The sequence below is a fragment of the Elephas maximus genome, chromosome 22 (assembly GCF_024166365.1).
Source record: "Elephas maximus indicus isolate mEleMax1 chromosome 22, mEleMax1 primary haplotype, whole genome shotgun sequence".
In the NCBI taxonomy this organism is placed as follows: Eukaryota; Metazoa; Chordata; class Mammalia; order Proboscidea; family Elephantidae; genus Elephas; species Elephas maximus.
In genome coordinates, this window is record NC_064840.1 from 17910004 (window position 1) to 17980908 (window position 70905).

The following is a 70905-nucleotide window of genomic DNA, read 5'->3' on the forward strand; positions in this document are numbered from 1 at the left end:
ATAGAAGAAAGGAATTCTTCGTTCATATGCTCTGAGTTCTCACATCTTTGCTAAATAAAGGTGCATCAAGGAGTCTTAGTATATCTTCCACATCTAGTCATATATAAGAATAGGCCACTTTGGGGCTGTTCCTTCTGGATAGCGCATTAAGTTTTCAAACCATCAGTCATCTAGCTATTTCTCTCATTTCAATATGACTTGTGGATAAGAAACTGTAAAAGGTGAAACAGGACAAGAGCTGATGGAGACCATTTTAAGGAAATTAAAAAATACGGAGATTAGTATCTAATTTCTTTTATCCCAGTTTAAACTGTTAATTCCAAAAATTAGATAAAAAGGAGCTAAGAAGGGACCAATTAGAGGAGTTCTTGGATTTTGTTTATTTATTCTTCAGAGGCTATCTGGTGAAATTCTACTTGTGCTTCTATCCTCAGCTCAAGTGATGCCACCTCTGGGAAGCCCTCCTTTGTCCCTCCCAACTGTTTGTACTTTCTTGTGGAACCTCTACTCTGGCCAGAATCGCACAGCATTTTGCAGTTTTGTAGTTTCCTATTTGCTTAACTGTCTAACTCTGGACACTGAGTTTATTAAAAGCTTCAGTCGTCATGTATATTGGCATTACTTGTGCCAGCACAGTGCTTGGCACATTATGCACTTCTAACTATATAAAAAATAAAAAAAAACTATATAAGGTTAGTCTAAATGAGAAGTATTATTGATTCATCCCGTCAACACTATGTGTATGTGATCTGTTGAATCTTAGACTACTATGGTTGGAGGGAATCATTTGTAATTTTCCAAAATACTTATGGATGAGCCCTTTGTCCTTGAGTCGATTCCGACTCATAGCGACTCTGTATGAAAATCGAGTCGGAATTGACGCGAGGGCAACAGGTTCATCCATAAGTACTTTGGAAAATTATAAATGATTCCTTCCAGCCATAGTAGTCTGAGATTCAATGGGATCATAGACACGTACAGTTAAAGGGATGAATTAATAATGCTTCTCAAATAGACTAGCCTTATTGTGAATTTCCAAAGTGTATATGTGATTTTCTAAGTCTCAGTGTCCATGTCTGTAAAATAGATAACTGGTATCTCACAGGTGGTTGAGAAACATCACTTATTAGCTATGAGATCTTGGGTAAATTATCTAAATCCGCGCCTGATGCTTCAAATTGAGTTATTATGAAGATTAAATGTGATGTAATCCATGTAAATAGCACAGCACAGTGGCTGCTGATAATAAGCCCTCAATGATAACTATTATTTTTGGCAATGGAATGGGATATTAGGAATAATTTATGTTAATGAAGGAATGAATATGGAAATAAGGTATTTATGAGGAAGTGTGGTAAAATAATATTTAAATGTAAGGTACTGTCATTAACGTCACTATTATTATTATTTTTAATACGAGATTGAATAAAAGCCATACATCAATTGATACCAATACTAGAATTAAAATAATAGATCAAACGAGTCCATAAAAAAATTCTGCAGACATTCCAATGTTCGGTTGTATCATTATTAGTATTATATATTGTTATATATGTTATTAGTGTACGGAGACTAAATAACTAAAACAGTTTTCAGAGGAAACGAAGAGTCCCATCATCCCCTGCGCCTCTCAATGGGGGAGTCATAGGAGCCAGACCCAGACCGAAAACTACATTTCCCAGAATCCCCCACGCCTACCCCCTTGCTATATATAGTCCATCCGGGTTCTTCGAGATGCTGTTTGGCGACTCGTCGCCATTCCCGGAGCAGCTCGGCCTCGGCCCTGAGGCGAGTGTCGGTCGCTGTGTCGGAGACACCCGTCCCCGACACGAAGACAACCAGCCTTCTCCCCCCACGCGGTGGGAGAGCGTGTCCGGCCGGCCGGCGGGGCTCGCGCACCCTCCCTCATCTCCCCTTCCCCCGCAGCCTCCGCCCCGCCAGGCCCGGCCCGGACCTCCTAGCCCCGGCCTCCTCCATCTTCTCCGTCACCGCCGCCGCTGGGCTCCACAGCCCCGCCTTTCGCTTCTCTTCACCGTTTGAGAAGCCGAGGAAGGAAACACGGAAAAATGTCGCCATGAAGGCTGATAACCGCTGCCGCCGCCGACCCCCGCCGGCCCCGAACGCCATGAGCCTGGGTCCCCGCCGCGCCCGCTCCGCTCCGACCGCTGCCGCCGCCGAGGCCCCCGTTGATGCCGCAGAGCTCCCCCAGCGCCGCCGCCACCGCCTCCGACATGGACAAGAACAGCGGCTCCAGCAGCTCCTCCGCCTCTTCGGGCAGCAGCAAAGGGCAGCAGCCGCCCCGCTCCGCCTCGGCGGGGCCGGCCGGCGAGTCTAAACCCAAGAGCGGTAAGGGCGGCCCCACGGCAGCGGGCGGGGGGTGACAGCCCTTCAGCTGAGGATGGGGCCTCACTCTCGTCTCCTGGGTCACCCAGGGACACGCTGCGCTTCCTCCTCTAGTTGCTATCTCTCATTCCCTCCGTGGCTCCCAGTATTTGCAGTTAACACTTAGGGAGCTCTGTACTGCGAGCTTTACGTGAATCCTGGTGGTAATACTCAAAACAGCTCGTTGGGGTGGGTGTCGTTCTTATCCCCATCTTGCAGATAAGCAAACCGAGGTTCAAAAAGGGTAAGGCCACCCAGTTGTATGTGCCTTTCAGCAGATCTGGTTTGGCTGACTCAGGAGTCCACGCTTGTATAACAACTCTGTGTCCTACCCTTTAATGTTGAATTAGCATTGCATTGTGTTCAGATTTAAACAGGGGAGGGTGGGGCCCGAGGGCTTTCAAACTCAAAATCAGTATTTAATGACCTGGCCCCAGATCCATGTCTCTGTTAAAGAGGTCCTATCCCTAAATGACTTTTTTCAGTCTGGCCTAGTGATTAAGAGCAAGACTGTGGATTTCTCCCTTTTAACGTCCACAGTTTGCTAGACAGTGAATGAGTTTCCTTACCTGTAGAGATGGAGATCATAGAATGAGGTGAATTAACTAGAAAAGTTAAAGAACTAAGGGCTTTGAACAGTACCTGACATCTGTTATGCACCAAATATACATTATGCCTATTTCCCTGTGTTGGGTTCTTATATTGTTCTTTAACAGAGAAGATTTTGTTTCTGTAGTTGTGCCTCTGAATGTTAAATTACTACCGTAGTGATAGCTACTGTTTATTGAGGGCTTACCATGTGCCAGGTATTTGGCTAGGCTTTTACTTTTGTTACCACTACCCTAGGCAGTAACTTGTCCAACAAGGTGAGATTATTCTTATTTAAAAATGAAGGAATAATCTGAGAGGCCATGAGGTAACCAGTTCAGAGTCTGGAGTCAAATAGTCTCTATCTTCAAAGCCCATGTACTAATCTCTGCTGTTTTTCATATTGTGATTATATGAACAGTAATAAGAAGAGGTTTTTAAGGGGCATGGGTGTGTGTACAGAGAGGGAAACAGATCCACCAAATACAGAGGCCCAGTTGTTTAAAAAAAAATTTAAGGTTAAACATTGTAGGGCTGATTTGAGTTCAGAGTTAACCTGCTGGGTATAGCAGCTTGTTTACCTAATGTACCAAGGACTTCTAGAGATTGCTGTGGAACTCAGGTGGAGACCAGTTGTCTTGATAATAAAAGAATGCTTTAAATAGCTAAGGGATTAATGTGGACCCTCAGGCCACGTCAGAAAGTAGTATGTAGGTTAATTCTGGGGTTTTGCACATGTGTAGTTTTATCACAGATCCTTCTAGAGGGTAGCCATTCCTCTTGGCCAGTGGTGGAACTGGTTTAGAGTGATATGAATATTTCCCAGTGTAGTTGATAAATAACTTTACGCTAGTCCCAGACGTAAAGTTAAGAATTTTGTTCTCCAGCTATACGAATTCTCAGCTAATTTTGGGGGGGACTCCTCCTTATGCCACTAAAGTACACTCATGAGTCAGCTGTGATAAATACCTTAAGTTTATTTTTTAGTGAGGCAGTAAGTGACAGGTGACAACCCAAACAAAATAAACACAAAAACTAAGGTACTTACGGGACTTTGTTCATATTCATATGTCCCTGACTTTAATACGTTGATTAAAGTGGAACTAATTTTTTTTTTTTTAATACTACCCAGCAGGATGATAAAGGATTCGTGTTGTAATGTGACCAAAGCATTATTTGTCGGTGGTCACATTTCGAACAGACTTGTATAGAATATTAATTTTGGGTTCATTCTGACTACTTAAAGTGGCTTTTTTTTGTTTAATTACAGTTAAATATTATAAAATGTACTTAAAACACTTGTGCTATTTCTTAATTGAAAGCTTCTGAGGAAGGAGATACAAACTCACATAAAGGGCCTAGAATTATAAATATGTATTGGGTTGCCTTATGAACAGAAACTTTGCTAGGTTTTATGAGATAAACTGGTGTACCTTCTGGGAGCAATCATTTTTGTTTAATGTGTTTATTAGAAAGCTTGACCCTATTTGCCTTGACAGGGTACTTTTCAAGGTGTTACTACCTGTATGTAGTATATGTTTGGAAACAGGAAGGGTGGGCTTGTAGCTAAATTACAGAGCTCATCACCAACCAAATCCACTGGCTTGCATTTAGGAACAAATTAACAGGCAGAGTAGGCAGGGATTATAAAACAGGAAACTCCGGGTATTGGTTAATTTTTGTGGTTGAACAGAGGGCTAGAGTATGTGTTTTAAAAACATTGCAACAAAGACCAGTGCTGCTACAACAGATATCATTCAGGACCATAATACGATGACTTCAAGATGGCTGCTCTAACAAAGGAAAAGACTAAGTTCCGCGTAATTTCATGAAAAGGTTTCTTTAGTATTTCAGAATTTGGCTCAACACTTGATGTACTTGATTCTGCTGGGAATCTTGAGTTTCTGAGTTGAACGATGAAGGAAGAACGGGAAGGGTGAAGTGAAAAAAAAAAACAACTTTTTTCTGTCTAAATAAAAAGCAAGAGTTTTTTTCAATTTTTAAATATTTGTGTGAATGATACAAACACTCCCTTTTCCTTTCTCCCTTTCCAACCTCAGGTGGTTATGTTATAAATGGTCATTTGCTTCCTAGCCACATGATTAATATACTTGAGTCTTTGTTCCTGTGGCTGGCTTAAGTTTGCCCTTCATTTGTACACAGGAAATAGGTAAACTTAGCTCTGGGATTTTCTTGATCTTTCCGGCCAGAGTGGCATACCAGTTTCTTTGCCTCAGCTAATTGCTTCAGACATTCAAGTAACATTCCGGTTCTTGGGTATACTGCTACAGCTTCATTCCAGTAGGGCTAAGATGCGGTTCTAAGAACTTTCAACAGTGAATATCCCATGAATATAGCCCAGAGGAGAGGGGTGATTTGAGGGTAGAAAAAGTTGTTTAGAAAGAGCAAAGAAAGTAAAAAGAGGCAAGAGAGAGGCTAGGCAGCTTATGGGCAAACAGTGGAACCTGGCCAGAAACCTGCTTTTGCTCCATCTCCCTGCCCGGGGGATGGTACTACCACGAAAGTCAAGGGAAAGTCAGGCGTTATGGAGCAGTTATTTTGAGGTTGGTGGTATGAAGCACTGTCCTGACACTCCTGCTGTTATTCCGGTACCAGAAGCCAGGTTACTAGTGGTAATCTGCCTTGAAGAATACCTCTGAGCTCTAAATGGACCTGGAGGCTTTGAAACCATTAGGCTTTGAAAAATTGAGGTGACTTGGAGTCTTCAATGAAAACTACTTAGAGTGCTTATAGGAATTTTAGGGCCTGTTGGCTGGAGTCCTCGATTTATGTGATTTTGTTGGAAGTCCAGTGGTACTCTTGCCAGAATGCTTTGGATTTATTAGTGATAGGCTTTCAAGTCATAGCAGCTGTGTGCCAACTACCGTGGTAGGCATTTTACAGAGGTTTTCTCTTAGTCCTCATGACCTTGTGAGGAGGGAGGGTAGAATATTATACTTATGTTAGAGACAAGAGAGCGTAGGCTTAGGGGATTAGAGTGACTTGTCCAAGTAAATTCTAAGTCCTAGGTGATATTTACAAATAGCACTTTGTAAAAACTCACTTTGAAAGCAGGTAACTTATTGGCACATGCATCACTCCTGATACCACCTCTCTCTTCCTTTCATTCAGAATTACTAATTTTAGCTGGATTCAATTTGTCAGTTAATTCTGTTGTAAGGCTTATGTTGCCCCTTCGGAGGTGCTTGTCATCCACTGTGGACGATTGGTAAGCAACTTGCTTGTGATTACAGCATGAATCAGCAGCAGAAACTTCCTGGCTGGTATTCTGACCTCTGGACCGCGCCACCTGTCAGAACTAGAGCTAGAAATGTTGATGCCAAACGATCTAGCTCTGAAAAAATTGGTGGCCCTTAGCTTGGTAATCGAGGGAAGAGACTGAGGTATATGCCTGCTGTTATTTGGTGGAGACCTTTCTGTTAGGGTAATGTAGAACAACTGAGATGCTGAATTAAGTTTTTAAGTCTTATTATTTGTTGACTCTAGGAGCCCTGGTGGCAGCAGTGGTTAAGTAGCTCAAACGCTAACCGAAAGGCTGGAAGTTCAAACTCACCAGCCACTGTGGGAGAAAGACGTGATAGTCTGCTCCTGTAAAGATTTACAGCCTTGAAAACCCTATGGGGCAGTTCTGCTGTGTCCTATAGGGTCACTATGAGTCGGAATTGACTGGATAGCAATGGGTTTGGTATTTTTTTTTGATTTATTGACTCTGGGTTCCTGAGTTCTGGATTTGAGCCATTTCACTTAACTAATGACCTTGTCCATTTTGGAATGTGTCTTGACAGTAGTTCTTGGCAGTTGTTATCAGTCCCAGCTGTGCATCAGAGTCTCTTGAGGATCTTTTTTAAAAATGGAGATGTGTGGGCCCTTTCCTAGCGATTCTTTCTGATTCTTTATGTCTGGGTTGGGCTCTTAGGCCCTGGGCACTGGTAGTTTTAAAAGTCTCTGCAAGTGTTCTAGGGTGCTGCCAGGATTGAGAACCACTACTCTTGAGATTTAAAACTTTCAGCGATGTGTTTTTTCCGGGAACTTGATGACTTTTTTGTCTGTTTTCCAAAATCTAAAGCAGATCATCTCATTGGTCGCATTGCTATCTCCTATCAAAGAAAGAAGGACACATCCTACCCCCAAGTTATTCACATGTATATCCTGGCAAGTTGTCTACAAAACATCTCAAAAATAGTATTCTGAATTTTATCTCTGAGTCCCAGGCCTGAATGGACCTTCAATCTTTAGCTGCCCTTGCCTGTGTCTAGAGATAAGAGCTAGTCTCTCTCTTGAGATGTCTGACTTCATACCCTTAGGTAAGCAGAAGACAAGGTGGAGCGTTTGATTTTTAGCAGCTAAAATCATGAATCCGTACGTGGTTACTTGTAATCTGTTTTAGAAATGAGCAGTTCACGGTTCCTCAGAGAGCAGTTCTGTAAGCGTTATGAAACGCTTCCTTGCTGGTGTGGTAATAAGTGAAGAAACGAAAACAGCCCTCTTGCCGAGTGCCAGCTTACTTTCTTAAGCCTTTGCACTGTAGAATCTGGCATTACCTAAATCTGTGCAGACCATGAGAGGTGCCCTTCTTGTTTAGTCATATTTGTGTTCTCTGTATGAAGGCAACAGTCAGGATCCACTATAGAATTATCTCAGACAGGCATGCGAAGTGGATTTTGTGAGTATGCATTCTCTGTATATGTCCATCCTTTTCCCGAGACCTCATTTGTGCTCACCAGGTGATGTGAATGGGGTTAAGAAAAGCAAGGTAGGAAAATGTGGCTGAGGTTTTTTCAGTGGCAAGAGCTAACTGGGTTCTGTATCCCCTTGAATTTTCCATTTATTTGAAATCTTTAATTTTATTATTGTGAAATATACATAACAAAACATGCCATCCGTAAACAGTATACAAAACATTATAAAGAATGTAGAAGAAAAACTGGATAACTGGAAGCTCCTAAAAATCAAACACTTATGCTCATCCAAAGACCTCACCAAAAGAGTAAAAAGACTACTTACAGACTGGGAAAAAGTTTTTAGCTGTGACATTTCTGATCAGCACCTGATCTCTAAAATCTACATGATACTGCAAAAACTCAACTGCAAAAAGACAAATAATCCAATTAAAAAATGGGCAGAAGATATGAATAGACACTTCACTAAAGAGGACATTCAGGTGGCTAACAGATATATGAGGAAATGTTCACGATCATTAGCCATTAGAGAAATGCAGATCAAAACTGCAATGAGATTTCATCTCACTCCAACAAGGCTGGCATTAATCCAAAACACACAAAATAATAAATGTTGGAGAGGCTGTGGAGAGATTGGAACACTTCTGCGCTGCTGGTGGGAATGTCAAATGGTACAACCACTTTGGAAATCAATTTGGCGCTTCCTTAAAAAGCTAGAAATAGAACTACCATACGATCCAGCAATCCAAGTCCTTGGAATATATTCTAGAGAAATAAAAGCCTTTACACGAACAGATATATGCACACCCATGTTTATTGCAGCACTGTTTACAATAGCAAAAAGATGGAAGCAACCAAGGTGCCCATTAACAGATGAATGGATAAGTAAATTATGGTATATTCACACATTGGAATATTACGCATCGATAAAGAACAGTGAGGAACCTGTGAAACATTTCATAACTTGGAGGAACCTGGAAGGCATGCCGAGTGAAATCAGTCAGTTGCAAAAGGACAGATATTGTATGAGACCACTATTACAAGAACTTGAGAAATAGTTTAAACTGAGAAGAAAACATTCTTTTGTGGTTACGAGAGGGGGGAGGGAGGGTAGGAGAGGGGTATTCACTAATTAGATAGTAGATAAGAACTAGTTTAGGTGAAGGGAAAGCCAGCACACAATACAGGGGAGGTCAGCACAATTGGACTAAACCAAAAGCAAAGTTGTTTCCTGAAGGCCAGCGTGGCAGGGGCAGGGGTCTGGGGACCATGGTTTCAGGGGACATCTAAGTCAATTGGCATAATAAAATCTATTAAGGAAATATTATGCATCCCACTTTGAAGAGTGGCATCTGGGGTCTTAAACGCTAGCATGCAGCCATCTAAGATGCATCAATTGGTCTCAACCTACCTGGATCAAAGGAGAATGAAGAACACCAAGGACACAAGGTGATTACGAGCCCAAGGGACAGAGAGGGCCACATGAACCAGCGACTACATCATCCTGAGACTAGAAGAACTAGACGGTGCCCGGCTACATCCGATGGCACCCCTAACAGGGAACAACAGAGAACCTCTGAGGGAGCAGGAGAGCAGTGGGATGCACTTCTACCCCAAATTCTCCTTAGACCAGACTTAATGGTCTGACTGAGACTGGAAGGAGCCTGGTAGTCATGGCCCCCAGACCTTCTGTTGCCCCAGGACAGGAACCATTCCTGAAGCCAACTCTTCAGACATGGATTGGACTGGACAATGGGTTGGAGACGGATGCTGGTAAGGAGTGAGCTTCTTGAGACTATGTTGGCATCTCCTGCCTGGAGGGGAGATGAGAGGGTGGAGGGGGTTAGAAGCTGGCGAAAAGGACATGAAAAGAGTGGAGGGAGAGAGCAGGATTGGGAGTGTGTAGCAAGGTTTATATGGGTTTTCGTGTGAGAGACTGACTTGATTTGTAAACCTTCACTTAAAGCACAACAAAAATGATTAAAAAAAAAATATGCCATCTTACCAAATTCTGCATGTTGAAATCTTGATTATAAACTAATTCCATGGGTTGGGAACAAGGCAAAATTTGTATGAGAACTAAAACTTCACTTTCTAATTGTTACCACTGATAACGATGTTTGACGTTAACTGTTGCTGAGTAGTACGTATAAATGTAGTTCTTAACTTCTAATTTAAGATTAAACCCCGATCACTGCCCCTAACTGGGGGTTAAAGCTAATGGGTAGGAGTGAACCTAGCCTGGTTGTGTTTCTGTGAACATCTGTTTTCTGTTTATATACTACCATCTTACCTGATTATTAGTTTGACTCCCAGGTTATAATTTGATCAGGTTTGGAGAGGATGGCATACCTCTCATTCATCCTGTGAGGTTGATGTACTATGAGTGAGAGGTGGTTGCTTTCAGAATTTGATTATAAGTTCGCATTTCCTTTTCTTTGAAACTTTGCTCCACCTTGGATTTAGTTTGCTATACAATAAGCTTGTCTACAAATAGTTTCTTCTAAATACTTAGTTTTTAAAATTACCCAAAAAGTAAGTATACAGAGCAGTGATTCTATATATTTAGAACCCTAGCAGTGAGGCCTGAGCATAGGACTTGCTTAAAAGCTCTTCTGGGTGATACCAGTGAACTGGTAATAGGGCAAAAGTGAACAGCTCCATTTCTCAAAGGTAACTGTCATTCACAGCTTGTATCCTTTCCAGGCATGTTTCTATTAATACTTATATATATTTGACATAAACAGGATTAAGCTGTATTTGGGAAAAACTTTGTTTTTGAGGCTCATGCTGGAATCCCCTTGACTTTGTAAGCCAATGCTATCACTCTCTTAAAGTCTGAGGGTAAACCTAATGGATTTCTTCACTGAAAGTCCCCCAACTTACATTCTGCCCAAGTTTTTGTTTTTAAAGCTGTTAAATTAGTATGCGGACTCAATTGGTCTCAACCCACCTGGAGCAAAGGAGAATGAAGAACACCAAAGACATATGGTAAAGATGAGCCTAAGAGACAGAAAGGACCACGTAAACCAGAGACTGCATCAGCCTGAGACTGGGAGAACTAGATGGTGCCCGGCTATAACCAGTGACTGCCCTGACAGAGAGCACAACAGAGAATCCCTGATGGAGCAGAAGAGCAGTGGAATGCAGATCTCAAATTCTCGTAAAAAGACCAGGCTTAATAGTCTGAGACTAGAGGGATGCTGGAGGTCATGGTCCCTGGACCCTTTGTTAGCCCAAGACTTGAACGGTTCCCAAAGCCAACTACTCACACAGGGATTAGACTGAACTTCAGACAGCACCGGGTATAAGATAGATAATGATACTGGTGAGGAGTGAACTTCTTGGCTCACGTAGACACAAGAGACTATGTGGGCAGCTCCTCTGTGGAAGGGAGATGAGAAGGACGAGGGGGCAGAAGCTGGTTGAATACAGGGTCGCAGGGAATACAGGGATGAGAAGAGGAATGTGCTGTCTTGAGGGGAGAGCAGCTAGGAGTACATAGCAAGGTGTGTATAACTTTGTACGAGAGACTGACTTGTAAACTTTCACTTATAGCACAACGAACAAATTAATTAAAAAAATTAGTACGCAGACTTGGTCAGATTTCCATATTGAGGAAGGACAACATGGAGTGAGCAAAAGGACAAGAAGGAAAATATAGTCATTTTTGGTTAAAGACTAATTTGGGGAGCTCTTTAGTTATTTAGTTGTGTATGATTCTCAGATAGGTGTTACTTTACTATTTTGAGCTGGTATACTTTGGCAAGTGTTAAGTGTATCTGGTCTGGCTGCTTTGTTCAATTTGGGACAAAAAAATCCTTGCAGTTCATTTCCCTAGTAGGAAAAATAGGGCAAAGAGCACAAACAGGCTCTTCCCACAGAATGCAAATGGTTAAGAGATTGAAAGAGTGTTTGTTGCTATTATCAACTCAGTGTTAGCAGGAATGTAGTGAATTAGACATGCTCTCTTGCAGTGCTGTTAGAACATAACCAAATTGGTGTAACAGTTCTAGAAAGCAACTTGGCTACATGTAAGAGGCTTTAACGATCAAATTTCATCTGCTAGCTTGACTTCAAGAACTTAACATAGCAAAATAATCATATATACAGGTCCCCCCAATACTATATATTAAACTAGCAAAAAAATAAAAGCCACCTAAATGTGCAATCATAGGGGATTGGTTATATGTTATAAGCATATGGTGGAATAAAACTGCAGCTTTTATTCATTTTTGGAAGACTAGGGATGCATGAAAATGTCCCTGGAGTAATAAGTAGAAGACAGTATCTCTTGTATGCTTTTAATTATGTATAAAACCTGTGATAAGAGTATAAAGTGGAGGTTAAAAGAAAAACACTTTAACAGGTTGGTATTTTATGAGTACTGGCAACTTTAAATTTATTCTTCCAGATTTAAAAAATTGAGCCTTTATTGTAATCAGAGAAAAAAAGCAGTAAACATTTTTCAAAAGGATATAACAATACGTACTGATGTAATATGCTTGTAAAGGTCAACTTCTTTTGTTCTGTCAGTTTATAGCATTCCAGTTTTGGCCTCCAGAACATAGATAAATATTGCTTTGCTCTTGAGTTGGAATTGATTCAACAGCAACAGGTTTGGTTTTGGTTTGTTTATGCCTCTTGATTTTATCTGGTAAGGCCTAGGCTAAGCTCTTGCAGTATAGAATCTAGCTATTGTAGTGATTTAAAGGGGAATAATGTTTTCTGTCCTGCCTCCTGATAAAATACTTTTCTCTAATGTAGCGTGGCTGTCCCCTTTCTTGTCACTTTGTCTGAATGGACTCTTAATAGAGCAGTGGTTAAACTCTGTGAAAAAGAGACACCTATTGGTTGGACACTATATTTGTGCTGAATGATGCAAAACAAAACAAGAAGACCCTTGCCTATGTGATGTCTTGCTGAAAGCACTAATGTTCTGGCCCAAACCCAGGTTTCTCAGAGGATGTGGAAGGGCCCGTCCACCCCTGTTTAAACACAGTGTTGCTGGGAGATGGAAAAAAATTGGCCAAGTGTGTGGATCATTTCTTAATTTTTTTTTTTCCCTTTCAGATGGAAAGAACTCAAACGGATCCAAGCGTTTTAATCGTAAACGTGAACCTTCCTACCCCAAAAATGAAAATTTTAGCAACCAGTCCCGTCGCTCCAATTCACAGAAAAGCAAAACTTTTAATAAGATGCCTCCTGAAAGGGGCGGCGGTAGCAGCAAAGTCTTTAGCTCTTCTTTTAATGGTGGAAGACGAGATGAGGTATGGCATTTGAGAATATTCTTTCTTAGAACATAAGACGCATGAAATCTGATTCTCCCCCCGACCGCGAGCTTATCATTACTTGGGGTAGGAAGCAAGAGGTGGAAGAGTAGATAACCAAGGCATTCTCTAGTAGTTGAGGATTAACTTGTTTGGAACTTTGCCTCTTTTTCTGCTGAAGGTTGTAAAAATTTTCTTAGAGGAAGAAGACGTCATGTAATCATGGATTGTGACAGATTGTAGTTCTTTTATTGTCACTCTTGAATTACAAATACCTTTTTGAAATATTTAGGTGATAAAATTACATGAATTAATAAATGATATTTGCCCTGTAGGATCTAGCAAAATGTAAAATGTTCATACTTTTAGTCCCAGCTAGTGTACTTCTAGGAGTTTCTTAGATGTGCTTCTGTGAGTTCATAAACACCAGTGTAGGAGGATATTCCCAGCAGTGTTGTTTGTGGTTAACAGAATTTAGGAAACAAGCTAAATGCCTGTCAATAAGGGACTGATTAAATAAATCATCCTGTTGTTTGAATGTACCGTCCTAATGGGTCACTGTGAGTCAGAATCGACTTGACGGCAATGGTTTTTGTTTTTGTTTTTTTTTAAATATATATTTAATTTTACTTTTTGCAAAATAGACACCGCAAACCCCTGTTTTTATCTTACAAGTAACCATTATCTGGGTGCACTCATGGAAGAATTCATCATTCTAAAATTTACTCCTTGCCTAGCATACACCAAACACATTTAGGAATTTAGAATACAGCATTGAACAGAATATTGTCTTAGTTCCTTAAGGGGCTTATATTCTAGACAATAAACTTACGTAAGTCAGATGATAAGTGCTTATTGAATAAAGAAAAGTAGGTCGAGGAAGATAAAGGGAAGACAGTGGTAAGGAGTCTAGTTTTAGAAGGTGGCTAAGGAAAGCTGTTCTGAGGGGGTAAATTTGAATGAAGTGAGAAGCATACTGTTTGGACTTGAGAAGGAGTTTCTTAACCAGAAAGAACAGCAAGTGCAAGGGGTTGAAGGTGGTATGTTTTTGGTACATTGGTAAAGCAAGTAGGCTGTCATGGCTGGAGGGGAAGTAGGAAATCAGACCCAAAGAGTGGGGAAGAGGTGTCAGATCACATAGGGCCTTGGAAGACATTGGCTTATCAGAGAGAGTGGAAGCCATCGGGGAGGTTTAAGAAGAGAAATAGGGAATCTGATGGATTTTTAAAGCATCCCTCTTGCTACAAAGGGGAGAGTGGAGGCAGGGAGACTAGCTAGGAGACTATTAAAATATTCCTGGTGAGAACGATGGAAGCTTTGAAATAGGGTGCTAATAGTGGGAATGGTGAGAGGTGGTCAGATTTGGGATATTATTTGAAGGAAGAGCCAGCAGGATTTTTTCGTGTGTGTGTTTAGGTGAAAGTTTATTGGTCAAGTTAATTACTCATTCAAAAATTTATGCGCATATTGTTTTGTGACATTGGTTGCAATCCCCACGATGTGACAGTGTGCTCCGCCTTTCCACTTTGGGTTCCCTGTGCCCATTTGTCCAGTTCCTATCCCTTCCTGCCTTCTTGTCTTGCTTTTGGGCAGAAGTTGCCCTTTTGTTCTCATACATCTGATTGAACTAAGAAGCATGTTCCTCATGTGTGTTATTGTTTGTTTTATAGGCTTGTCTAATCATTGTCTGAAAAGTGGGCTTCAGGAGTGGTTTCTGTTCTGAGTTAGCAGAGTTTCTGAGGGCCATAGTCTCGGGGATCCCTCCAGTCTCCTTCAGACCAGTAAGTCTGGTCTTTTTTTGTGAATTTGAATCCTCTTATACATTTTTCTCCTGTCTAGAACTTTCTGTTTTGATCCCTGTCAGAGCAGTTGGTGGTGGTAGCCTGGCACCATCTAGTTTTTCTAGGCTTAGGCTGATGGAGGCTCTAGTTCATTTGGTCCTTTAGTCTTTTGGGCTGATATTTTCATTGTCTTTGGTTTTCTTCATTTTCTCCTTTGCTGTGAATGGGATGGTACCAATAGCTGTACTTTAGATGGCCACTGGCACACTTTTAAGGCCCAGATGCTACTCACCAAAGTGGGATGTAGAGCATTTTCTTTGTGAATTATGTTATGCCAGTTGACCTGGATGTCCCTTGAGACTATGGTCCCCAGCCCCGTCAGCTTGGTCCCTGAAAGTATTTCGATGTGTCTAGGAAACTTCTGTGCCTTCGCTTCGGTCAAGTTTTGGCAACTTCCCCTATATTGTGTGTTGTCTTTCCTTTCAGCAGAGTTGACACTTGTCTACTATCTAGTTAGTGATTTCTCCTGCCTCTCCTAACCATCAAATAATGTTTTTTCTGTGTGTAAACCTTTTCTTGATTTCTTATAATAGTGATCTCATACAATATTTGTCCTTTCGTGACAATTTACTCAGCATGATGTCCTCCAGATTCATCTGTGTTGTGAGATGATATGCAAATCCATCATTTTTTATTGTTGCATAGTATTCCACTGTGTGCGTGTATTATAACATGTTTATCCATTCATCTGTTGATAGGCATTTTGGTTTACAGCATTTTGCTATTGCAAGTAGTGCTGCAGTGAACGGGTGTGTGCGTATGTCTATTCATGTATTCATGTGACGGCTCTTACTACTCTAGGGTACATTCCTAGGAGCGGAATTGCGAGATTGTATGGTATTTGTTTCTAGCTTTTTAAGGAAGCACAGTATCATTTTCTGAAGTGGTTGTACCATTTTACATTCCCACCAGCGCTGCCTAAGAGTTCCAATCTCCCCACAACTTCTCCATCATTTGTTATTTAGTGTTTTCTGGATTACTGCCAGTATTGTTGCAGTGAGAGGGTATCTCTTTGTAGTTTTGATTTGCATTTCTCTAATGACTAATGATTTCAAGCATTTCCTCATATGTCTGTTAGCTGCTTGAATATCTTCTTTGGTGGAGTGTCTGTTCGTATCCTTTGCCCGTTTTTAAATTGGATTATTTGTCTTTTTGTTATTGAGGTGTTGAAGTAATTTGTAGATTTCAGAGATTGGACCCTTGTCGGATATGTTGTAGCCAAAAAAAATTTTTTCCCAGCCTGTAGGTTATCTTTTTACTCTTTTGGTGAAGTCTTGTTGATGCTCGTAAGTGTTTGTTTTGGGAGCTCCCAGTCGTCTAGGTTTCTTTTCTGGTGTTTGTGCATTGTTAGTTATGGCTTGTACACTATTTATGCTGTGTATTAGGGCCCCTAGCATTGTCCCTATTTTTTCTTCCGTGATCCTTATCACTTTAGGTTTTATGTTTAGGGATTTGATCCGTTTTGAGTAGGCTTTTGCGTATGATGTGAGGTATGGGTCTCATTTCGTTTTTACACAAACGGATCTGGTGATGGCAGCACTGTTTGTTAAAGAGACTGTCCGTCATTTAGTGAACCTTGGCCCTTTGTCAAATATCAACTGCTTATAAATGAATGGATTCATGTCAGGGTTCTCAGTTTGCCAACAGAATTTTTTGATATCTGAGCAGAGAAATGGATGAGTAATGTTTTTGGCATGAGCCCAGTTCAGGTATCATTTGCTGAAATGGGGATGATATCAGGAGAGAATCTTCTAAAAGGATTTTTGGGAGGAAGGAATGAGAGTTGAGATAAAGAACTTCATTTTGGAAATGTTATACTGGAGATGCTATTAGATACCCAAGAAAAGAGGTAGGCAGTTACCTATGAGCCTAAAGTTCAAGGAGGAGACCCAGGCTGGAGAGCTGTCAGCATATAGTTGGTGTTTAAAGCTATGGAACTAAGGAGTGAGTATAGCAAAAAATGAATAGGTTCAAGGACTGAGTTCACAGTCAGGGTGATGAGGAACCAGCAAAAGAGAACAATATAGTTGGTGTTTAAAGCTATGGAACTAAGGAGTGAGTATAGCAAAAAATGAATAGGTTCAAGGACTGAGTTCACAGTCAGGGTGATGAGGAACCAGCAAAAGAGAACAATGCAGAAATGGTCACTGAGGAAGGAAGAGAACAGAGAGTGTGTGTTGTTCTTCAAGCAAAGTATAAGAAAGAAGTGGTCAGCTTTGTCAAGTACCGCAGGTGGGCTAAAATTAGGACTGGAAGTTGACAATTTGAGTTGAAAATATGGAGGTAGGTCTTTGGCCTTGAGCTGTTTTGGTGGAGTAGTGAGGACAAAAACCTGATTGGCATAGATTCAAGAGAGAATGGGAGGGTGGGAAGAAATAACAAGCATAGACAATACTTTTTAGTGACTTCCCTCTGAAGGGAGACAGAGAAGTGAGGCAGTAGCCTGAGGGGGAATGTGAGATCAATAGGGATTTTAAGATTACAGAAATTAAAGCACATCTTTGCTAATAGGATTGACCCAGTGAGAGGGAATAATTGATGCAGGAGAAAGAGGGAGAGAACTGCTGGAACAGTGCCCTTGAGTAAGAGAGGAATTGGGATCCAGTGCAAAATGGAGGAGTTGGTGTAGATAGGGGCAGGAGCCAGGTCAACCCCAGTGAAAAAAGGGGAAGGCAGAGTGTTGCTAGGAGGGCATAGGAGTTCTTTTCTGATTGTCTTTATTTTCTCAGTGAAATGTGTACGGTGAGCTGAGAGAGGAGGCTTGGAAGCCCGAGGAATGAAAAGGAATGAAGGAATTATCTGGGAGAGGGGGAATAAATGAACTAGGGAAGTGTAATAGCATTATAGCGCTAATACCAGGCAGCAGAAGGATCTACTTCAGTGAAACCAGTCAGTGTGAGTGTGTTCTTCAGCCATGGTCACCTGCTCTGGTGCTGGTGTGGCACAGGCAGAGAGTTGACCTAATCAGGGGAGGAGTTTGTCAGGTGAGTACATGGACGAAGAGAAGAAGAGCAACGGGACATGGTTCTAAGCCAAATAAGGGAAGATGATGTGGAGGGAGATGGAAATCACTATTTTGAAGATCTGAGTGGGGGTGAAGAATTGTTGGACTCAGGAATGAAGGGAACAAACTAGAAAAAGTGAGTTGCTGGTTGCAAAGTGAGATGTTCAAAATTAATCTGGAAGGGGCACAGTCTAGACTAAAGAACAGCGCAGTCCAGTAGAAATACATGTGAGCCACGTATGTAATTTTAAATTTTTTAGTAGCCACATTAAAAAGGTAAAAAAGAAATGGGTGAAATTGTAATGTATTTAACTCAGTCTTTATCTCAAATGTTATTTCAGCGTGTGACTTTGGCCACATTTCAAGTGTTCAGTAGCTGCATCAGGCTAGTGACTGCTGTGTTGGACAGCACAACTCTACAAGGTGTGACCCTAGGAGTTGGAGACTGAGATGCGGTAGAGAGCAAGCTAATTGGTGGAGAGGAAGTCAAGAACTGAGAGGTCAGGGTATTGGATGGATAATCAGGAATTATAATGAGAGAGTGACAGTGAGCTAGCAAAGACAGCAGGGTGAAGATAGAAAGTTGAGAATGCGGGGTATTCTGCTGACTGAGCACAAACTCTTATCTAAGTTTGGGGCATTGGAGGTGAAAGATTGGTTAGGTGATGGACAGAGTCATATGGAGATGAGAGTCTAGGATTCTAGATAAGGGACTTGGACGTCTTGGGCTTCCTGTGGTGATGTACATAAAAAGAATATGGGACATGGTGGGATTATCTGCAAGATCTATTAAGATCAATAAGGAAGGTGTATAGTATGCCACCATTTATATTTTTAAAAGGCATACACTGTGATTCTGTATGCACAGGATATCTCAAAGAATATACTTATTGCCTCTAGAATAGAAAGTACTTCTCATCATATCCTTTTTGTACCATTAGATTCTTTGTCATGTATGTGCATGTGCAGCGAAAGTCTTAAATTTGCATTTCCTTTGGACCCTAATTCTCCCTGTACACTCAAAAGAAATAATTGTAGATGCCCAAATATGTGCAGAAAGAGCTATCCAGAAGGGTGCTTATCGCAGTGTTATTTTGTTACAGTGGAAAAGCTTTAATCTGTGTCCTGCGATAGTATACCCAGGTAATGTAATGGTATCTAGCCATTTCAAGTGACTGTATACTAATATTTAGTGACATGGCAAAGCGTTTATAATATCAAGTGGGAAAAGGAGGTAAGAAAATGCCCACATTATTTGTACTGCTTCACCTTGGGAATATTAAGAGGGCTGAAATGATGTGATTTTTTTTTTTTTTTTTTCCATCATCATGTGCAAGTGATATTTCTCATATGTAGTTTTTGCCACTTTCTAAACTGTTTCTGAATCTGCTGATTGGGTTTTTTTCTGAACAGCTATTTTGCCTACATGTTCTAATTCTGTCAGTTTTAATTAACAGTGAATAGCAGTATGTGTCTGAGACAGGTCTCTGGTAGTTAGCAGCTGCCTGCAAGCTGCCTCCAGAGTGTGGCTCCACAGACTGCCAGAAGCAAACCAGAGAACAGGTAGCTAACAAGAGTGAAGGTGTAGGAGTCCTATAGGACAGTTGAAAAATTAATTCAGTGAGTAAATCTTCCCATCACCTGTCTGTCAGTTGTTGTACTTCGGTGGCTTGCATGTTGCTGTGATGCTGGAAGCTCTGCCTTCAGTATTCCAAATACCAACAGGGTCACCCATAGTGGACAGGTTTCAGTGGAACTTCTAGACTAAGAGACTAGGAAGAAGGGCCTGGCGATCTACTTCTGAAGATGACCCAATGAAAACCCCATAGATCACAACAGGATATTGTCTGATAAGTGCTGGAAGATGAGCCCCCTTGGTTGGAAGGCACTTGCGTACACAGTGGATGAAAAACAGTAGACTTGAGCTTACCAAATATTGTGAAGATAGTGTAGGACTGGACAACATTTTGTTCGGTTGTACATGGGGTTGCTGTGAGTCAGAACCAACTTGATAGCAACTAACAACAAGAAGTAAATTTTGGTACTTCAAGATAGCTAGAGGAGTTCATGCTGGGGTTTGTTATTTAATGGTTAATTGCCACTTAGCAGACAGACTAAACAGTTTAATTGCATGCTAAAGGCTCTTTTTCCTTCCTCTCTACTCCCATCCAAGCCTAGGGTAGGCTTTCACCTTACCCCCTCCTAGGAAGATTGTTTAATTGAAGCCTGTGTTTTGTATGGTTTCTTTTTTAAGCCATGTACGAGGAGTTGTGTGTCTACTATAAGTCATTGTCATCCTAATCTAAAATACTGGTTCATTCTTGTCCTTTCTAGGTAGCAGAGGCTCAACGGGCAGAGTTTAGCCCTGCCCAGTTCTCTGGTCCTAAGAAGATCAATCTGAACCACTTGTTGAATTTCACTTTTGAACCCCGTGGCCAGGCGGGTCACTTCGAAGGCAGTGGACATGGCAGCTGGGGAAAAAGGAACAAGTGGGGACATAAGCCTTTTAACAAGGAACTCTTTTTACAGGCCAAGTGAGTATAGCTACTCTTATGAGAAAAGTGAAATTGAGCCTCTCTGAGTGGTTGTCAACTGTGAGGAGGTTTCCTTTAAACTGCTGTAGGAGTTGATCTGGTTTGTTTTGTTTTTGCAAGTGCTGAAATCTTGGCGGATGTTCTTCATACTTAAAAGAATATAATGCTAAGTAAATAAGTGTCTTTAGTATTATAACGAGGTAGAAAGTATTTGCTTTGGAATTGGTCCGAGATTTGGATCTTGATTTGGCCTTTGACTTTGGGCAGTTTACCTAACCATGTTGAGATTCAACTTCTCATCTATAAAGATGAGGAAATTATTTAAGGGAGAATTAAATGACAATAAATTGAAGTGGTTGGCACACATTTACCCAAATACTGGTTCCTTTTTATTTCCTTTTGTATGGAATTAATTATATAAGATTTGACCTGGTATCCAGACTGAAGTAGTAGTTTTGTACCTATGTAAACTGATACTTAAGTGATTGAATGAGCACAGTCTTTTCTACTGCCTTGAAGACTAGCCAAGTTCCTGGGGATGAGAGTGGAAATCTGGCTTCCTGCTGGTTGCTGGAGCCATAGTCTGGGTTAATATTAGTTCCAGGGCGGCCTACAGGGAACTTGGCTGGGCTTGGAAGCAAAAGAATCCAAGTTCATGGACTTAAACTCCTACCCGCGGAGCCTTTGGATTTCCTCCAGAGCCAGGGCTCGGCACTGAGGCTGAAGTCCTTGTACAGTGCTTCACTATGGCTGCTAATGGCCTACGTTTGAATTCTTAGTGACGAGATGATGAATTTCTGTTGAGGGCTGGGTGGTGGATTCTCACAGACTGCCTTTCCTTGTCTTCCTCCCTCTTTCTAGCTGCCAGTTTGTGGTGTCTGAAAACCAAGACTACACAGCTCATTTTGCTGATCCTGATACCTTAGTCAACTGGGACTTTGTGGAACAAGTGGTAAGTAGCTCAGCTAAACTTACGAGTTATTAATGGGAAAGAGAACTAAAGGAATGGGCTGGGGGACGTGGCAGCTGTTGGCTGTGCTCACTGCTGATGCCCTTTCCTACATGGCCTTATGGTAGACATTTTCCCAGAGATCAGTCCATGGTTTCTCCTAGAGTTCAGCTTGTGACTTTAATTGGCGCTGGCCTGCAGGGGTGGGGTGTTGAAAGGCTCTGATGTGAAGGTACCTGAGCAGAGCTGTGGATTGTTCATACCTGCTGGGAAGTAGTAACCAGGGGAATCTGAGGGATACTGGTTACCCTCCTGACACTCAGGATGGGCTTGCTACATGGGGCATTGCTTCATTGACAGCCATTTCAAATAATAATAAACTGGGCTAAGCCTTGTGGTAGGTGAATAAGCCATACAGCTGCACTTGCGTCAAAGCCACTGTTTCTATTGAAGTTACGGGCTCTAGGTATCCCCTAGCTAATCCTGACATAGAGTAACATTCATACTGACAGGTGCTTTGGGAGCAGGCTTTTATTTTTCTTTGGCCCCAATGCCTGGATTCCTGTTACTATGAAAATATAGAGCCTCATCTTGGAGTGACATTTAAAGACCAAAATTTCTTTCTGTGGCTGTTAAACTTCAGTTCTGCTAACACTTAAGTTTCATGTACATTGGTTAACAAAATAGAGAATCACACAAAATCAAAGTCCTCATTAACTTTCTTCATGGAAATACTGGTAAATTCTTTCCATATCTTTTTTATGCATTTATATGTATGTGTATATATTAAATTTTGTTATGTAAATGGGGTCATATAGTGATTACAGTCATGTGTTCACTTGCTGTAAAACTAAAAAACCAAACCCGTTGCCATCAAGTTAATTCCAACACATGGCAACTGTATAGGAAAGAGTAAAACTAGGTTTCCAGTTTCCAAGAAACTCAGCGTTTCCAAAGCCTGCCACATCTTACTCCTGCAGAGCAACTAGTGGGTTCGAGCCACCAACCTCTGGTTACCAGCCAAGGCTTAAGCACTGTGTCACCAGGGCTCCTTTCCCTTGGTATAGAACCCAGAAATACCTCTTATGTAGTTTTATTATACTAAACCATTGTTACAGTTTCCTTAATGATTTGCTTAAAGTGCCCTCTTCCGTATACCTGCATTGTTGAATAATGTTTGGAAGATGTGTTGTTGAGTAGAGATGTACAGGGATGGGAGAGGAGGGGCTTTAGCCAATTCTAAAAGTGAAACTGTGGTGGTGGTTTGTTTCAGCGCATTTGTAGTCATGAAGTGCCGTCTTGCCCAATATGCCTGTATCCACCTACTGCAGCCAAGATAACCCGTTGTGGACATATCTTCTGCTGGGCATGCATCCTGCACTATCTTTCACTGAGTGAGAAGACCTGGAGTAAATGTCCCATCTGTTACAGTTCTGTGCATAAGAAGGATCTCAAGAGGTGAGATTGAGGCATTGACTAGATTAGACTCCAGTCGGATAACTCCTGGCCTTGCTATGTCTAAATGTCCATGTTACAGTGTTGTTGCCACAGAGTCACGTCAGTATGTTGTCGGTGATACTATTACAATGCAGCTGATGAAGAGGGAGAAAGGTGTGTTGGTGGCCTTGCCGAAATCCAAGTGGATGAATGTAGATCACCCCATTCATCTAGGAGGTAAGTTCTATTAACTTCGGGGGCAAATAACCCCAAGCACACCCTCTAAGGCTCTTGAAGATATCTTTCTAGTGTCAGAAATACAGCCTTTGGGTAAGCCGGTTCTGGCATTTTCATATTGGCCCTGGGCTTCTGGTTTATTAGGATGGAGTTTACAGAGGTTGATTTGACTCTTGGTTTCAGGCTTGGTTTAGTTGTATATATATTTCAAATTTTCATTTTGTAAGGCTTTGTTGAAGAGTATCTGGCACTGTGCCCACCCAGTCTTGGAGATTCCCTGTTGCTAAATGCCTCCTTCTTGGAAAACCATTTTTAGTGTCTGCAAAGTTTTGTTTAATGAGCCTACTATTCACGTGATTAACTATTCCTTTATTGTTATTTTAACTGACTAGTTTCAGCTTTTCTGATATTACGGGCAGTGCGGTAATTAATGAACGCTATGTTTGGTTCCAATTTCTTACTGCATCTCTGGTCTCCTTAGGAGAGATTGCTTGTATTATAGGGTCAGAGGTATAAATTTTATTTTAAAGGTGTTCTTATGTTTCAGGAAATTATTCTGAGTTATTGTGTCTTCACCCCCAGATAAAAAGCTATATATGAAAGTTCCTGCTTAGCTCCGCCATCACGAGCTTTGAGTGTTGCAGTTGTTCAATCTTGCTGGCTTTCTTGTAGATGAACAGCACAGCCAGTACTCCAAGCTGCTGCTGGCCTCTAAGGAGCAGGTGCTGCACCGGGTGGTTCTGGAGGAGAAAGTGGCACTAGAGCAGCAACTGGCAGAGGAGCAGCACACCCCCGAGTCGTGCTTTATTGAGGCAGCTATCCAGGAGCTCAAGGTGAGATGGTGCACCAGAAATGGGAAATCAGAGCTGCTAAACCTTGCCACTCTCTGCTGGGGGGCTGAGCTCTTAAGCTGAAAGGAGCAAGTCAGAATGACTCATTTTATAACTAATTGTGACAATGGAGTTTCTAAGGATAGCTGTGTTTTTAGTTAAGCCAGGTGGGTTTTTTGTTTTCTAGGAGAACACTTGGATTTGTTTAGAGATTGACAGAGATTGTGGAGGAAGTGTTGTGGCCAGCCCAGCACATCCTAGCAGTACCTGCTAAGGATCTTGGAGTAGTAAGAATTATCAAAATACAGAATTTACTAGGTCCAGTCTACAACAGGGATTCTTGAATTTTAACAAGTATCCAAAGCATCGGCTGTTGGGCCCCACCCCGAGAGATTGATTCAGTAGGTCTGGGCTCGTCAGGCTCAGTAATTTCCCTTATAATAGGTTTCAGGGTGATTTCAATGCTACTCCTTCCCAGACCACACTTCAAGAAACACTGATCTGAATTTAAAACAATAAAAGTCCTCATTGTGTGATTAGCATATGGCAGACCCTATGCTAAGTACTATGCTTTATCTTAGTTAAACTTCGTATTCCAGTGTGGTATATACAACTGTCCCCTTTCATGGGTGAGGAAATGGAATCATAGGTTAGGTAATTTGATTAAGACACATACAGGTTGAAGCTGGTATTTGAATTCCTCTCTCTCTGATACGTAAAACCTCCTTGGGCAGGGCCCTGTGTATTTTTTATCTTCTTTCTACTCTGTAGAAGTATTTGTTCAAATGCCATTTTAGTTAGAAGAAAAGTTATACAAAAGTATGTCTGTCCATGTTGAGGTGTGATTTGGCCAAACTCCTGCCTCCTACTATCTGAGTGTAGTGTGTAAAACCTAGAAGGCTAGATATATGTTCTTAGTCCTCTATTCAGGAAGCTTTTTTTATAGAATTGTTGTCACTGTCAAAGATTCTGAGCAGGATATCATCCTTTGTGAACACCAGAAGCTTTTACCAGGAGGTTGAGGAGTGAAATGGGCATTGTGCTTCATGTTTCCCGTAAAGAGTGAGGATTTTAAGTACCTAACCCATTCCATTGTGTCTTGTTACCTTTTTTTTTTTTTGATTCCATATATATATATATATTTCTAAATAATTTTTATTGTGCTTTAAGTGAAAGTTTACAAATCAAGTCAATCTCTCACATATAAACTTATATACACCTTACTACATACTCCCATTTACTCTCCCCCTAATGAGCCAGCCCACTCCCTCCTTCCAGTCTCTCCTTTCGTGACCATTTTGCCAGTTTCTAACCCCCTCTACCCTCCCATGTACCCTCCAGACAGGAGATGACAACATAGTCTCAAGTGTCCACATGGTGCAAGTAGCTCACTCCTCATCAGCATCTCTCTCCAACCCATTGTCCAGTCCAATCCATGTCTGATGAGTTGGCTTAAGGACTGGCTCCTGTCCTGGGCCAACAGAAGGTTTGGGGACCCTAACCGCCGGGGTCCTTCTAGTCTCAGTCAGACCATTAAGCCTGGTCTTTTTATGAGAATTTGGGGTCTGCATCCCACTGTTCTCCTGCTCCCTCAGGGGTTCTCTGTTGTGTTCCCTGTCAGGGCAGTCATTGGTTGTGGCCAGTTACCATCTAGTTCTTCTGGTCTCAGGATGATGTAGTCTCTAGTTCGTGTAGCCCTTTCTGTCTCTTGGGCTCATAATTACCTTGTGAGCTTGGTGTTCTTCGTTCTTCTTTGATCCAGGTGGGTTGAGACTCATTGATGCATCTTAGATGGCCACTTGTTAGCGATGAGGGTCTTGTTACCTTTTAATATTTGTTTCTGTTGAGAGAGGCTGTTTTAAGCCCTTGGCTTTCAAACTAAAGTGTGTTTCTAGAAACCTAGCTTTCTGGTCTTCTCTTTGGTGACCTTAGACTCGGGAGGAGGCTCTGTCAGGATTGGCTGAAAACAGAGGAGAGGTCACTGGTGTCGTGGCTGCCCTGGAACAACTGGTGCTGATGGCTCCCTTGGCGAAGGAGCCCGTTTTCCAACCCAGGAAGGTTAGTGTGCCCATGTTACATACTGAATGGCTGCTGTTCCTCAAATGATGCTGTTGAGCGGTAGGCACTGTTTTGTGAGACCTGAACTTCTTTGAGAGTAGAGGGGACAACCAGTATTTCCTGTCTTAGTAGTTCTTTCTCCAGAGACATTAAATCAGTGAATGTTGAATGTGACAGCTAAGATAAAAACCCAGAGAGCTTGGTTCTTGGGCCTACCTTTCCCACGTTGCTTCCTGAAAGCAGGACATGTACTTTGTGTTGACGTAGAGTTTGTTCCAACAGGGCGTGCTAGAGTATCTGTCTGCTTTTGATGAAGAAACCGTGGAGGTTTGTTCTCTGGACTCTTCTTGTCCTCTTGCTCTCCCTCTGGTAGAGGAAGAGGAAGCAGCATCTGAACTGGAGCCTGAGGGGTTGTCAGAGGCATGTGATGACTCAGAGTTAGCAAATGACAATCCTGGGGAAGGGACCACTTGTACTGAGTCCATCCAGCAGGAACCCATCACCAAGCCCGGCATCACACACCCGAGCAGCTCTCCTTGTTACTACTTTTACCAAGGTAAGGGTTCCCGAGTAGGAGGGCTTGGTTGCCATGGAGATGCTTCAGCGAGGTGATTTGGTTCTCAAGCAGAAGGAGGTATCTCCTGTAGGTCCTGGGCATTGAATGTGTTGTGTCTCTTGGCATGGGGTGGAGAGGCAGGCCTAGCTATAAGGAGGGGCCCTGTCCTGAGTGCTGGCCAAGATGGTTGTGTGACAGAACCTCTTGTCTTCAGCGGAGGATGGGCAACACATGTTCCTGCACCCTGTGAACGTGCGCTGCCTCGTGCGGGAGTACGGCAGTCTGGAGCAGAGCCCTGAGAAGATCTCGGCAACTGTGGTGGAGATCGTTGGGTACTCCATGTCTGAGGTAAGCGCCTTGCTTTAGGAGCAGAGCGTGGGGAGTGGCGCTCACTCAGTCTTACAGACCAAGCAGACCTAAGTCCACAGACCTTCAGTTTTTGTAATTTTAAATCAATTTTATCAGTGATGCTGTCCGTGGCTTTTTTTTTTTTTTAAAGATAGATAGTGTTCCCTTATCACACCAGCAGATTTCCTTGGGCTGGTTAGGTCAGCTACCACTGCTCTCTGCTTCTCAGGTTCTTTTATTGTAGTTTGGGAATGTAGATGTCTCCTAGTTTCATTCAAGATGGATTTTTTGTTTTCTTTTTCATTGCTTGGGAGAAATGGCCAGAAAAATATGGAGTGATCTTCATTGTATCATCACTTTAAGCTAGGTTATGCAGACTTTGCAATATATCCTTAGCTTAGAAAACACCTGAGAATTATTGTCTAGTATTATGTGAATTTTAGCTTTGGGAATTGTCCCTTATATCAATCACAAGTGTGTCATAAGCCTCAAAATTAGAGATTCTTTGAGCAGTGTAAATTTTCCATCAAAACATACGCAGGAAAAAGAAAATCAAACTTAAATTGATGGCTTCGTTTTTACTATTTTGGGTCAGTCTTCATTCACCAGGGAAATTGACTTGCTCTTCCTTCCCAGTTATCATTAGTACTGTCCATGGTTCACAGATCCTTTGCCAACAAATACTCTTATATTTCCTGTTCTCCCTCAACTGTGGAGCCCAGAAAACCAGAAACAACTAATGAGTTTTAGATCATTTGTTAGGAGGCTCAGACCACTTATTTGCAGCACAAACCAAAAATCTGGTTTTGTTTGCTTATTCTTTCTCCTTGTAGGGTATGTAACAATTTCTGTTTGTCTCTTCAAAATGGTGGTAACTTGAGTACTACTGTTTTGAGCCCCAATGCTGACTGTGAGTGTATACTGTTGGATGTCTGGGTTGGAAACCTCTGCTCTCAGTTAGGCCAGATCTCATTTGCATGTTGGTCCCTTTTCTAACTAGGATGTTCGGCAGCGTCATAGATACCTCTCTCACTTGCCACTCACCTGTGAGTTCAGCATCTGTGAACTGGCTCTGCAGCCTCCTGTAGTCTCTAAGGAAACTCTAGAGATGTTCTCAGGTGAGAATGCCTTTGCTTTACTTCTCTTTATAGTGGGGTTCAGGGATTCTTGTGGCTAGAAACCCAGTGTGGGAGGAATCTTAAGGCACTATGTCATTAGACTCAACTTCCTGACACACTCCATCCATTCAGCCCCTCCAGCTGGGCCCACTGGGTCCAGTTGACTGTGAGTTAACTGGGAGAAGTTAGTGCCTAGGTTGTCCTGGGTCCATCTCCTTACAACCTGACCAACCCACAGATGACATTGAGAAGAGGAAGCGTCAGCGTCAGAAGAAGGCTCGAGAGGAACGCCGCCGAGAGCGCAGGATTGAGATGGAGGAGAACAAGAAACAGGGCAAGTGTAAGTTCAGGAGCCCTCACCTTCGACTAGTACTGCTATGCATCGTTGTGTAGAGGCTCATTGCCTGGGCCTCAAGAGCCAGATGGCTTGGGTTCATAGTTCTGGCCCTTGCTTTCTTCAGCTCCCATATGCGAATCATCAGAGTACTGCCTCCACAGGCTTGCTGTTAGAATTAAGTAAGTTAGTACAGGTCAAATGCATAGCACATAGTAAGAGCTAAGATGAAATTCAGCCTTGGTGTGGTGGGTGAAAAACCTGTTCTGAGGAAGGGAATTGGAAATCTGAGAATTCGGGGGGATAGTTAGTCCATGTGCTCTGCCAAGAGTGTCTGATTTAATAGCAAGCTTAACAAACTAGGAGGTATATGCAGGGAGTTAGATTCAAGAGCTCTGTCTACCAGTAAGCACAGAATCTTGACATCTGGTGCTCTCACAAAAGCTTCAGTGAACCCAGGGAATAAGTGAGACATGAGGGCCTAGTTAGCCACCAGAAAACAAGGATGTTCCTTGCCTAGAATCAGTCCTCGGCTAGGGAAAGGAGTTCCCTATTTTGACTCCACATGGAAAGCATTAATGCTCTCTTCTAAACGTAATAAAACTGTACCTCAAAGACTGGAGTAGGTACATCTCTGGGACCTAACACTGTGAAGCTGTTTGGTACATGTCCTAAACTTTGAGAAAACTGATGTTTGAGGAACTAGATTTTTTTTGTTTTAACTTTTCATTATGGAAATATTCAAACAAAAGTAGAGGGAACAGTATAATTAATCCTCATGTTTATTACACACCTTCAATTATGAATATGCAGAACAAGGTTTTTATATTAAAGACATATTGTAAAATGATAGTTATTACAAATTTGAGTTTTCAGATGTCCTTCTGCATTTTCCAAGACCCTGGGGGTAGGCATGTGGACTTTCCTCAGTAGTCAGAAAAGAACTGAGAAGTTCTGTAAATGAACCTGCCTGTCTTGTGTTCCCTTTGCAGACCCAGAAGTCCACATTCCTCTAGAGAATCTCCAGCAGTTTCCTGCCTTCAATTCCTATACTGGCTCTTCTGATTCTGCTTTGGGTCCCACCAGCACCGAGGGCCATGGGTCCTTCTCTCTTTCTCCTCTTAGCAGAAGTCCCGGGTCTCATGCAGGTAGGTAAATAGAGTTGGAATTTGAAGAATGAAGTCAAGCCACTAGCCATAGACCTTAAGCAAAGCACTAGTGTCTGAATTTACAACCCTGTGGCATGGTGTGGTCTCCAGGCGAATAACCTTACCTTTGGGTAGTTGATATATTCCTGAGGTACCTCAGATTCTTGCCATTTGATTCACCTCTCCATCAGCTACTTTATGCTCTGCCAGCTTCCAGAAATCTCAAGGATGGTTAAACCTAGCTCTAACCTAAGTCTTCCCTGTGACCCAGCTGTTTTATTTCTAGTTTTTACCTTTGAGATAATCCCCTGTATGCCTGAGCATCTTTGTACATGGTTCCTATTATACATTGTTTATAATAACAAAAAAAGAAACAGCTTACAAAGCCTACCAGTAGATAAATGGCTAGATTATAGTATTTATACTATGAAATACATCATATGTCAGGATATAGAGGTAGTTCAAAGGGGCCTTTAGCCTTCTGTCTACTGAATTTTATAGAGAAAGAATGTATTAATGTGTTATGAAATTAAACACTTTTAAAGTGTTATTGACTATAATTTCAGAGGTATCTTTTCTGATTGTCATTGGTCTGGGAGATACTTCATGATACTTAAGATTTCTCTGTCTGGCATCTTTGGCAAAATGTCCAAGACCAGAATATTTAAAACTCTTGGTAACTATGCCTATCACTGTGGAGACTGAGCTGAGGCGAAGGCAGGGTCTTAGTGGCAGGGACTAGAACCTGGCGCTCTGGAGATTGCATGACCGTGATGCGTTATGTGTCTTAGATTCTAATTGAATACTCCCAGGCCATAGAAATCTGCTGGCTGGACCTGACCGAATTTTATATCCTTTTCCTAGAGCTTTTCCAGCCATATAAAACTAGTCTATGACAGAATACCTCAGTCTTGAGAGCCAGCCTACGTGGAAACGGTTTTTCTTATTGTGCAGATAGATTACACCGTGACCCCTAGCGCTGTTATAACCATGAAACTTTTTCTCCCTACATCGTAGGGAGATCAGGATTCAGAGGCTCAAAGGGGTCTTGACCTTTATATGATCACTTAATAGGCCACGTTCTTGGCTTTATAAGAAGATGGCAGAGTTGAAGATTGGATCAGGGTTGCTTTTTTGGGGAGTTGGTAGTTAATCTAGACCCGATTCAGAGTTCATCTCCTTTGTATAGAGGACACTAGCTCTTTGGAACTTGACTCATGTAATCAGGTCTCTGGTTTCCTTTCAGACTTTCTGCTGACCCCTCTGTCACCGACTGCCCGTCAGAGCAGTCCTTCATTCTGCGTTGGGAGTCTGGAAGAAGACTCTCCCTTCCCTTCCTTTGCTCAGGTAAATCTTTTGCTTCTGAAGCATGAACTGTAGTGCTTATTTTTTCCAGAACCTCATCCAGAGGTTCTTGCCTCTCATTGTAATACAGCCGGATGAACTGAATCATCTGATGGGTGTGAGGGAACATTCACTGCCATTCAGAGTTGAACGCAGTAGAGAGTTGGCTGAGAGCAGATGATGTTTGTGGACATCCCCTCTGAGACTTGAAGGCTAATGTTGCACTGACCCTAAGGATCGTGGGAGGCTTTCTTAAGAGGGTGGCTCGTGGTGTTAGATACGACCCTAGACTTACCCAGGAAAGAGGCCAAGAGTAACTGAGAGTGAATTAGAATTTTACTTATTTAACCAATTATTGGATATGTCTGTGCCAGGCACTGTCCTAGGGGCTGGGGATACATCAATTTGAACTCGTCTGGGACCTCGGGTTCAGGTGTGGTATTTATTAAATATAATAAACCACTCTTATTTACTCTAGGAAGGGAAAGGTTGTCTTAGTTATCCTGTAACTAGCCATGCCCGCTTTCTTGGGGAAGACATGGAGCATTGAGATAGCTGAGGAAGATGGGTGGACAGCTTACCAAGAGCCCCTGTTGGAATCATTAGCTTAACAGTTCTATAGAGCTGATGGGGATGTTTCTCAATGGCAGTTTATAGTGAGAAACAAGCAGGACCTGAACTTTAGTGTGGTCCTGAAGTTGGGGACAATGAAATATGTAATGCCTGTGAAAGTCGGAACCTGTGAAAGGCAGAGATCTGTCAGAGAAGGAAAACTCAAATTTTATTTTCCACTAAAATGAATGATAGAAAAGTGGTAAGGCGGTAGGCACCCTGGCAAAGGCGGGAAACTTGCAAGACGAACAATAGGGCAGTCTTGTTGAGTTCTGGCTCTGAGGTTTCAGTGTAATTTGAGAGCTATCCTGAGACTTAACTTCTGGGCTTCAGAAGTTCAGTTACCAGCAAATGGCTTCCAGGAGTTATGCCAAATGCCTATGTTTGTTTTGCTTTGTTTTACAGCCACTGCTTCTTTCCTTCCACCTTTATTTTGAAAACCGTCAAACTCAAAGAGGTGGAGGATTAGTATAATTAACACTCATATCCTTCACCTAAATTCACCAGTTGTTAACATTTTGCTGTATTTGTTTTCTCTCCCCCCTTCCTTTTTGGTGCTGGTGTTGAAAATAAGTTGGAGACCTCATGGATGACACTTTACCCCCAAATACATAAAAGACACATGCTAAAGAATGACATTTTCTTACATAACCATGATATCATTATCACACAGGAAATTCATCTTGTGAAATCATATGTAATATAGTTCATATTTCTCTCTCCACATTTGTCTCAGTGTCCTTTATTGTTTTTAATTGAGGGTCCAATCAGAGATCACTCATTAAATTTAGTTGTTGGGTATCTTTAGTCTTTGACTCATAAGTTACTCTTGCCCTTTTTTTTTTTTTAAACCCCCCATTCCGTGGCACAGACATTTTTGAAGCATATGGGTCAGTTGTTTACTAGAATATTTTACAGTTTGGATTTGTGTGGTCACTTCCTGGTGACTGGATTCAGGTTAAACATTTTTGGCAAGAATAAAACACAGGTGATACATATTTTAATGACCTTTTAGGGGTAAGATGATTCAGATGGCATACTGTTTGGACACAAAGTCCAGGGACCAGGGAGATCATGCAAATGGTACATGATGAAGTTATTCAAGAAAATCAATGTCTGCCAACCAAAATCATCTTGAATATGCATTCCTTACTTGGGTTCACATACTTCAGGACAAGGCGTGCCTGCTTGGGCTCTGTGGGGCTTGTCTTTTGATATATTTCCGGGAGTAAAAATCACCCTGCTTTATTGTGTTACGTGGCATACTTGGCAGATGGGACTTATAGTGGCCCTTGACAGTTACACAGCTGGCCTTGGCCAAGTGAGGTGGAAAAAATGCCTTGGGCAGGGATTTATCCCAGAAAGACTTTTGGTTGCCAGTGAGGGGGAGAGGGCTTGTTCTGATTTTACTGTATTTGCGGGGACAAGAAAACCCAAAAGGTAATGAGGGTCACTGGAGCCATTTCAGAATAGTTTTAATGGCCTTAAGTAACTAAAGTCTAAAACCCAGGTGGTTTTGTTTTAAAATTGGAGGGTATACACTGCTTATGCCAACAGGTTGATGTTTCTAGGGGATTCCAAGAAGGGCAGAGCAGGGAGTGATACAAAGTCAGGATTCCCAGTTGAGAATCTTACTCAGAACCTCTTGCTTCTTCTGTGCAATGTCCTTTACCTGTCTTATTTCCTAAGGAACAAAACAGCTTCTCGTTTACCACCTTGTGGGTCTCACTGTCCGTTCCATTGGTCAGGGTAGAGAGGACATGACTGAAACGGCATGTTAAGGAGAGAAGTACCTGAAGACCTTTTCGAAGGTGATAGTTCTGTGTCCCCCTAACCAGTTAGTGCCAAGGTAGGAGTCTGGAAAAGAAGTCAAAGCACTGAAATTCTTTTTTTTTCCTTTCCCGCTTTGGGTAGATGCTGAGAGTTGGAAAAGCAAAAGCAGATGTGTGGCCCAAAACTGCTCCAAAGAAAGGTGAGGAGGCCCTTCTGGTGAAGGGGGAGTTTGGCTCCTTTTAGTAAAAGTTGTTTCAAGAATTCTAACACTGGTGTTTTTTAGATGAGAACAGCCTAGTTCCTCCTGCCCCTGTGGATAGTGATGGGGAGAGTGATAACTCGGACCGTGTTCCCGTGCCCAGTTTCCAGAATTCCTTCAGCCAAGCTATTGAAGCAGCCTTCATGAAACTGGACACACCAGCTACTGCAGACCCCCTCTCTGGTGAGGGCAGAGAACTGGGGTGCTCAGCCCAGGGTTGTCAAACATACCACACAGGTATTCCATTTCCGTTGGGAGCCAGTGGCAGTCACTGGTTGGGCACTTTTCCCCCTGAGCCTTCAGGGCCTTGGTCCCCAACATAGTCATGTCATCTCACATTTCATTTGGTTTATCAGACAGCACCTATTTGCCATGTCAGATTGATTCTTGAGGCCTGGATGTGAAATTCTGAGAACTCTCTTTCCCCCTTCCAAGAGACAGTGGAGAGTAGATCCTGCCTCCATTAGAGGATCCAGCATTGGTAAAGGGTGGCTAATAGATGGAAAAGTCAGGCTCAGAGCCCACCCTTACTCTGTAGTGTTCATTATTAGATGGGAAAAATCAGCTCACGTTTATGATGTGCTTTCTGTATGCCTAGCACTGTGCTAATCTTATTCTCCCAACAGCCATAATGGGGGGTATAACTGTCACCTTACACACAAGGAAATTTGAGAAATAGGTGAAGTGACTTGCCCAAAGATGACCACCTAGTATATGCTACTCAGCCGTCGAGTTGATTCTAACTCATAGCGACCCTCCAGGACAGGTAGAACTTGTCCATAGGGTTTCCAAGGCTGTAATCTTTATGGAAGTGACTGTCACATTTTTTTCTCACATGGAGGGGCTGGTGGGTTTGAACCGCCAACCTTTTGGTTAACAGCTGAGCACTTAACCACTGTGCCACCAGGGCTCCTTGTGTGTGCTAGGACTGGTGGTATTTGAATGCAGGGAGTGTGTACTCTTAGCTACCACTCTGATTCTCAATGATGAACACTGGCCAGAGGACAAGGGGATGACATTCTGAGCTAAGCTAACTTTCTGTGTTTCCATTTAGAAGAGAAAGGAGGCAAGAAAAGAAAAAAACAGAAACAGAAGCTGCTGTTCAGCACCTCAGTCGTCCACACCAAGTGACACTACTGGCCCAGGCAGCCTTCTCCATCTGGTTTTCTTTTGTCCTTGCTTTTGTTTTGCTGCTGTCATTTTTAAGTATTTGAGTTTGAACAGATTAGCTCTGGGGAGGGGAGGGGGGGCGGGGAGGGGGTTTCAACAACCTGAGGGGGAACCAAGAAAATTTTAAATACAGTGTATTTTCCAGCTTCTCGTCTTTACACCAAAATAAAGTATTGACACTCACAAGAGATCTCTTCCTGCCAAGGTTTTTAGTTTGCTGCCAGGTTAGTCTTTTTGACCCACGTATACTTAGTTTTTCTTAACTCAGAATAAGAGTGTGTCCCTGCAGCATCCCTTGGAGCAGCCCAGAGAGGTATAGCACTGCTCTGCTTGACATCTTGTGTCAGGGCACCATGGTTTTAGCACACCTGTCAGTTTGTCCTTTAAAAATAGTTAAACCTTTTCTACCTGTTCAGTTTTTTCCTATTAAAGAAACGGAGTAAAACGGATTTAGGACACCCAGCTTGAATTTCAGTTTTCCTTCTGACAAATGGCCAGACTGTGGTGCCAGACCTCAGTTGCCAGTTTCGAGGAATAGGTTGTCCTTGGCACTTGTATGTGTGGGGGATGATTTGCTGCTTGAATGTGGCCTGTTGGTAGTCCAGGAAGGAAAGCTGTAACTGTCCATAACTAAGGAAGCCCTGGGACCCCTCAGTCAGTGGATCAAACTTGTTTCCAGTGACAGCGGTCCTAGTTGTAGGAGCAGAGAAATCTGTTGCACCTGGAGGCAGAGCAGGGTAGGCTTAGGATCAGCAGGGTTGCCCACTACCTCCCTGTTGTCCAGAGCAGTCGTCTTATCCCTTGGTTTGAGCTGAATTTGAGCGATGTGAATTCTTTTGCTGCTTAATGAAGTGATCTCTAGATGTACTAGAATGTGAAGGTAAATAGTTGCAATAAATCACCTGCACAAGCAACGTGAGCTTTTGTTTTGTTTTTTGAGTTCATTGCAGGTCAGTCAGATACGTTACTTCTTCAATATGTTACTAAATAGGGACCTGTGATCTTGAGCAGTGAATGCTGCTCTCATGGAATAATAATGCCTCTCCTAGTTAAGGCCTAAAGGCTCTAGCTGGGCTTAGGTTTAACCTGCCATTCTTAATAAAAGTTCAGAAATGCTAGGTCAGGAACTCTCCTAGGTGAAATGAGGGTGTTCTAGTCCTGAGATAAGGGTGCACATTGAAGCAAAAATCCTATTTTTCTGTAAAATGTATAAAGACTTTGGGTGACATCCATTTGATTATGAAGACGACATCTTAGAAGTGTCATTAGTAGGTAGCAGACCAAACCTGATCACGTATCTCTTGCCCCTCCTACTTGTGTACACTGAGTGTGGCATTCTCACCTATCTTCAGATGCCAGGCAGGTGAAAGCCAATGGGGAAGGGTCAGAACTGTAGAAAACTACCAGAAGTTGACAGATGCTACTTGGCTTTGTAGTAAAGAGATCAGTTGAGGCCAGGTTTTTTTTTTTTTTTTTTCCTTTCCAAGATAAGCACTAATTCTTCTATTCTAAGTGACTTGGTTTGTTTAAGGACCTGCCCTGGGGACTGGAGGTGGAAGACCAAATGTTCAAAATTCAAGTATCGGACAGAGGCCAGTCTCCAAGAAGGCCAGGGATGGAGGGGAAAGAGACTTGACCAGACGTTAACTCCATAAGCCCTTTTTTTAATTTTAAGTACGGAAAATGCTACAGAAGCCAAACCCATTTATTAAACCTATTCTGCATCAGGCAATTAGATAACAAAGATTCCTATAATTACAGGGGCTTCACAACCTGCAGAACCACTTATCCAGGGAAGGATAGGTAGCCGGGGCAAAGGTGACATGAGTTTGTTTAAAGTGAGTAAGCCCTCCATTTTGAGTCCTCTGGTTGGCAGCCATGCAGTTTGGAGAGCTGCTACTGCTTCCCACAATGTCCCATTTCCAACAAGTGAGTCCGAGGCTGGGCACAGTGCAGCCTCCTTCAGTGTTAGGAAGCAGCATTCTGCTGAAGCTTACCCTTCCCCTAGTGCAGTGGGGTGGTAGGCAGAGGCTCACTCCATGGCCACAGCAGCCTCCTCACTGTCACTATCTGAAAGTTCCTCACCTGGCTCCTCCTCCAGCATACAGCTTCTAGTGACAGACTTCTGGATAGCTTCCCTCTCTCCTAGACAAAGGCAGGCAGGCAGAGCAGAGATGAAAGCTGTGTGGCTCTCAGCTGGAAGTCAGTCCTGGGCTAGACTGGCATTGCTTACCTTCATCAGTGCAGTTCTGCAGTAAGACCAACAGCTGTCTCCTGTTGTACTGAATCAGGAACTTCTGACACGTTCTGATTGTACCTGGCACAGGAAAGGGTTTTGTATGTTGAACAGCTCATGAAAGATCCCTATCTCAAAGACCCTCAGAGCTAGGGGCAAGTATCTTCTCAGAGGGATGACAGGAAGACCAACCCACCAGTCAGGACAAACCACCTGTTACCTGCTGAAAAGCAAGAGCCATCCCATATTCTGCCCCTACCTCCCACATGCAGAGTGTTGAAAAAACAAGGGTAGCGGTGTCCTTTGTTCTCCAAGTAGGTGATGAAAGGAAGTGCTGACCACACAAGCTGGTAGAAGTCCTTCCGGCATCGAAGCAGCACTATTCCAGTATAGGCATTGAGGTATCTCACTATAACAGGAAAAAAAAAAACACTTTGGAAGACCTTTTGGACTTACGGGAGCAGGTTAAAATCCTTAGGATAACTGAGAGCCCACTATGTGCTAGGCTGTTCTAGGCAGTGGCGTGTGTGATGCATGCCTTAGTGGGTAAAAACAAAGGCTTCTGATGGAAAAATCAAATTTTAGGACAGGCCCTCACCGAAGTGAAATAATGCCCAGTACCTCCCACACGGCTCAGAATTGGTGAATGAATTTAAAATGCTCTCTTAATTCACTGACCATAGTAAAATAAATTGGGGAAGGAAATGTCACTCAGCAGAAAGCAACCCTTTCCTGAGCTCTGCAGGTTCTTGTACAGCCAGCAGCCTCTCACCTAACGTGGGAGAGGTGTACCTGTGATGTGCATTTCTCCAGGATTCTATTTCAAATATATGACAAAAGAGGGAATTTAAATTGTGTGGCTGTCGGGAGGAAGGGCCCTTTCCTGGGATCTAAGCCCCTCTTTACCCCAGCTTACCCTGCATTACACAATCGCGTATTCTGTACTTTACTGGATATGTAAGGGCTTTTCGGGGGTAATTTTGACAACACATGCTTTTGCCATGTGATGTCAACGTAGTCTGTCACATAATAGCTCGCTAACTATAGCGGCTTCCCTCATCTGATTCTCACGTTAAGTTCAATCACTATCCGAGATTTACATGTGAGGTGCAGAGAATAGCTGCCCCAAGCTCCTACAGCTTTTGGGACCCTGCTCTTAGATTTCCACCTAACTCTGAACCCGTCTATACCTCCCGTTAGGAGAGTCCAGACCCCTAAATGGCCGATAACGTACAGAGGTTGCACTGGGCTTGGCTCTTCCTTTCTCCCTTCTCCGGCCCCTGCCCCTCCCCAAAACCCCGCAGTTCGCCAGGGTCCCCCGGCGCCCTCGCACCTGCGAAGCCGATGGAGCAGGCGGCCGCCCCAAACGTCCCGTGCACCCTGGTGATCGTGTTCCGTACGAGGCCGTCCAGGACTCGGTCCTCCAGGCTCAGGCGGCAGCGGGGGTCGTCGGACACCAGTTCACACAGCAGGTACCTGCGGCGGGAGGGAGATGAGCGCGCGGCCACAGCCAGGGGCCACGGGGACCCGGCAGGGCTTGCTTACCTGTGCTTGAACCGCACCATGGCTACTTCCGTGCGCGCCGGCCCGAAGCGTAAACCGGATATCGGCGTTCCAGCCTCGGCCAATGGGAAGTTTGTCTCCGCAGCCTTGCAGCCACTCAGAGAGAAGGCAGGACAGGGGGGAGGAGCTAGAGAGCTGAGAGGCCGAGCACTGTGTCGGTTTCTCTCAAGTCCCGCCTCCCCGTGCGTCTGCAAGAGCGCATGCGTCTCGCTGAGCGCCACTCTGCGTTGTTTGTGGGGCTGCACTTCGGGGTCAAGCGGGGTGGTTCTGCTCCCCACTGGAATTTGCAATACTGTGTGTAGAGCAACCGCTGCATTTAGTGCCCTCGGGACGTTTACTTTGTATTGCCTTGGAGTAGAGTTATGTATACACATATTCTTTCCCCAAGTTGGACGGTGGAACTTTTGAGGGCAAGACCGGGTCTCAACTCACAAGGCAGGGATAAACGGGAAATCGAAACTATATTTTCAGTTAGAACTCGGGTTTAATTCTCCATGCAGCCAAAAACACTACTACTGTTGGGGCCTTTCAACAACTTTATGGAGACGGTGTATTGCCTCGTTTTTTGTCTATGTGCAAAAGCAATCTGTGATCGTTCCATTTTCCAATTTTTTTACAGAAACACGTAAGGAAATAAACTATAATCCCAGCATCAAGAGAGGATAATTTATCATGTAGTGTATTTTCTTCCATCTTTCCCACCATGTCAGTAGTTCTCAAAAGTGTGGTCCAGGGACCACTGGGATTTCTGAGACTCTTTCAGGGATTCCAAGAGGTCAGAATTACTTTCACAGCAACACTACGATGTTCTTTGCCTTTTTCATTCCTAGTCGACAGTGGAGTTTTCCAGAGGCATCATCGCTCCGACAGCTATTGAAATTGTGTGTTCTTGTGTTTTAAAAATGTCTCAGTTTTGATGTCTATGGTAAATATCAATAGATACAGCCCACAAAACAAAAGCTTTTCAGCGTCCGCAATAATTTAAGAGTGTAAAGGGGTCCTGAAACAAAAACAGTTTGAGAACCGCTGCCCTATGCTAAATCATGTGTACTTTCCCCTTTGTTTTCTTTTTTAGAGGATCCACTGTTTAGTAATTTTTTTCCACTTGAATATCTTTAAAAAAAACCTGTCTTATTTATGTATAACATGCATAAAGTGCATATGTATTCTGAAGTGTGCATCACAATGAATTTTTACATATCTATAGATTTGTGTAATCACCACCTAGTTTAAGATATTAAGAACAGTTCCAGCACCCCCAGAAGTTTCTCCCAGTTCTCTTCTCAGTCAAAATCCTTCCCAGAAGTTAACTACTATTCTTTCTTCTATCACAATAGTTTAGTTTTGCCTGTTCTTGAACTTCTGTACCCAGCGTCTTTTTAAGGTCTATTAGATTCAAGTCAACTGCTTTTCTACAATATTACTTTTGAGCTGCATAGTACATTGTTTGGATGTACCCCTTTGGTCGTTTAAATTATTTCCAGATTTTGTTGTTACACCTAGCACTTTGATGCACATCCTTGTAACTAGGTCCTTCCTATCCCTGGTTATTTGTAGGATTGTCGTGGTCTTGGCTGGTCCAAAAAAGCCCAGGAAGGGTAGGGAGGCAGGTTTCAAAAACGATTGTTGGCAAGATGTGGTCTGAGATCTCAGTATTCCCATCTTCCACTCTTCACTAATTTAAAGGAGGGATGCTGAGTAAGGAAGGGGAGGAGGGAGTGCAGTGGCCCTGCAGAGGGGCCAGTGACTACTCTTTTCTCCTACTCTTCTCTAGAACCTCGCCAGCTTCCTCCTCTTCCCAGCAGAGGGCACCAGAGGCCCACAGTGCGCGGGGAGGGCTAAGACCCCCGCCCTCAGCGCAACCCCAAGTCCCTAAAAATAACACCCCTAACACTTCATAGCCATCGTTTCAATTAATCTCAACACCGCGCCCATTTTATACATGCAGAATTAGAAGCTCAGACCAAAGTCACACATTAAACAAGGAACAAGATCAGAATTCCAACTTTCAAAGCCATCCGACTCCAGAGCCCTTCTTGTCTACCAGGCTAATGTCCTGTGCGCGGCCTTACTCTTCTGCTTAAAAAACTCAATGGACTCGAATCCCCTCTCCGTCACTTAATCGCCATGTCATGTCGGGCAGGTTAATTCAGGGCTCTAGACCTCAGTTTCCTCACCAGCGCAGTAAGTTAATAATGGTTACACCCTGGTGGGTAGCGGTGAGATTTAAACGAGACAATGGGTGCAAAACGCCCGGCGCAGTGAGTGCACAGTAAACATGATTGTGAACGAACGATTTACTCCTCCCGCACACTTACAGGCCGGGGAGGAATCACACTGGGGCGGGGTCCCAGGCTCCTCTTTCTCCGACCAGGTCCTGGCGCCCGGGCGATGGCCAGGCGGGCGGTGGCAGCGCAGCCTGCTCCCCGTGGTAATTAGCCCGCGCGGCTCCGTCTCAGCCAGCCGCTAATTACACGTCTCCTAATGAGGCCGGCGGCTGTTTGCAATCACTCGGGTCCCCGCAGCGCTGCGCGGGAGGTCGCTAGGGAGTCCGCCCGTGGAGGCGTGGAGGGGCGGGCGGCTGCCTCCTCCGGAGCCTCAACAGCCGCTTTGCGGCGACTAGTGTGCGCCCTGCGGTGGCCGCCCCCGGAATGCCGGTCGGGCAGGGTGGGGACGGGGGTGCTTACAGTCCACCGTGCCGCAGAGCCATTAATACCCCGCTTTAGAGGCACAAATGGTTAATGCAAGGCTGCTAACTGCAAGGCTGGAGGTTTGAGTTCACCCAGAGGTGCCTCAGAAGAAAGGCCTGGCGATCTGAAAAAATCAGCCACTGAAAACCCTGTGGAGCAGAGTTCTGCTCTGACACTCATAGGGTCATCGTGGGTTGGAATCAAGTCCACTATGCCAAGCCTGTGCCTTTTCACCGGTTCATGGACCGCCTGGACCAATCGGGTAAGCACAGTTGTTTTTCTGAAACTTCTCAGCAGAGTAGATCCCAGACCAGATCAGACAAATGGGGGCAGGGGGTTGGGGAACTTCCTCTGGGCCCCTCCGCTCCTTATCTCAAGATTCCTACCTCAGTTTCCCCTTTTGGATCAGACACAAAACCATGCACAATTTCACAAAATATTAGCTGTAGCAAGACATTTAAAACTGACTTGGAAACATAACTCACACATCCCATATTACTGATGGGGAAATCTGGAATAGTCCCGAGGGCGTGAGGTGGAGCAACTGCTGAAAAACCGTTAGGTAGGAGGGGAGGGGCACGTGTGTGTCTTAGCCCCAGGCCGGGGTAGGATCCAAAGTTGATTTTGAGTCGACTCTGACTCATGGCGACTCCATGTGTGCAGAGTACAGCTGCACTTCATAGGGTTTTCAAGGCTGTGACCTTTTGGAAGCAGATCACCAGGTGTCACTTCCTGGGTGCTTCTGGGTGAGTTTGAATCCCCAACCTTTTGCACCTTACTCACTATATGCTGGCTGAGACTCAGGGTGGTGAAAACGGTTAGTGTGCTCAGCTGCTAACCAAAAGGTTGGAGGTTTGAGTCCACCTAGAGGCACCTCAGAAGAAAGGTCTGGCAATCTACTTTGAAAACCCTATGGAGCGTAGTAGGTGCCTGAGTGGTGCAAATGGTTTGTGCTTGAAAGGTTGGTCGTTTGAATCTACCCAGCAGCACGGCAGAAGAAAGGCCTAGCAATCAGGTACTGCACTAAGCGCTTTCTTTGTTCGACTTCATTTAGTTCTTGGAACAACCCCATGAGGATCGGTCCCATCGTTCTCTAAGGGTCCGAGAGGTGAAATGACTTGCTCGAGGTCACACAGTAATTACAGCCAACATATGTTTGACCCCAAAACCTGTGCTCCTAACCTTTTGCACTCAACTCCCTATTCTAGGAGGTCTGGGACCTAGAAGGAAGATCGGGGAAGGAGAACCCAATTGGAGCGCCATTCCAAGGTGCACAGGGCAGCTAGGAGGTCTCTGTTATCAGAGCCCTGGTGCCTCCATGGCGGATGGCAGCAATGGAAAATTGTGTCTGCTTCAGCATTTTGTTAAACAGCCACTGCTCATTAAGGGGCTCCAGCTCCTCTAATCCTATCAACCAATTCCCTGTAAAACCCTTATGGGGACAATCTGGATGAAATTAAACACTCCATCTGCCCAGCCAGGGGGCTGGGGAACTGCAGCATCCACTAGGTTGCCGGGGCAGACACCACTCTCCCTGGACCTCAGAGACAGACGCTGCCTCTCATGCCTCCTTCACCCTTGCTGCCTTGTGGGTCTCTTTCCCTGCCTGCTGTGAGGATCTGCTCATCCCAAAATTAATTGAAATTTCAAGGGCACTACTGTTTGACCCAGCAATTTCTCTGCCAGGAATTTACCCCACAGAGATTCTTGCACTTGTGCCGGATACCGGGTGAACAAGGATGTGTCTTGCGGCATTGTTTGTGATAGCAAAGGCTACCTCAAGGTCAGAAAGGAGCCCCTGAAGATGGATGTATATTTATTGGACAACTATGTGGCAGACAATATTCGACCAACTTATTTCTCATACTACCCTGTAAACTGAGAGCAGTGGTGGTTCAGTAGTGGAATTCTCACCTTCCATGTTGGAGACCTGGGTTTGAGTCCTGGCCAGGGCATCTCAAGTGCCACTGCTACCCATCTATCAGCGGAGGCCTGCATGTTGCTATGATGCTAAACGGGTTTCAGTGGAGCTTTCAGACTAAGACTAGGAAGAAAGGTCTGGTAATCTACTTCCAAAAATTAGTCAGTGAAAACCCGATGGATCACAATGGTTTGATCCCATCGTGTATGGTGCTGCCATGAGTTGAGGGCTGACTCGACCGCAGGTAACAATTACCCCAAAGAGTAGGTACCTAATTTTATTAGGCGTCCCTTGGTGGTGCAAACAGTTAATGTACTCAGCAGCTAACCGAAAGACTGGAGGTTCAAGTCCCTCAAGAGGAACCTCAGAAGAAAGAGCTGGTGATGTGTTTCCAAAAAAAACCTGCCATTGAGAACCCTTTGGAGCACAGTTTTACTGTGACAGACGTGGGGTCACCATAGTCAGAACTGACTCGATGGCAACTGCTGGTTTTTAATTTTATTAACCCCTGTTTAACAGATGAGGAAACAGGTTTAGAGAGAACAAGTAACTTGCTCAAGCTTCACAGAGCTAGTGAGCGACATGGCCACGATTTGGCCCAGGTATCCATGTTCTTCACTATCATGTACAACTTCTCTGGCTTTATGTCCATGGCAAATTCTCAAAAGATGACACAAGACGCTGCTGATGGTGGTTCCCCCTGGGGAGAGGAACTGGACATGTGGGGTAGAAGAGAGGCTCGCTTTTTAACATATCCTCTTTTGCACGTTTTATTATTATTTTCTTATCATGTCCATATGTTAGTTTCATGATTTAAAGACATTATTGAGCATGCTCTCTGGGCCCCAGCCCCCAAAGTATGTTATTACTAATCCTTACATCAACCTTGGAAGTGGGTACTAGCATTAACCCCATCTTGCAGGTGAGGAAGCTGAGTTTACCAAGGTGATCTGGCTGGGCCACACAGCTGGGAATGGCAATGGGGGGCTGGCTCCAAAGCCACTGCTCATTCCTGTGATGCAGATTAGTCTCCTGGGCTTGGAAGGTTCAGAGAGAAGAAAAGTGGTTAGAAGGGTGGACTCTGGAGCCAGCTTGCCTGGTTCAAGTCCTGACTGAGCCACTTGGCAGCTGGGTGACCTTGGGCAAGTCACTTCCCCTCTCTGAACCTCGTTTTCCTCTCAGTGAAGATTGAATAACTTCATGTCAAGGGCTTAGAGCAGGGCCTGTCTTGTGCGTGCTCAAGAAATATTAAAACCAATGGAATGTGTGGCTAATTACCTCCATGAACAACTGCCTCCTTTGCTGTGAGACCAGAAGAACTGGATGGTGGCCAGTTATCCTTACTGTAAGTTTTGATCAAAGGTTCTGTAGAAGAATCCTGATCAAAAGGGGGGAAACGCAGAATAGAATTTCAAATCCTTACCGACTCCAGACTTCCTGGTGCCATGAAGATTGGATGAACCCCTGCAACTATTGCCCTGAGATAATCTTAAACCAAAAATATCTCCTGAAATCTTCTTAAAACCAAATAACAGTTTAGCTTAACTAGTAAAAAAAAGTCTGCCTTAAGCAATATGCTCTTTTAAGAACTATATATGGGATCAAATTGACAACAGCAACTGGAAAGATCAGATGGGAACCTTAGGGGGGAGTGAGTTTATGTTAATGGGGGAGGAAAGACTCAGAAAAGGAAGATGAGAATGGTTGCACAACTTGAAAAATGTAATCAATGTCACTGAATTGTACATGTAGAAACTGTTGAATTGGTGTATAATATATCCTTAACATCAATTAAAAAAAAAAAAAAGAAATGTTAAAACCAGTTGAGATTGAGTCTGTTCTGCCTCATGGTGACCCCATGTGTATCAGAGTAGAACTGTGCTCCACAGGGATTGCAATGGCTGATTTTTCGGAAGTAGATTGCCAGCCAGGCCTTTCTTTTGAGGTACCTCTGGGTGGACTTGAACCTCCAACCTATCTGTTAGCAGTCAAGCATATTAACCATTTGTACCACCCAGGGACTCCCAAGAAATGCTAAGTATTTTTATTGTAATTGTCATGAACTTTGTCTTCCCCATTTCTGAGCTCAGAAATAGTTCCTTCTCCCAGATGCTCGGTCCAGCTGTGGCTGTTCCAGCCCTCTCCTCAAAGGGCATGGCTTAGCCACCCAGCTGACCAGCCTCTAGCAAAGTCCCTTGGAATCAGTTCTCCTAGGTTATCCCAGTGTGGTGGCTGGGATCAGACCCCAACACGTCCCCGGAGCTGGAAAAAGAGGCAAAGTCATAGGGCTGGTATGGCCCACGTCCAGGGCGAGGCTGCAGCGGACAGCCTCCCGGTTCGGGATGTTCCCAGCGCCTCCCCACCGCTCACGCTTGGAGAGAGAAGGGCCTCAAAATAGCTGTTGCTTCCCCAGCACGGCGCTAGGCCAAGACAGGAATAGACATCTGGGGGTGGCCGCCTCAGCCTTCCTCAAGGGCCTGGGGGGACCGGGAATAGGCAGAGGCCAGAACCTCCCAGTGCAGGGGGAAATTGGAGCTAGCAGCGTGGGGTGATTTACCTGTGACAGTCCAGCCTATGAAAGGTGTTGCCGCAGCTGCGGTCCACTGGTCAGCAGGTCCAGCCAGACACTGGCCAGGCCCTGGATTCTTACACTAGGGAGTGCCATTCAAGACTGGCTCCTACAATCCTCTCTTGGTAGCTGGGGACACTGAGGCCCAGAAAGAGGTTCACATGCCCAAGGTCACTGGGCTGGCTAGAAGCCAAGCTGACAGGAGAGCCAGGTCTTGGGGTTTTGAGAAGCTCTTGGTTGCTAACTGAAACGTTAGTGATTCGAACCTATTCAGCTGCTCCATGGGAGAAAGACCTGGCAATCTGCTTCCGTAAAGATTACAGCCAAGAAAACCCAATGGGGCAGTTCTGCTCTGTCACATGGGGTCGCTATGAGTTGGAATCGACTCGACGACACCTAAGAACAACAACAAAAGATGGTGATTAAAGGGTTAAACGATGCAGACTGCCAGATTAAAATCCAGCCTCCACTGCTTATGACCTACATGCCCTTGGGCCTCAATTTGATTGCCTGGAAAATGGGCACAATGATAGTACCCATCTCCTTTAGTGGCTGTGAAAATTGAATAAGTTAACCCTGTGGGCTATTATGATTGTTATTGTTTTCTCACCAGATTCCCTGTTTGTTCATTCCTAAGGCATTAGATGAACACCTACCATGTGCCAGGTATAGGGTGGGGCCTGGATCAGTGTAGCTCACAGTGTAACGAGAAGAGACCTAGCTTAACATTCTGGGGAGCCTGCCCCATGCCAGCGTCTGTGCTAAGTGATTTTATGTACATTACTTGTTTATTGCTCATGACAACCTTGTGAGGGGCCATGATCGGCCCTATTTTACAGATGAGGGAAGTGAGGTTCAGAGATGTGAAGTCACTCTTCCAGGGTCACACAGCCAGGAAGGAGCACAGCCAGTATTTGAAGCCCACTCTGGCGGCTTGCATAGCGCATGCAGATAACTACTGCAGAGCACTACCTCTTTACTGGGAGATGGACAAGTCCTTCAGTCGTTAAATCCAGGGGTCATGTGGCTCCACTCCCTCCCCCGCCCCCGCCTCACAGCTTTAACAGAGATTATCCAGGTCCCAGCAGCCCCTCCCCGGCCTCTGCTCCAGGCCTCTCCAAGTGGCCAGGGCCTCTGCAGTGGGAGGGAGACAAGAGGAAGTCCACAGCTCAGTCTCACTCCTGCACCAGACTTAGGTGAGATGGGAGGTGGTCCCCAGCCTGCACTACACAACCCCCATCTCCTTCCCCTCCTGTGGACCATGGCCTGGGTCTCCCCAAGCCCATTCTGTGAGCCAGGCTTGTGTGAGGTCCTGAGAACACAGGGGAAGACTTTGTCCCTGGCCTTAAATTGCTCATGGTGTGGTGAGAGAGACAGGTTGCTAAAAAGGCAAGAGTAATACAGGGACAGCTGCTGTGATGGGGGCAAATGGGTGCCCAGAGGAGGTACCTAACTCAGCCAGGAGATCAGGGAAGGCTTCCTGGAGGTGATGATGTCTGAGCTGAGGCCCAAAGGTGCAAAAGAGTTAGCCAGGAGAAGAGAGGTGGTAGGAAAGAGTATTCTAGGTAGAGGGAAGAGCTTGTGCAAAGGAAGAGGTGCTGAGTCCCAGAAATGGAGTAGTTGGGGTTACAGGTGTTAAGTAGGGGCATTGAGGTTACAGAGATGGGCTGAGAGGATGAGATGAGGGGCTAGAAGGTTCCTTCTGGCTTGAGGGGGAAGATGGACATTAGAAGGCTGGCCTGGAGGTGAGGAGCCCTGAGGAGGCTGCTGCCTGGAGGGAGATGAGAGATTGGAGTAGGGTGGCGGAGGTGGGTTTAGAGAGATATGGGTGGTTTTGTGAAGTTTTTAGAGGTAGAATTCGCCACCTATTGCTGTGTTTAAAAAAAAAAAAAAACCCGTTGCCATCAAGTTGATTTGGATTCTTGGCAACCCCACTGCACTGTGATGGACTGCTTTTATATGGCCTTTCTTGCCATGGTCTTATAACTCCCAGCAAATGACTGGGTGGGACTGGGCAAATAAGGTGCTTGTGGCCCACCAAGGGGATCGGACAGCTTGCTAATAATACAAATAAGGTGGGGGTGGCACTATGCAAAAAAGGTGTATGGAACCCTAATGAGGGGATTGGTCAGTTTGCCATCCCACTAGGCTTTAAACAAGCCATCCCAGAGGCAGAAAGGAGGGACCTCACTAACACCAAGAAAGAAGAGCTAGGAGTGGAGTGTGTCTTTTGGACTCAGGATCCCTGCGCTGAGAACCTCTTAGACCCAGGAGACAGACAGAGAGCTGTAACATTGGAAAAGGCGCAAGACGGCAAGAAGTGGCGGCAGAGAAACAATAGCAGCAGAACCAGGAGACCAACACGAGATGGCATGGTGGGCTTCCTGGTCCACAGAGCAAGGTGGTTACAATGGGCGTGCTGACTCACAGAGCAAGAGGGCTGAGTGCCTTTGGGAAGGAGATTTACTGGTGGGGTGGGGTGTCCCTGGACACCTTCTGGCAGAGCTAAAGAGTTTTGTAACACTTGTCTGAGCAGGGCAGAGGCCGGGCCTAGGCACTGAGGGCCAGAGAAAGGCCTGCCTGCAGGCACTGCGAAGAGGCTGTCCTGATCAAAGAACTGTATCCTGAGTCTGTCCTGATCCTGAATTGTAACTGTTACTTCTCTAATAAATCCCATAATCATTGGTATGGTCCGTAAGTTCTGGGTGGCCATTGCAACGAATTATTGGACCCAGTAGAGAAGTAGAGAGTGCTGTGGGAGGTACGGCTGGTGTCGGAACTGGTAGGAAGGTTGGAGAGAGAAGGTCTGTCTGACCTCCATCTCCTAGGAATCAGCCTTGGGCAGTCGATGCTGATAATGACTCTCTCTCTCCCTTGTGAAGTTAGAGGAGGTCAGATGCCCCCACCATGCCATTTGTACACCCATGTGTGACAGAACACAACTGGGCTCCATAGGGTTTTCTTGGCTGTAATCTTTACAGAAGTTTAATAGTTGGGCACAAACCATTTGTGCCTCCTAGGGACCTGTCACCACTGTGTAGCAAATCACTCAAAAACTTTGTGAATTAAAACAACAGTTTCTTATTTCTCATGATTTTGGGGAGGGTGGCAGGGCTTCTCTGCTTCATGTAGCGTCTGCTGGGGATACTGAGATGGCCGGAAGGTTTCAAGTGGGTTCACCCATATGCTGGCAGTTGGGGCTGGTTGCCGGCTAGAAGTTCAGGTGGGGCTGTTGGTTGGGAGGCCTCAGTTCACTCCATGTGGCCTCTCTATGGAGCTTGGGTTTCTCACAGCATGGCAACTGGATTCCAAGAAGCAGAAGCTGCTAAGTCTCTTAAGGCCTGGACTCAGAAGTCCCAGAATATCACTTCTGCTGCATTTGATTGGTCAAAGCCAGTCACTAGGCCAGCCTGATTTAAGGGGAAATAAGCTCCACCTCTTGACAGGAGGTTAGCATGCCCTTCCAGGAAGGGGAGAATTGTTGGAGGCCATCTTTGGAGATAGTCCACCACAGCAGGTCTTAGTGACAGGTTAGCTACGAGGTGTGGGGAGAGAGGGAGAAAGAGAAGGCAGGCAGGGACATCCACATTTCTAGACTGAGCCACTGGGAAAATGGGGAAGCCTGGGGATGGAGTGGAGTGGGGTAGAGGGAAGAACTACTCAGTCCCCAACATGTTGAATTTGAGCTCCTTGTGTAGACATCAAGTCACTGAGAGCGCTGGTAATCAAATAAAATGATAGATGAAATATGGGGGGGTGGGGCACTAGGGCTCTCATTCATTCAACAAATATTTATGGAACACCTAATACTGTAGGTCCCTCAGTGGTACAAGTGGTTAAGCCCTCAACCACTAACCAAAAGGTTGGCAGTTCGAACCTACTACCAGTGCTGCAGAAGAAAGTCCTGGTAATTTGCTTCCATGAAGATTACAGCCAAGAAAACCCTATGGAGCAGTTCTACTCCATAACACGTGGGATCACCATGAGTCACAATTGACTTGATGGCAACGGGTTAAGTACTAATACTAGTTAACATTTATGTGGTGACTGGGAACCATGTGCCAGGCACTTCGCATTTGTTAAAAAATTGAGGTATAATGTATGTACAGTAAAATGCACAAGTCTTAAATGTACAGTTCATTGTTTTTACATACCACCTCCCAAGTAAAGGGAGAGAATATTTCCAGCACCCCAGAAAGCTCCCATCCAAGCCTAAAGCTTGGCAGTTATATTTCTCACAGTGACCCTATGAGGTAGGTATTAAAAAAAAAAGGTATTAGGCATTATTATTTCCATTTTTCAGATGAGGAAATGGAGGCTTAAAGAGGCAAAGTCACTTGCCCAAGGCCACACAACAATGGAATCTGGATTCTAACACAGGTCTGTTTGACTAGGAGCTTGGAGCCTTTCCGCCCTGTCATGGATTGAATTGTGTCCCCCAAAAATATATGTATCAATTTGGCTAGGCCATGTTTCCCAATATTGTGTGATTGTCCACCATTTTGTCATCTCATGTGATTTTCCTATGTGTTGTAAATCCTACTTCTACGATGTTAATGAGGTGGGATAGGTGGCAGTTATGTTAATGAGGTAGGACTCAATCTATAAGGTTGGATTGTGTCTTGAGCCAATCTCTATCGAGATATAAAAGAGAGAAGAGAGCAGAGAGACAGGGGACCTCATACTACCAAGAAAGCACCGGGAGCAGAACACGTCCTTTGGACCCGGGATTCCTGTGCGGAGAAGCTCCTAGTCCAGAGGAAGGTTGAGGACAAAGACCTTCCTCCAGAGTGGACACAGAAAGCCTTCCCTGGCGCTGACACCCTGAATTTGGACTTCTAGCCTATTAGACTGTGAGAGAATAAACTGTTCCTTAAAGCCAGCCACTTGTGGTATTTCTGTTACAGCAGCACTAGATGACGGAGACACACCCCCCTAAGGTATCTCCTTCAGGCCAGACTCTAGATTTTCAGACAGTGTGACACCAGACTGGAGAATCTCATACCTTCACCCCCAACCCACATTGTCTGGTCTGCAAAGGAGATCAACACTCAGCTGGGACTGGACTCAGGCCTGGGGGTCCCTGAGGGCAGGAGCTAGTTATGGTCCAGTCCCAGGGAGCCGAGGATGATGTTTTTGGGTCATCGAATTGATTCTGACTTCTGGTGACTTCATGTGTTACAGAGTAGAACTGCTCCATAGGGTTCTCTTGGCTGTAATCTTAAAGGAAGCAGATCACCAGGCCTTTTCTTACGCTGTGCTGCTGGGTGGGTTTGAACTGCCAATCTTTAGGCTAGCAGCTGAGCGTAGGATGGGAGGGCCTCATTTCTACCTCTGTGATAGATTTAGGACAAGGAGTGAGGAATGAGACAGCTCCTCTGTGCCCCCATTGGTCACAGAGGTGGCTGGGAAGGGGGTGGGGAGGAGCCGGTGGTGCCGGCACAGAATGAACAGCAGGCAGGAGGCTGGGAGGGCCGCCCAGCTGGGGCAGTTGCCCAGCAATAGGCCCTGGGGGAAGCTCAGCTCTGCCTCGGCCTAATTGGCTTGATGTGGGGAGAGGTGGGGGCGCCACGCCTGTCAGAACCACTTTAGACTGTGTGTCTACAGCATCCCTGGACCAACTGGAAGGGTCCTGAGAGGCCCCCTGAGCCTTGGGAAGATGAGGCTCCTCCCCACCCCCCGAGTGTCTGTTGTCTGCCCAGAGCACCTCCTCTCCTGTCCCTCTGCTCTGGCTAAAACTGACCTCCTTTTTCTTCTTCCAACCTGCCAAGCACCTACCCACCTCAGGGCCTTTGCACTCAATGTTCCCTCTATATGGGAACTTCTGCCACCCAGTCTGCCCATGGCAGGCTCTTCTCATCATCCTATTCAGCTCAAATATCACCTCTTCAGAGTCCCTTCCCTGAACTAATCGCCCTGTTTAAGATTCTCCTTTGCCAACCCCACAGCTAGCATAATGGAGCCCAACAGCCTGGGTTTGAATCCCAGCTCTGCCACTTACTAGCTGTGTGGAATTGGGCAAATTACTTAACCTCTCTGTGCCACAGTTTCCTTAGCTGTAAAATGGGGTGATGATAATAGCAGATCGCCTCATCTTTCTCCCACGGAGCGCCTGGTGGGTCCAAACTGCTGACTTTTCAGTTAGCAGCCAAGTGCTTAACCGCTGCATCACCAGGGCTCCTTTTTGGAATGGGTACATTATTTAACCTCTCTGTGCCACAGTTTCCTCAGCTGTAAAATGGGGTGATGATAATAGCACCTACCTCATAGGATCGTAGTGAGGTTAAACTAATATCTGTTAAGCACTTGGAACAATGCCTGGCCCATAGCAGATGTTTTATAAATATTTGCTATTATTCACATCGCCCTTATCCCATTCTGAAATTATGCTGATTATTGATATGTTTACTTGTTTTTTCTATTTTCCCCAGTTAGAGTGTGAGCTCCATGAAGATGGTTGGCCTTGCCTATTTTGTTCACTGCCGTATCCCTGGTACCTAGGACAGTGCCTGGCACACAGTAATAAATATTGGTTGAGTGCTCAAATGAATGATCTGGACTACTAGATTTATTCTGATTGCAGCTCCCCAAACTTGCCATGCTCACTCTCATTTCCTGGCCCTTGCTTTTTTTTTGCTGATCCCTCTGCCTGGAACCTTCCCCCAGAGGAAGGGAGGGGAACCATGAAGGATAGACCTCCTTGCCTCTGCCCAGGTCCCTCTCTAATCCCCCTTCTCACTGCTGCCTGCGCCAGGTACCCACTAGAGAACCTGCAAGCAACCAGACTTTCCAGGACTAGAATCACCTGTTACCATCCCCTTCTTCTGCAGCTGAGGAAACTGAGGCCCAGAGAAGGGAAAGGACTTGGCCAAGGTCCCACAGGGAGTTGACGGCCCCTTGGACCTGGAGGCTGTTTCCAGTGTCCACATTGAGTCTGCCTCGCTATGTGGGGCTGTGATGGAGGTGGTGAGGGGGAGGCTGGGCCCTGCCTGTGGGCCTCCTCCCTGCCCAACTGAGGAGGGCCAGGGTAGCCCAGCCTAGTGAATGGACGTGCTCCTGACCAATCTAAGTCAGAATCCTGATCCTTCCACTTATTAACCATGTGGCGTTGTTTACTCCGCTGAAATATAAAGAGACTGAAACCTACCCCTTAGGGTTGCAGGGGAAATTAGTAATAACAACAGTTCTCATGCATTGAGCACTTACTCTCAATCACCCTAGGGGTAGGTGTGAATTTTATTCCCATTTTCCAGATAAAGAAACAGGCTCAGAGTAGGGAAATGAATTGTCCAAGGTCACGCAGTCAGCCAGAAATAGCAAGGATTCAAATCCAGGTGGGCTGACTTCAGAGCCCACAGTCTTAGCTGTCTCCTACAGCACTGGGCATATATAGGCACTCAGTAGATGGTAGCTACTGGCACCTGTCTGACAGAGGCCCTAGAAAACCTCGCTTTCACATCGGCACTGTTTTCTAGGACAACAGCCCCTCACCGTAAACTACATCTTTCGTTTTATTTTCTTTTCATCTATTTCCTTCCCTCCAATCCCCACTTGGAGCTCTAAGGCCTCTTAGCAACCTCTCTCTGACTGATTTTCGGATTATCTCCACCTTGATTAGTTTCAGTTTCTCCTGGCAGAAGCAGGAGTTATTTTGGAGGTCTTGATGGCTTCCTCTGGCTGCTATGACCCACATCCCCCAGCTGCAAACACCTCTCGCTCCAACCACACGGTTCATTGGAAGCATCACTTCTTACTCTGCCCCCTGCAGCTCTCACCTGGACTCCAGCCCCCACACCTGCTCGCTCCCTGCTTTCCTGCCCCACAGCCGCTTCCCTTTCCTCTATTTTTTAGGGGTTGGGGGATGTCAACAGTTCCCTAGCCCTTGGCCTCAGCTTTGCCTCAGATCAGCAACCCTCCTCCCTCCAATTTCGGGATTTTTCCAGACTTGAGCAAAATCTCACATACCATTTGGACGCAAATATTTTTGGCTGGTGTTCCCACTCCCTGTTCCGGTTGGAACCCAGTCCCCAGTGCCATCTAGCCTGGGGTGGGAGTGGTTAAAAAATTCTCAAGGGGATTCAGGACACCTTCCCTCTACCCCGCTGCCACGGTGTTATGTCACAGTGCGTGGGGCTGACGTCACATGGACAGGGCGTGGGTTCCGCTGTAGCTGTCTGTTGTCTGCTCCTGGCTCTCTCTTCTGGCTCCGTGCTCTGTGAAGGCCGCCTGCAGGCCTTGCTTGCTTTTCAAAAATAACCAAGTCTCTCACTGAGGCTGGGGGGTGCTTCCTTGGTGCCCTGGGTTGTGTGGTAATCCTTCCATCAAGACTTCCTGAAAGGCAGATGCTGGGCTGGGACAGGGAACTGGCCATTAGTTGTCTGGCTGAAGTAGTTACAATGCTGATGTCTTGTTCTAGCACCTGGTGCTTTCAACGAAGCATGGCAGGTGGGTTCTCTCTGGGGCCACTGAGTCATTCACTCATTCATTCAGGCATCCAACAAACGTCTCCTGGTGCCCAGTTCCTGCTGATCACACTTCTGGGTGGCTTCTGTTGGCTTTTGAGTTATTCACTTGCTCCTCTTTGGGCTTCTGCTTCCTTCTCTAAAGTTGTTGTTAGTTGCCCTCGAGTCTGCTCTGAGTCATGGTGACCCCATGTACAATGGAATGAAATGTGGTCCAGTCCTGTGCCATCTTCACGATCGCTGGCATGTTTGAGTCCATTGTTGCAGCCACTGTGTGTTTTGAGTGCCTTCCAGTCTAACCTAGGGGGGCTCATCTTCCAGCACTACATCGGACGATGTTCTGTTGTGACCCATAGTTTTCACTGGCTAATTTTTGGAAGTAGATTGCCAGGCCTTTCTTCCTATTCTAAGTTTGGAAGCTCCAATGAAACCTGTCCACCATGAGTGACCCTGCTGGTGTCTAACATACTTGTGGCATAACTTCCAGCATCACAGTAACATGTAAGCCACCACAGTGGGATAAACTGACAGATGGGTGGTGGTCTCTAAAGTAGGGGTTCTTGAATTAGGGTGGCCAATCAGGGTCCTGGCAGGAAATAGATGTCACACTCAAAATTGGGTAATTTGGGGAAGACTGAATGAAGGGACTATTTAGGTGTGAGCAGTGTGTAGGGAAATCATAAGGGATACTGCAGTGCCAAGGCTAGTTACAGTGGGAGCAATGTTACCACCGTAGGCCTGACGGGAAAAGGGAAAGGGCCAGTTACTGCTACCCAGAAGAAGTTGGGTGGAGAGGGCCACTTTGAAACTGTGTCCTTCTGTGGAGGGACACAGCTGGTCTGAGGTGACCCCGCAGGGAAGGAGAAGGCAGAATAAATATACTAATCGCACTCTTCCCTCGTCCTTTCATCTCCTACTCAGCAGCCTCTGTTGGCCAAACCTGATTAGAAGCCAGAGGAGAGGGGAGACTGTTGAGTCTGAATAGGTCAGTCTCTTTGGGCACAGAAAAAACACAGAGCAGGGTGGAAAAGGGTAGAGAGTGTTGCCTTAGATGTCCAGTGCTGCCGTAACACAAATACCACAAGTGGCTGGCTTTAACAAACAGAAACTTGTCTTCCCACAGTTTAGGAGGCTAGAAGGTTGAATTCACGGTGCCGGCTCTAGGGGAAAGCTTTCTGTCTTTGCTGGCTCTGGAGGAAGGTCCTTGTCTCTTTTAATCTTCTGCTCCTTGGTTCCTTGGTGATCTTCATGTGGGATGGCATCTGTCTTCTCTCCTTTTATAGCTCAAAAGAGATTGACTCAGGACACACCCTACACTATTACTGCCTCATTAACATAACAAAGAAAATCCATTCCCAAATGGGATTATAACCACAGGTATACCAAAACCAGTTGCTTGGAAACTATAGGGTTTCCAAGGCTCTGGTGCTGCATTGGTTAAGCGCTCGGTGGAAGGGTTGGCGGTTTGAACCCATCAGCCACTCTGCGGGAGAAAGATGTGGCAGTCTGCTTCCACAAAGATATTCAGCCTTGGAAACCCTATGGGGCAGTTCTATTCTGAGTTGAAATCGACTGGCCGGCAATGGGTTTTAATCTTTACTGAAGCCCATCAGGGCTCCTCGGCTATAGGTATATGTATTTTTGGGGAACTCAACTCAATCCATAACAGTGGTTCTAGACAAGCAAACGGAGGGTATTCAACTTATTAGCTAGTAGTAGTAGTAGCTGTTGTAAGTCATATGATAAATGATCGATAAAATATTTGCTATGGGTCAGAACTGACTCCATGGCAACGGTTTTTTTGTTTTTGTTTTCAGTAGTAGTAGAAGTGCTTAGTTTGTTATGGCTGTGTAATGAATTACCCCAAAACTTAGTGGCTTAAAACAATAAACATTTATTACCTCACACAGTTTCTTGGGTCAGGAATCCGAAGCAGCTTAGCCGAGTGGTTTTGGCCCAGAGTCTCTCATGAAGGTGCAGTCAAGTTGTCGCCCAGGGCTGCAGTCAACTGAAGGCTTGAGAAGGGCTGAAGGATCCAATGGGCTCGTTCATGTCACTGCCTAGTTGGTGCTGGCGTTGGCAGGAGGCCTCAGTTCCTTGTCATCTAGACCTCTCCGCAGGGCTGCTTGAGTGTCCTCAAGACATGGTTGCTGACTTTCCTCAGAAAGCATGAGCCAAGAGAGAGCAAGGCAGAAACCTCAAAGTCTCTTATGACTTTAGTCTCAAATGCCACAGACCATAATTTCCACAATGCCCTATTGGTTACAGGTCAGCCCTGTTCAATGTGGGAGGAGACTACAGGAGGGTGTGAATACCAGGAGCCAGGAATCAGCTTGGAGGTTGGCTACCACAATCCTGATAAATTAGCTCATTTAATCCTTTCACTAACTCTATAAGGTCATCTCAAAAACAAGCAAGTCCCATGAGGTTTATCATTATTATTGCTCTCACTTTACAGATGAGGAAACAGAGACAACGGAAAACTGAACTAACTTGCGCAAGGTTACACAGTTAGTAAGTGGCGGAGCCAGGATTTGAACCCAGGTGAAGTCTTTTATTTTTATCAATTTTATTGGGGTATAATTTACATGCGATAAAATACCCTTCAGTGGAAATACAGAACATTTCCATCCCCCCAGCCTTTCTCTCATGCCGCTTTGTAGGCAATCCAGCAGCCCTGCTCCGGGCAACCACTGAGCTGCTTTCTGTCACTGAAGCCTAGTTTCATCTGTTCTAGAATTTGATATCAATGAAGTCAAATACTTTGTTCTCGTTTTTTGACTGGCTTCTTTTGCTCAAAAAAACTTTTGTGAGGTTCATTCACATTATTGCATGTATTCGTAATTCTTTTTATTTCTGAGTAGTATTCTACTGTATAGGAATAGCACAAGTTGTTTATAGAATTCCCCTGTTGATGGACATTTGAATTGTCTATTGTTTATAGTTTTGGGCTATAATAAATAAAGTTGCTATGACCTTCATGTATAAGTCTTTGTGCGGACATATGTTTTTATTTCTCTCTGGTAAATACCTTACTAGGAGTGGAATTGCTTAAGTGTGGAGCCCTGGTGGCATAGTGGTTAAGAGCTTGGCTGCTAACCCAAAGATCAGCCGTTCAAATCCACCAGCTGCTCCTTGGAAATCCTATGGGGCAATTCTACTCTGTCCTATAGAGTTACTATGAGTAGGAATTGATTCCACAACAACTGGTTTTTTCTTTAGTCTGTGTGGAAACCCTGGGGGTATAGTGGTTAAGTACTACGGCTACTAACCAAAAGGTCGGCAGTTCAAATCCACCAGGCACTCCTTGGAAATCCTACGGAGCAGTTCTACTATGTCCTAAAATTTCGCTATGAGTTCAAATCAATGGCAACAGGTTTTTTGTTTTTTTTTTTTTGGTTTAGTCTGTGTGTAATGGTAACCTATTGTGGTTTCAATTTGTATTTTCCTGATGACTAAAGATGTTCAGCATCTTTTCATATGCTTATTAGCCATTTATATATCTTCTTTTGTCAAGTATTTGTTCAGTTCTTTTGACCATTTTTTAAACTTTTTTTAAATTGTACTTTAGATGAAGGTTTACACAGCAAACTAGTTTCTCATTAAACAATTAATGCACATATTGTTTTGTGACAGTGGTTGCCAACCCCACGACATGTCAACACTCTCCCCTTCTCGACCTTGGGTTCCTCATTACTAGCTTTCCTGTCCCCTCCTGCCTTCTAATCCTTGCCCCTGGGCTGGTGTTCCCATTTAGTCTCGTTTTGTGTTATGGGCCTGTCTAATCTTTGGCTAAAGGGTGAAGCTCGGGAGTGACTTCATTATTTAGTTGTAAGAGTTCTTTATATATTCTGGCTACAAGTCCTTTGTTTATATATACACAAAGGACTTATATATATAATATTTTCTCTCAGTCTGTAATTTACAGTTTCATAGTGTCTTATGAAGAACAGAATTTATAAAATTTCGAGGAAATCTTACTTAGCAATAGTTTTTATTCTTCACACTTAGAAATCTTTGTATACCCCTAGGCCACAAAGATTTCCTCCTGTTTTCTTTTAAAAGTTTTATAGTTCCTGTTTTTACATTTAGGTCTATGATCCATTTTGAGTTAATATTTGTGTATGGTGTGAGATAGAGGGTCAGGATTCCCCCTGTCCTAGAGATGTACAATCACTCCAGTGCCCGCTTTTTTTTTCCATTGAATCACCTTGGCACCTTTGTCAAAAATCAATTGATTGTATGTATGTGCATCTATTTTTGAACTCTCTATTTTGTTTTATTGATCTATAAATATACCGTGTTTTTTGCAAATAAACTATAATGTGTGGAAAGGATGAAGTTAAATAAGATAGTTCTGGCATAATGCACATGTTATTTGCATAAAAATATGGCATTCTTAAGGAGCCCTGGTGGCACAGTAGTTAAGTGCTCAGCCACTAACCAAAAGGTCGGTGGTTCAAACCCGCCAGCCACTCCACAGGAGAAAGACGCGGTGGTCTGCTTCTGAAAGATTTACAGCCTTGGAACCCTATGGCGCAGTTCTACTCTGTTCTATAGGGTCACTATGAGTCAGAACGAACTCCATGGCCATGGGTTATGTCTATCCTTATGCTAATAGCCCACGAATTATGGTATCTATAGAGTAATTCTTAAAGTCAAGTTGTATAAGTCCTCCAACTTCATTCTTGTTTTTCAAAATTGTTTTGGCTATTCTAGTTTGTTTGTATATTTCCACATACATTTTAGAAACTATTTGTCAATTACCACACACACACACACACACACACCACCAACTGGGATTTTGACTGGGATCGTGTTGAATCTATAGATCAACACAGACTGGGAGAAGTGACATTTTATACATGTACTTGGTATCTCTCTTCATTGATCTAGGTCTTCCTTGATTTCTCTCAGCAAGGTTTTGTAGTTTTCAGTATACAAATCGTGCACATATTTGTTACATTTAATCCCAAAATATTTTTTTTGATGCTATTGCGTTTTATTACACTTAATTTTCAAATTGTTCATTGCTAGTATACAGAAATATAATAACATTTTCTATATTGACCTTGTATTCTTTGACCTTGATAAATAAAATATCCTAATAGTGTTTTTATTTATTTTAACTTATTTTTTTTTGTTGTGAACATATACACAGCTAAAGATATACCACGTCGACAATTTCTACATGGATAAGTCAGTGACAGTGATTATATTCACATTGTCCGACCATTCTCGCTATCCTTTTCCAAATTATCCTGCCCCCATTATCTTAAACTCACTGCCTCCTAAGCTTCCCATCCAACCTTTCGAGTTGCCATTGTCAATTTGATCTCATACAGATAATTCACTTTTTTGTCGTTGTCGTTGATTTTTGTAAATTCCTTAAGATTTTCTACATGCACAATCACGTCATCTGCAATTCAAGACCATTTTACTTCATTTTTTTCTCCCCCTTTTTCTTTCCCCATCCTTACTGTCCTGGCTAGGATCTCCAGTACAACGTTGAGCAGGAGTGGTGAGAGCGGATACACTTGCCTTGTCCCCAGTCTTAGGGAGAAAAGCGTTTAGTCTTTCAACATTGAGTATATTACTGGAGGTATTTTGTAGCTGCCCTTTAACAGGTTGAGGAGGAAATTCCCTTTTATTCCTACTCTGCTAAGATTTGTTGTTGTTTTTAAATCATGAATGAGTGCTAATTTTATCAAATGCTTTTTTCACATCACTTGACAAGACCATGAAGTGAGCCCAGACCTCTCCTTAACCACTATTCTATGCTGTCAACGTGCCATGTGCCATGTTCAGCTCTACAGATACCATGGAGAACAAAGGAAACCTGGCCTTGCCCAAATGCAGCATATCTCTTCTGGAACTTGGCACTCTGTGGCAATTACCTCTGTCTGCTTCTGCTCTCACTGGGAGCCCCGAGAGGGCCTGTTCATTCGTCTCCATAGCTTCAGTGTCTAGCCCAGTGCTGTTAGCTGAATAGATGAGTTTTAACACAGGAAGCCTTCATGGAGGAAGCAGCTTTTGCATGGAGCCTTGAAGTTTGAGGAGTTGAGTGGTTTCCTTCAGCCCGCAGTTATTAATGACAATGCTGTTGTTAGCTGGTGTTAAGGCGGCCCCAAATCAGGGTGACCTTATGTCCAATAGAATGAAGTGTTGCTTAGTTGCCCAGTCCTGCAACATCCTCACAATCACCAGCATGTTTGAGTCCATCGTTGTGGCTATTGTGCCAGTCTATCTCACCAAGGGTCTCCCGCACCCCCGCTGGCCCTCTACTTCACCAACCATGATGTCTTCCTCTAATGAGTGATCCCTCCTGATGATGTGTCCAAAGCAAGCGAGCTGGACAATGTTCTGCTGTGATCTGCAGGGTTTTCATTGGCTAATGTTTGGAAGTAGATTGCCAGGCCTTTCTTCCTTGTCTGTCTTGGTCCGCAGCCTCTGCCGAAACCTGCCCACCATGGGTGACCCTGCTGATGTTTGAAATACCAGTGGCATAACTTCCAGCATCACAGCAACACGCAAGCCACCTCAGTATGATAACTGACGGATGGGTGGTGGATTAATAACAATAGCTACCTTTTATCAAGCACACACTACATGCCAGGCACTGTAATGAGCCCGTTAACTTCCCCCACATCCAGCTAGTGAGAGGCAGAGGAGACTTGAACTTGAACCCAGGCCCACACCCTTATACTGCCTCTACAAGCCTGGTTCCAGATTAGGGTCAGGTTTTTTTCCCTCTCTCATTCTACAATAGAATGAAGGAATCCCTGAGTGGTGCAAACGGTTAAGTGCTCGACAAGTAGCTGAAAAGGTTGCAGGTTCAAACCCACCCAGGGCACCTGGGAAGAAAAGACTGGCGATCTGCTGCCAAGAGGACACAGCTTGAAAACCCTACAGAGCAGTTCTCTCTGCACACGTAAAGTTGGAATCTACTCAACAGCAATGATAGAGGGAGAGCCTGAGGGTCAACATGGTGAAGTCCAAACTTGGGACACCCTGATGTCCTGGGAAGGATTCCTTGGCTCCTATCTTTCCAAGTCTTTCGAACTTAGTGGAGACCTCGGTCTCTGAGGGGCGTCACCTTCCACCCTTGCCCTTCACAGCGCCCTCTCCCCCTCCTCCCTCCTTAGCCCCTCTCGCTCATCGGGCTGTGCGGGAATCTGTGGGGAAAGGAGCAGGATTTCGGCTAAATATAAACCAGGCTGTTCCAGTTTCCAAATAGAACAAAGGAGCAGGGTGTTAAGTTGATTTTTATAAATAAAGAGAGAGGGAGTGAGAGAATATTTTTTCGAGATGTTTAATAAAATTGCCTTGGGAGAGGCAGGAAAATCACTGGGCTGAGGTGGGAGGGTTTGAGGAGGAAGGAGGGGGGAAGAGAAGTATCACAGCAGGAAGGGGGTGCTTCATCCTTCCTGCTGTGATACTTGCCTTTAGGACACCCTTCTCCTTGGGCCAGGACAGACGGGGCAGAGAGGGGTGAAGGGGCAGGGGAGGGGTGTGAAGGTCGCTGGGAGGGGGTGGATCATGGAAGGCACACACTCATAATAGTTACCACGTATGGAGTGCCCACTATATGCTGCGTCTTGTGCTTGGAGATCTATGCATCATCTCACCAAATGCGCACAACAAGCCTGTGAAGTTAGGATTCTCGTCACTTAAGCTCTGCGATCTAGCTCCTGCCTACTCTCTGACCTCATCTCCTCCTTCTCTCCCTCCTTCCACTCCCACCACACCAGCTCCACACACCCAGCTCATTCTCTCCTTAAGGCCTGTGTGCCTACTGGTCCCTCTGCCCCTAGTCTCGTGGCCGGCTTCTTTTCATCATTCAGGTCTCAGCGTCAATGTCACTGACCACCTTGTCTAAAAGAGCTCACCACCCCTCCAGTCATTATCCTATTGTTGTTAGTTGTTCAGTCAATTCTGATGGCAACCCCGTGTGCGACAGAGTAGAACTGCCCAGTAGGATTTTCTTGGCTGCTGTCTTAACAGGAGCAGGTTGCCAGGCCTTTTCTTCCATGGTACCAATGGGTGAGTTTGAATCACCAACCTTTAGGTTTGCAGTTGAGTGTGGTTACCTTGTTTTATTTTCTTCATTGACAAAAAACATATTACCCCTGAAATTCTTTGCTTACTCATTTATGATGTCTCCTCTCTCCCTCCACCAAAATGAAAGCCCTCCAAAAGCAGGGATTTTTATTTCTCTCATCCACTTCAGTAGCAGGAGGGGCTAGAACAGAGCCTGCCACATAGTAAGCAGTGCGCAATGTGTATTTGCTAGAGAAATGCATAAGTGAATGTGGCTCAGAGAGGTGAAATGATTTGTCCTAGGTCACACAGCTAGGACATGGCAGAGCCAGGAGGCAGCCCAAAGCTGTCTGACCCCCAAATGCATGCTCTTCCTGCTATGTGATAATGCTTCCAGTATGGTGGCACAGGGTATTTAAAGGGAACCTCTCTGGAACATGGGGGGTGGGGTGTAGCCAGATACTACCATGGAACATCAAAACCAAAAAAAAAAAACCAAACCCACTGCCATCGAGTCGATTCCAACTCCTAGTGACCCTGTAGAACAGAGTAGAACTGCCCACAGGGTTTTCAAGGCTGTAAATCTTTATGGAAGCAGACTGTCACATCTTTCTCCCTTGGAGTGGCTGGTGGGTTTGAATTGCTGACCTTTCAGTTAGCAGCTGAGTGCTTTTAACCACTGTGCCACCAGGGCTCCTTTGGAGCAGTCAAATTGTCACTATCACCTTCAAGGTTAAACAATTTGGGTAATATATGAAAATGTTTACACAGACAGACCTCTCTGACAGCCATTGAGTAGTGTGACTTTTACTCAATATTACCAAAGAACTGCGATTCTCCATCTAGATTGTCTCTGTCTAGGCTTTGGGGAGGTGGCTGAGGGTTTCTCTCTCAGAGGCAAGGTTAGGTACCTACGTCTCTTCCATTGTTTTCACTCTTCCACTTCCACACACAGTGGCAGACGTGGGGTGGGCTGGGGCCTTCAGAGAAGGGGCTATGCCTCTCTGCTGACATCAGGCTCTGCCTCACCAGGGCTAGTATGGCAAGTCACACATCTCTCTCTAGGTCTCAGTTTCTTCCCATGTAAGATGGTGTCATGGAGTGAATTGTGTCCTCCAAAAATGCATGTCAACTTGGTTAGGTCATAATTCCCAAGACTGTGTGATTGTCCACCATTTTGTCGTTTGATGTGATTTGCCCATATGCTGTAAATCCTATCTCTATGATGTTAATGAGGCAGGATTAGAGACAGTTATGTTAATGAGGCAGGACTCAATCTATAAGATTAGGTTATATCTTAAGCCAATCTCCTTTGAGATATAAAAGAAAAAAGCAGCAGAGAGATGGGATTACCTCATACCTCACACCACCAAGAAAACTGTGCTGGGAGCAGAGCATGTCCTTTGGATCCAGGGTCCCTGCTCCTGAGAAGCTCCTAGTCCAGGGGGAGATTGATGACAAGGACCTTCCCCCAGAGCTGACAGAGAGAGGAAGTCTTCCCCCGGAGCTGGTGCCCGAATTTGGACTTCTAGGCTACTAGACTGTGAGAGAATAAATTTCTGTTTGTTAAAGCCATCCACTTGTGGTATTTCTGCTATAGCGGCACTAGATGACTAGGACAGAATATGGGACCGAGAGAGTGCGGTGCTGCTCTAACAGATACCTAAAACGTGAATGGATAGAGGCTGGAAGATTTTAAGTTGCCTTTTTTTTTTTTTTAATAATAAAAGCCTAGATTGCCTTGAAGATGCTGTTGGTGGAATTATGAGCGTCAAAGACAATTCTGGTGCAGACTCAGAAGGAAGTGAGAAGAGCTATTACACCGGAGACAGCACAGACGGTGAGGAGCAGAAGCAGAAAACGGGAGCAGCAGAGAAATGGCAGCAGCAGAACCAGGAGACCAGCGCGACACAGTGCTGGAGGCAACCCGTGGAGAGAGAGAGTTAAATACCTTTGTGCAGGAGGCTTCCTAGTGGAGGGGGGTGACTTCACGCACTTATCGGTGGAGCTAGGTTTGCCAATCCACGGAGCAAGAGAGCTGAATGCCTTCCTGCTGAAGTTTACTGGTGGAGTGGGGTGCCTCCAGGCACTTATCGGTGGAGCTAAAGAGCTTTGGAACACTTGCCTTAGCAAGGCAGATGTAGGCCACGAGGCCTGAGGGGCTAAGAGGCCAAGGAACCAGGAAGCTGAAGCTGAAGAGACAAGGAACACAGGAAGCAGAGCTGCCTCAGTCTCAAAGGGTGGAGTTGCCACTCAGATGGACTAGAAGAATGGGGGCACCCAAGTCTGAGGGAGCAGAGTTGCCGTTCCAGTGGGCCAGGAAGGTAACTGGCCTCCACTCAGAATCTGGACAGTGTGGTCAATACCTACAGTCTGGAGGGCAGCACCATTCTCTAAATGGTTTCAGAGGACTCAAGACTTGAGTGCTAATGTAATGTGTTCTGCTGAAGAGCTTGGTGCCTGTTATCCCTTCTTTCCCTCCAATTTCTCCCATTACATGGAAATGTCTAGTTTGTGCCTGTTCCACCATTGTACCCTGGAAGCAGATAACTTGTATTCTAGATTTCACAGATGAAGAGGAATTTTTGGATTTGGGACATGGAGTTGAATTAAGACTTTCGCTGTGATATGATGCGGGGAATATGTTTTACATGTGGCAAGAATAAGAATTTTTAGGGGCCAAAGGGTGGAATGTCATGGACTGAATTGTGTCCCCCCAAAATACATGTCAACTTGGCTAGGCCATAATTCCCAGTACTGCGTGATTGTCTACCATTTTGTCATCCGATGTGATTTTCCTGTTGTTGTTGTTGTTAGGTGCCGTCGAGTTGGTTCCGACTCATAGCGGCCCTATGCACAACAGAACAAAACACTGCCCAGTCCTGAGCCATTCTTACAATCGTTGTTATGCTTGAGCTCATTGTTGCAGCCACTGTGTCAATCCACCTTGTTGAGGGTCTTCCTCTTTTCCACTGACCCTGTACTCTGCCAAGCGTGATGTCCTTCCCCAGGGACTGATCCCTCCTGACAACACGTCCAAAGTATGTAAGACGCAGTTTCGCCATCCTTGCTTCTAAGGAGCATTCTAGCTGCACTTCTTCCAAGATAGATGTGTTCGTTTTTTTGGCAGTCCATGGTATATTCAATATTCTTTGCCAACACCACAATTCAAAGGTGTCAACTCTTGTTCGTTCTTCCTTATTCATTGTCCAGCTTTCACATGCATATGATGTGACTGAAAATACCATGGCTTGGGTCAGGCACACCTTAGTCTTCAAGGTGACATCTTTGCTCTTCAACACTTTGAAGAGGTCCTTTGCAGCAGATTTACCCAATGCAATGCGTCTTTTGATTTCTTGACTGCTGCTTCCACGGCTGTTGATTGTGGATCCAAGTAAAATGAAATCCTTGACAACTTCAATCTTTTCTCTGTTTATCATGATGTTGCTCATTGGTCCAGTTGTGAGGATTTTTGTTTTATGTTGAGGTGTAATCCATACTGAAGGCTGTGGTCTTTGATCTTCATTAGTAAGTGCTTCAAGTCCTCCTCACTTTCAGCAAGCAAGGTTGTGTCATCTGCATAGCACAGGTTGTTAATGAGTCTTCCGCCAATCCTGATGCCCTGTTCTTCTTCATACAGTCCAGCTTCTCCTATTATTTGTTCAGCATACAGATTAAATAGGTATGGTGAAAGAATACAACCTTGATGCACACCTTTCCTGACTTTAAACCAATCGGTATCCCCTTGTTCTGTCCGAACAACTGCCTCTTGTTCTATGTAAAAGTTCCTCATGAGCACAATTAAGTGTTCTGGAATTCCCATTCTTCACAGTGTTATTCATAGTTTGTTACGATCCACACAGTCGAATGCCTTTGCATACTCAATAAAACACAGGTAAACATCCTTTTGGTATTCTCTGCTTTCAGCCAGGATCCATCTGACATCAGCAATGATATCCCTGGTTCCACGTCCTCTTCTGAAACCAGCCTGAATTTCTGGCAGTTCCCTGATGATATACTGCTGCAGCCATTTTTGAATGATCTTCAGCAAAATTCTGCTTGCGTGTGCTATTAAGGATAAAAACGAAAAACCAAACTCATAGTGACCCTATAGGACAGAGAACTGCCCCATAGAGTTTCCAAGGAGCACCTGGCAGATTCGAACTGCCGACCTTTTGGTTAGCAGCCGTAGCACTTAACCACTACACCACCAGGGTTTCCGACATTAATGATATTGTTCTATAATTTCCACATTCGGTTGGATCACCTTTTTTGGGAATAGGCATAAATATGGATCTCTTCCAGTCAGTTGGCCAGGAAGCTGTCTTCCACATTTCTTGGCACAGGACACCTCCAGCGCTGCATCTGTTTGTTGAATCATCTCAATCAATATTCCATCAATTACTGGAGCCTTGTTTTTCACCAATGCCTTCAGAGCAGCTTGGACTTCTTCCTTCAGTACCATTGGTTCCTGATCGTATGCCACCTCTTGAAACGGTTGAATATCGACTAATTCTTTTTGGTATAATGACTCTGTGTATTCCTTCCATCTTCTTTTGACGCTTCCTGTGTCATTTAATATTTTCCCCATGGAATCCTTCACTATTGCAACTCGAAGCTTAAATTTTTTCTTCAGTTCTTTCAGCTTGAGAAATGCCGAGTGTGTTCTTCCCTTTTGGTTTTCCATCTCCAGCTCTTCGTACATGTCATTGTAATACTTTACTTTGTCTTCTTGAGAGGCCCTTTGAAATCTTCTGTTCAGTTCTTTTACTTCATGAATTCTTCCTTTTGCTTTAGCTGCTCGATGCTCAAGAGCAAGTTTCAGAGTCTCCTCTGACATTCATCTTGGTCTTTTCTTTCTTTCCTGTCTTTTCAGTGACCTCGTGCTTTCTTCATGGATGATGTCCTTGATGTCAGTCCACAACTCGTCTGGTCTTCGGTCACTAGTGTTCAATGCGTCAAATCTATTCTTGAGATGGTCTCTAAATTCAGGTGGGGTACACTCAAGGTCATATTTTGGCTCTCGTGGACTTGCTCTGATTTTCTTCAGTTTCAGCTTGAACTTGCATATGAGCAATTGATGGTCTGTTCCACAGTTGGCCCCTGGCCTTGTTCTGACTGATGATATTGAGCTTTTCCATCGTCTCTTTCCACCTATGTAGTCAATTTGATTTCTGTGTGTTCCATCTGGCGAGGTCCATGTGTATGAAAAAAAAAAAATGTGTATAGTTGCCGTTTATGTTGGTGAAAGAAGGTATTTGCAATGAAGAAGGCATTGGTCTTGCAAAATTCTATCATTCGATCTCCGGCATTGTTTCTATCACCAAGGCCATATTTTCCAATTACTGATCCTTCTTTGTTTCCAACTTTCGCATTCCAATCGCCAGTAATTATCAATGCATCTTGACTGCATGTTCGATCAATTTCAGACTGCATCAGCTGATAAAAATCTTCTATTTCTTCATCTTTGGCCCTAGTGGTTGGTGCGTAAATTTGAATAATAGTTGTATTAACTGGTCTTCCTTGTAGGTGTATAGATATTATCCTATCACCGACAGCATTGTACATCAGGATAGATCTTAAAACATTCTTTTAGATGATGAATGCAACACCATTCCTCTTCGAGTTGTCATTCCCAGCAGAGTAGACTATATGATTGTCCAATTCAAAACGGCCAACACCAGTCCATTTCAGCTCACTAATGCCTAGGATATTGATGTTTATGCGTTCCATTTCATTTTTGACAATTTCCAGTTTTCCTAGAGTCATACTTCGTACATTCCAGGATCCGATTAGTAATGGATGTTTGCAGCTGTTTCTTCTCATTTTGAGTCGTGCCACATCAGCAAATGAAGGTCCCAAAAGCTTTACTCCATCCATGTCATTAAGGTTGACTCTACTTTGAGAAGCAGCTCTTCCCCAGTCATCTTTTGAGTGCCTTCCAACCTGGGGGGGCTCATCTTCCAGCACTGTATCAATGTTCCACTGCTATTCATAAGGTTTTCACTGGCTAATGCTTTTCAGAAGTAGACTGCCGTGTCCTTCTTCCTAGTCTGTCTTAGTCTGGAAGCTCAGCTGAAACCTGTCCTCCATGGGTGACCCTGCTGGTATCTGAATACTGGTGGCATAGCTTCCAGCATCACAGCAACACACAAGCCCCCACAGTACGACAAACTGACAGACACGTGGGCTTTATGTTCCTAGGTTAAAAAAAAAAAAGTACTATGGAGTTCTTCTAGTACAGATTTATGATAAAATGTTGCCAACACAGATACATACCAAACCATTGTGTTAAACTTATTCCATTATCAAATACCACTGTTTTAGTCATCTAGTGCTGCAATAACAGAAATACCACAAGTGGATGGCTTTAACAAAGGGAAATTTATTCTCTCACTGTCTTGCAGGCTACAAGTCCAAGTGATTTTCCTATGTGTTTTAAACCCTACCTCTATGATGTTAATGAAGCAGGCTTATAGGCAGTTATCTTAATTTGGCAGGACTCAATCTACAAGATTAGGCTGTGTCTGAAGCCAATCTCTTTTGAGATATAAAAGAGAGAAGCAAGCAGATAGACATGGGACCTCATACCACCAAGAAAGCAGTGCCAGGAACAGAGTGTGTCCTTTGGACCCGGGGTCCCTGCACTTGAGAAGCTCTTATACCAGGGGAAGATTGATGATGAGGACCTTCCTCCAGAGCTAACAGAGAGAAAGCCTTCCCCTGGAGCTGGTGCCCTTCTAGCCTACTAGACTGTGAGAGGATAAATTTCTTTGTTAAAGCCATCCACTTGTAGTATTTCTGTTACAGCAGCACTAGGTAGCTAAGACAGATGGGGATGGTAAAACTTGCTTGGTTATGAAGATGACTAAGTAAACTAACCCCTTGCTGTTGAGTTGATTCTGACTCATGGCGACCCCAAGGATTACAGAGTAGAATGACTCCGTAGGGTTTTCTTGACTGTAATCTTTACGGAAGCGGATCACAAGTCGTTCCTTCTGCAGTACCTCTGAGTGGGTTCAAACCACCAACCTTTAGGTTAGTAGCTGAGCACAAACCATTTGCGCCACCTAGGCACCTTTAGATACTGTCAGGAGTCTCTGGGTGGTACAAATGGTTAACACACTTGGCTGCTAGCCGAAAGGTTGGAGGTTCGAGTCTACCCAGAGGTACCTTGGAAGAAAGGCCTGGCGATGTACTTCTGAAAAATCAGCCATTGAAAACCCTATGGAGCACAGTTCTGCTCTGACACATGGGGGGTCGCTATGAGTCAGAATCGACTTGACAGCAAGTGGCTCATTATATGTCAGAAACCCACACTTCAAGCACATGGTAGATGCTCCATAAAATAGAGGGGAAAAAAATTAAACTATTTATTATCACTTATCTCTGAGTTATAATCAAATTGAGGATAGGTTACTGTGACTCCATTAACTGACCAGCTACTATATACCAGGCTCTGGGCTAAGTGCTTCATGTGAGCTGCCACATTGAATCTTCATACCAACTCCATGAAGTAGGTACTATTATCATTATTATAATGTCCATATTACAAATGAAGAAAACAGGGTTCTAAGGGGCAAAGTGACTTGCTTAAGGTCACACAACCAAGAAGTGGCAGAGCTGGGCCTGAAACCCAGGTAGACCCAACTGCAGATCCCAGGCCCTTAAACGGTATACAATCCTGCCTCTCAGAACTAATAGACCAGTGGATATGGCTGGGCTTTCTGGTGATCCAGGAGGAAGAGCTGGGATAAGGGGGGAGTGATAGGGCCAGAACAGGTCATGGTGGGAAGTAGAGGCCCAGCCTTGGTTCAGAGGTGAGAGAGAAAGCCTGGGGTGGGGTGGGGGGAGCGATGATGCAGTTTGGGGGGCTGCAGCTTCTGTGCCTCTGACTCATTCGGACAGAGCAGCTCATTCCCATTCCCAGCTGCAGGAGATGCTATTTATAACCTGCAGGTTCCAGCAGCCTCCTGAGTGTGGAGCCTGCAGCTACCTGGGCCATTTTCCTTGAGCCACAGGGTGAGGAGGGGAAGGCAGCAGGGTAGGGGAGGCCATGGCTGGGCCTCCTTTCTCCTTGCTTTCTCTTCCTGCTCTGGGATCTCCAACCAGCAGGAAACACATTCCAGTGCCCACTCTGGGGTGTCTAGCATGCCTTCAGCACAGTGCCTGGCACCTAAGAGCCCTGAATGAATGAATGGTAATAATACCAGGCCTTTTTATTTGGTCAGATCATGTCATTTCTCCGCCTAAAACTCTCCAGTGGTTTCTCATCTCATTTGGAGTAAAAGCCAAAGTCCTTACAATGGCCTACAAGACCCTACTTGATACTACCCTCCTCCTGGCTCACCTGACTTCAGGGGCCCCCTTGCTGTTCCTGGGAATACACTAGGTACATTCCTGCCTCAGGGCCTTTGCTCTGTCCCTTCCTCCTGGAACACTCTTCCTCCAGATACTGGCATGTCTCTCTGCTTCGCCTCTTTTGGATTTTTACTCAAATACCACCTTCTCAGGCCTTCCCTGACTGTTCTACTTAAAATTGCACCCACACAATGCACTCCCTACCCCCTTTCTCTCCTTAATTTTTCTCCATAGCACTATCTATCAGCTTCCAACCCAAAAGTCGACAATTTGAAACCACCCAGGGGCTCCAGAGAAGATAACCCATTAACCCATTGCCATTGCATGGATTCCAACTCATAGCGACCCTATAGCACAGAGGAGAACTGCCCCATAGGGTTTCCAAGGAGCAGCTGGTGGATTCGAACTGCCTACCTTTTGGTTGGCAGCCAAAGGCTTAATCACTGCACCGCCAAGGCTCCCCACAGAAGATAGGCCTGGTGAACTGCTTCCATAAAGATTACAGCCAAGAAAACCCTGCAGAGTGCTGCTGTACTCTGTAACACGTGGCATCACCATGAGTCAGGGTCCA

The 70905-nt window shown here is 44.6% G+C and overlaps 2 protein-coding genes across 3 annotated transcripts; one reads left to right on the top strand and one right to left on the bottom strand.

Annotated features, from left to right (window-relative positions):
• The first annotated feature begins 1749 nt into the window (after positions 1-1749).
• Positions 1750-35429, top strand: RNF10 (ring finger protein 10). 2 transcript variants are annotated; one of them, XM_049865790.1, is made up of 17 exons: positions 1750-2346; positions 12744-12940; positions 20120-20319; positions 21181-21271; positions 22542-22726; positions 22806-22942; positions 23615-23775; positions 25705-25830; positions 26113-26386; positions 26601-26734; positions 27735-27852; positions 28091-28192; positions 29179-29334; positions 30581-30681; positions 33205-33262; positions 33347-33559; positions 34377-35429. In XM_049865790.1, the coding sequence occupies exons 1-17, from the start codon at positions 2190-2192 to the stop codon at positions 34451-34453; spliced, it is 2487 nt and encodes an 828-aa protein (XP_049721747.1). In that variant the 5' UTR covers positions 1750-2189; the 3' UTR covers positions 34454-35429. The 2 variants fall into 2 exon arrangements, with proteins under 2 accessions (XP_049721747.1, XP_049721748.1); XM_049865791.1 differs by having other exon boundaries at positions 33347-33505; positions 34377-35428.
• Positions 35430-35451: 22 nt separating this feature from the next.
• POP5 (POP5 homolog, ribonuclease P/MRP subunit) lies at positions 35452-38338 on the bottom strand. The gene is made up of 5 exons (XM_049865792.1): positions 38274-38338; positions 38062-38204; positions 36988-37137; positions 36726-36809; positions 35452-36637 (listed from the first exon to the last, which is right to left on the bottom strand). Exons 1-5 carry the CDS (start codon positions 38291-38293, stop codon positions 36525-36527), a joined length of 510 nt encoding a protein of 169 aa, XP_049721749.1. The 5' UTR covers positions 38294-38338; the 3' UTR covers positions 35452-36524.
• Positions 38339-70905: the final 32567 nt, after the last annotated feature.

Bases quoted from the DNA above. Each gene is read 5' to 3' on its own strand.
- POP5 (XM_049865792.1), bottom strand. From the start codon at position 38,293: ATGGTGCGGTTCAAGCACAG. The intron at 38,205-38,273 runs GTAAGCAAGCCC...CTCCCGCCGCAG, and splicing joins ATGGTGCGGTTCAAGCACAG to GTACCTGCTGTGTGAACTGG. The intron at 36,810-36,987 runs GTAGGGGCAGAA...TTCCTGTGCCAG, and splicing joins CAACACTCTGCATGTGGGAG to GTACAATCAGAACGTGTCAG.
- RNF10 (XM_049865790.1), top strand. From the start codon at position 2,190: ATGCCGCAGAGCTCCCCCAGCGCCGCCGCCACCGCCTCCGACATGGAC. The intron at 23,776-25,704 runs GTGAGATGGTGC...TGGTGACCTTAG, and splicing joins CAGCTATCCAGGAGCTCAAG to ACTCGGGAGGAGGCTCTGTC. The intron at 33,263-33,346 runs GTGAGGAGGCCC...GGTGTTTTTTAG, and splicing joins CAAAACTGCTCCAAAGAAAG to ATGAGAACAGCCTAGTTCCT.